The 60,542-nt window shown below is 45.5% G+C and overlaps 1 protein-coding gene and 1 non-coding gene across 2 annotated transcripts; one reads left to right on the top strand and one right to left on the bottom strand.

Annotated features, from left to right (window-relative positions):
• Positions 1 to 22,026: 22,026 nt before the first annotated feature.
• Positions 22,027 to 31,584, bottom strand: CKAP4 (cytoskeleton associated protein 4). The gene is made up of 2 exons (XM_033118465.1): positions 30,909 to 31,584; positions 22,027 to 24,505 (listed from the first exon to the last, which is right to left on the bottom strand). Exons 1-2 carry the CDS (start codon positions 31,344 to 31,346, stop codon positions 23,183 to 23,185), a joined length of 1,761 nt encoding a protein of 586 aa, XP_032974356.1. The 5' UTR covers positions 31,347 to 31,584; the 3' UTR covers positions 22,027 to 23,182.
• Positions 31,585 to 34,608: 3,024 nt separating this feature from the next.
• Positions 34,609 to 34,682, top strand: TRNAV-AAC (transfer RNA valine (anticodon AAC)). The gene has a single exon. It is a non-coding gene; the product is annotated as a tRNA-Val (tRNA).
• Positions 34,683 to 60,542: the final 25,860 nt, after the last annotated feature.

The following is a 60,542-nucleotide window of genomic DNA, read 5'->3' as shown; positions in this document are numbered from 1 at the left end:
CCCCCTGACAGCAAGGCCCAAGAGGCAGCGAAATACCACAGAACCCCCATCCTCTGTGGCCTGGAGGACACGGCATCTAAAAATAGACACACAATAACACTGGATCTGCTGTGGATTTCACAACTGCTGGCTGAGCACAAAATGTTTGGCTTTGGCCAAGTCAGGATGCAATGAAAACCAGCCGGGAAGCTGAGCTCGACCAAGATCAACATTCACCAGGACAATAGCAACCGCTCTGTCCGTAAGGCCTTGACCATGAAGCTAAATTACTCACAGCCCTAAAGCAACTTGCTCGGCAGCTTACAGAAAACTTGCCTTGCGCACCAGTGACTTTCTAAGACATTTCATTTCAGGGACACTGAGGCAGAGGAACTTGTGGAAGTTTGCCCTGAGAACTAGAAAATGAGCGAAAAATGTCCATGATTTCAGTGTAAGGGGAAACACAACTGCAAGCGTGGGATGTGGGTGGACTGGGATAAGAAAACATTCTAAAGAGAAAATAATTACAAACACATGAGAGGGAGAAAGGGCATGGTCCAGGCTAGAAATGTGTAAGAAAATAAAATGAACGCAAGAAAAGATTTGGCATTACATTTGTGGGTTTAAAACCAATTTTAAAGTTGACAATTCTACTCGACCGGCAACTATCTATTTTTATAATTTATGAGATACTGTTCACCGAGTAGGTAGCATGTGCCAGAAGCTGCTCTCAACCTTTCTCATGTATTGTTCCATCTAACCCTCACACCAACCTCCAGGGAAGATTATTCCCATTTTTCAGATACAGAATGTAATTTTAAAGCTTGAACAAACCTTAACAATTATCTTAACCAGTGGTTCCTAAGCTCACTTATACATCAGAATTATCTAGGAAACCCTATAGAATCTGGGACACTATTCTAGACACCACCATCCCTAATCAGAATGGAGATAGGAGAGGATCCAAGGAGCTGTGTTTACAGAGCACCCACTGGTTCTTATATACAGCCTTGTTTGGAATCCATTTGCCAATCCAATTGACCTCTTTGTTTTCCAGACCTGAGAACGGAAGCCCAGAGCGTTCCAGCGTTGTGCCCAACGTAACCAGCCTGCTGGCAACAGAGCCAAAACTAAAAACCATCGCTGGTCATATGGGGCTCCTGCCATCATATCATTCATTCCTCCCTGGAATCCTACCATGTTTCCCTGAAAATAAGACCTAGCCGGACAATCAGCTCTCATGCATCTTTTGGAGCAAAAATTAATATAAGACCCTGTCTTATTTTACTATAAGACTGGGTCTATATAATATAACATAATATAATACCAGGTTTTATGGTAATTTTTGCTCCAAAAGACGCATGAGAGTTGATTGTCCGGCTAGGTCTTATTTTCAGGGAAACACGGCAAATGGGGGAAAAGTGGTTTCTCTCTCTTCCACAAAATCACTAGACTTGTCATTGCATTGACCCAAGTGTTGCCAAACCCTTCAACTGAACTCAGTGCAATTAAACGAAGTTTGGCTGAGCACCTCCTATGAGCTACGTAGTCCTTGGTGTTAGGAACCGTGGTGAACAAGACAATCGTGGGACTTTGCCCTCAGAGAGCTTACAGTGCACCATTTTTAAAGAACACCTTTAAAATTGTACCAGTTTACGGAATGAGCTGGAATCAGCAAAAAGCAATTTTAGTTTCTCATCACTGCCCCTTCACACCTGTTCCATGTCCCGACTCCCCGGAAATCTTAGGTATCTCAGATGGATCCTACAGCTATTCTGGCCACTCTTAGGTATTAAAGAGCAGCTTCATGTTTGGGGTCATTTGTAAAGTCCCATTTGGTTCAGTGGCGAAGCTGTAATCCCTCATCCAGTTAAAGTTTTTCCCCACCCTCAGCTTGGGACTGGCTCAGGCTCAGGAGCGGCAGTGGAGAAGGGGATTGTGCGGGCTCCTTTGCTAATTCTTGCCCTTCTCTCCACTCACTGTGCTTCTTTACGCTCCTCTGGGTCCAGGGGCGGGGGAGCAAAGAGCAGGAAGGAGAGACAGGAGAGGTAAAGAAAGTGAGGAGGTCTTATGGCGCTTGGGTCGTCTACACTACTGAAACATCCTCAGTCAGGGCAGATGTCCAAACGCTGGTTCTCTCCCAGGAGGGCCTCCTCTCAGCTCCTGTCTGCCAGCAATAGAACTGGCCTCTGGCAATTTCCTGACGTGGGCCATGCCTCCCCAGCTGACTTCTCAACCCCTCAGTTCCGGCCATCTATTCTATTCAGACACTCTCTACAGGGGTCACCTTGTGTCTCATAAGGGATCTTTTGGATAGGCACCCTTCTCAAAATGACTCAAGTCTGGCTCCCCCTTCCTGAGACCACATCCAGGCCCCCTTGCCATCGGGAGGACAGTTCATATCAGCATACGAGATCTGACAATCAAGGTCACGAACTTGTTGCACCAATGTTGCTAAACGTTTTTGATATCAGAGGGATCGTTCATTATGAATTTGTACCAACTGGACAAACAGGTTAACCAAGTTTACTATTTGGAAGTGCTGAAAAGATGATCTGAACTTTTCGCCAACAATTCATGGCTCTTGCATCGTGACAATGCACCAGCTCACGCGGCACTGTCCTTGAGGGAGTTTTTAGCCAGTAAACAAACAACTGTATTAGAACACTCCCTATTCACCTGACCTGGCCCCCAGTGACTTCTCTCTTTACCCAAAAATAAAGGAAATATTGAAAGGAAGACATTTTGATGACATTCAGGACATCAAGGGTAATACAACGACAGCTCTGATGGCCATTCCAGAAAAAGAGTTCCAAAATTGCTTTGAAGGGTGAGCTAGGTGCTGGCATCAGTGCATAGCTTCCCAAGGGGAGTACTTCAAAGCTGACCATAGTGATATTCAGCAATGAGGTATGTAACACTCTTTCTAGGTCGTGTTCGTGAACTTAATTGTCAAACCTTCGTCGTCCTTCTTCCTCTCTTTTTCATCAAGACAGCGCCAGGTGCCCTCTCTCTTTAGATTCTCCATGAGTCGTGCACCAGTCACAAAGGCCCTTCAATGCCAGGGATTTTTCTAGGTGATTCTCAGAAGTCCTCTTCATTTTGCTTGGAGGAAGGGGAGAGAAGCACGCCCCTCCGTCCCCTCATGCTACTTACTCTCCAATCTCTCACGATTGAGTCCACCCACACCTCATTGAATGTCCTCCCTGTGGGTGATGAGCTAAGAATTTTTTTAAATAAAAACCGATTTCACAATCTCTTAGCATGTACTGTACAGATGGTCTCAACCCTTGGGTACTTTGCCAAAACAGCAAAAGTCAACTATAACATCCTGTTACACCAGATATTACAAACTCAGAGTGCCAAGGGAACATATAACACTGGCATTTGGAACCAGGCCACTTCAGTTGACTGAGATCTTTCCCTCACAGCCCTCAGGTAAAGTACCAAGTCCTCCCTCTCTGGGCCTCAGTAGGGACTGGCTTTCCAGAAGGCAAATGAGTAGCATTTTGCTGTAGCTCACAATTGACCCGTCCCACTCTTCCCAAACAGCCCTGCTGTGCGTTGTACAGTATATACTGAACTTTATACATGTGTGGCCTCTATATACTTCTGTTCCTGTCTTTAAAATCATAGATCGGAAGCTCCTGTGAAGGTAGTCTAGGACATCTCTAGAATGATGACGACGGTGATGTCAGTTAGCACTAAGGACAGTGATTTGGGGTAAATGCGCAAAGAGAAATGATCGGCCCCTGCCTCCCTATCTTTTCTAATTATTAATATACTGTCCAGCATTTTAGATGCAACTCAAAGGTCTAACATTTCCATCAACACCATTCCCAAGATAGGAAATATTTTACTGAGTACCTTCTATGTCTAAAGAGTCCATGGCAGTAGCCTGTCTCCAAGATAGGGTCCCAAAATACAAGGGGAAAAGAGTAGAGAGAGTATCGTTTGGGACAATTTGGTGATACCATTTTCCTCCTGTGTTGGAATGGATTAGAAAACATGGGTAGTATGACATAGGCAAAATACTTACCCCTTTGCAGGGACCCAAAGAAATTCAATAACTTAACAGAAGATATTGAGGTGATAAGTGGCAGACCAGGATTTAAAATCAGTCAGCCCAGCTCAAAGTCCACGTTATTTTCACAACATTGGTCCAATCTCACCTCCTGTCACTCCTTCTCAAGGTGTCTTGGTCTTCTGGACACATCTTGAATTCCCAAACACCTGTGTCTTTGCTCATGTTGTTCCCTTTGCTGATTTTCCTCCCCCAGCTCTTCCGACCCCCAATGCACACTCCCAAAAATCCCTTTCATATGAAGTTTTTTCTTGTTCCATCAAAAGAATTCATTGTTCTCTTCTCTTTCTTCCAGCAAAGGTTGGAGAATATGAAGGAGCCACTTTTCCTAGCATCCCTTTCGTACCATAAATAACATTTGACATATAACACTTCATTCGTTACAGATTTTATCAATATTGTGAGATTTGGCCTGTTTATCTCCTTGAGAAGATAAATAATAGAATTATTATTAATGATGATAATAATATTAATAATAGCTAACATTCACTGAACACTTACTAGATACTCTTCCAAAGACCTACTATTTAGGTCGTTTAATAACCACAGCCCTATAAGATCGGCACCGCTATTATCCCTATTTTATAGACATGGAAACTAAAACACAGAGAGTTGAATCCGCTTGCTCAAGGATACCCACTTATTGGAGGGCAGATCTGGGATTTGAATCTACATCTGTCTGACTCTGTTACAAGGCTGAGATCATGCCTTGTCATTCTCTGCACTCAACACAGGTTCTGGTCCTCAGTGCATACTCAGTAAATAATCATTCAGTGAATGATGGGACAAACGCATCATCTCTGTGCATTGCTGCACCCCCAGCTCCGGGTCCTGTGTCCACTAATATCTGTGGATTGATTGACTGACTGAATAAGTTTATTTTCAGCTCTGATATCCAGTGATGGTGGGGCACAAATACAGAAATGAAATCATTCTCCTAGGTAAGAGTGGTCACAGCTCGATTATGAATTCTTACTCTGTTCTGAGGCCATCACCAACAGTCACTTTTCAAAGCCTAACAGAACCCAAGCACTGCCAAGTTCTTGGACTAACTCCCTAATATACCGGAGAGTCCAGTAAGCGAATCAAGGAGGAATTGAGTGCGTAGCCTGTGAAATTTCAGCCTAGAGTTATTTTCCAAGCCAGACCCAGAAGGGCCTGGTTTTGAAGCAAGCCAAAATTCATAAAAAGCAGACTTTGTATTCTTAAGCCACTACTTCAATAAAACAATAATAATAATGAGTTGAAAGACTAACTACTGCTCTGCCTTTATTTATGAATCCCTGGGCCAGCCAGGAAGCCTCCATGTAAAATCTTCTAGGTGTCACACGTGACAGGGAAAGATGAGGTGTGAATACAGAGAGAAAAGGAGGCCCGTTTAGCTCTCTGGGTGTTGACGATTTCTGGTTTTGCTGGAGGTGTTGGTCCCAGCCAGACCAACATGGCAGCCCACTTTTCCTTACCTGGTTTTAATCACCCATCGAGGTCCCAGGAGCACCTTTTTACCTGCCAGGTGCACTGCTAAAGTGGGCACAGGGAGAGGAAAGGAGAGGCCCAGAGGGGGGAAAAAAATGTTAGGGCATGCAATTTGGGGTTATTTTGAAATAAAACAACATAGGCCCTGAAGTTAAATTAAATAATAACTATAAAAGGCCCAACCCAGCACCTGGCACAAGATGAAATGCTAAGTAGGTGTGAGTTCCCCTTCCTTCTGCTAATGACAGACATTAGCCCTGTCGATGCGTTTTCAGCATGTGCCTTATACACTGCTAACAGGAGAGTATAGAATTTTTAAGTGCTGCATTTAATGTCCCAGTCAGGGCTAATCTTCCGCCAGTATGCCCAGTAAGACTGTACTGGTTGTTTAGGGTAAGAACCCACCCTAATGGGACCATGCCTCTGCCTTCTAGTTACAACATATTTTGAATATTACATCTGGTTCCAAATATTCATCTATTTAATACCTATATATTGAGTGCCTACTATATGCCAGAACCTGGTCAAACAGCAATGAAAGTTTGGATGAAAAAAAAATGGAAAATGCCCTCTCTCTTTATCTAGCCTAATTCCAATAGGAGAGGCAAATAAAATCAAGTAGCATACGAGATAGTTGGTTCGATGGGGATCAATGCCCCGGAGAAAAGTAGGAAAGGCATAGCCAACACAGGAGGGCAATTTTTGAACTTTTTGTTGAAGTGTCATGCATGTAAGGAAAAGTGAGCAAATCCTAAGTGTTCAGTCCAACAAATTTTCTCAAAGGAAACACACCCATGTAACCAGCACCCAGCTCAAGTCACAGAGCATGACCAGCACCTATGGGTCACAGCCAGCTTCCCTAAGATACGGGAGTCTCTGGGGCTGTTGACCAAATATTTCCAGCTCTCTGCCTCCTGGACAAGGGGTACGATTGCACCCCTCTGTTCCCTGGTAGGTACAGCTGTTCATTTGCCCTGGCCTATGATATGTGAGCAGATGTGACAAGTATTGCTTCTCCATGGCCCCCATCATACTGTGCTGATTGTGGAATCCATGTTACCATGGAGACTCCATCTGCCTGGGTCCCAAGGGACTCTGATGAGCGGAGCACCCCTGCTAAGCCCCAGTGGGCACATGGCATGAAGGCAAATAAATCTTTGTTGGTTAAGCCACGGAGAGTACAGTCTTGTTTGTTACCTCAGCATAACTAACCCACCCTGACAAATAATGAAGGTGATATCTCGGGACAGATCTGAGGAGATAAAGGAGTGCACCTTCTGGAAATCTGGGAGAAGAGTAAGCCAGGGACAGCAAATTCCAAGACCCTAAAACAGGAGTGTGTCTGAGGTATGAGGAACAGTGTCTTGGGATAGAATCCCCCAGAAGTAGACTCTGAGACACGGATTTGAATGTAAGGGATTTAATTAGCAGTCGATCCCAGAAACACCTAGAAAGGACGGGGAAGTACAGCCCCAGTGACTCCCGTTATAAGGGAGGGTTCTTTCAAGAGCTGTTAACCCTGGGGCTCGATGCCACTGGGGACATCTGGAAGATGGTGTAGAATACGCTGCAGAGCTGTTCCCCTGGGGGTGTGAAGAGGCTGAGGTGTTTATCCGCCAACATTGGCTATGGGTGGAGGGCCCCCCAGGTGTTAACACCCAGGCGAGCCAGCAGGCAGAGCTGTAGGTGCCTGTCCCTGCCAGCGTACCTCGGCATGAAGTGGGACGGGGCGGGACGGAGGTTATGGGCAGGGCACTAACAGCACGCGCTATAAACAGCAAGGAGGCTCGGGTGGCTGAAGACCCAACATACACATGTGTGAAAGTATAAATTACAGGAACCACCCAAAAACCATTGGCAACATCTCCAGACTAAACAAAGTATCCAGGCTTACTCCTTCATCAGAACTGGGCACCCCCCTCCTACCTGTATCCTGCCTCTAGCCTCCCCCTAATCTAATCCATTCTTCGTCCTCAACCAAAGTGGTCTATAAAACATGAGAATCTGAAAATGATCCCTCCCTGCCCAGAATCCTTCAGTGGTTTTCCATCCCTGTCAAGATAAACTACAAGCTCTTCAGGTTGGCAGACAAGCCCCCGCGGGAGCGGGCCCCGCCCATCTCAACAATTTCTCTCTTCCAATCTCCATCTCAGCACTGATACTCCAGCCACAGCAGATGGTTGACTACCCTGCACTGCCTTTGTTCTCAAAGCCCTGTGCCTCTGAGAATGTTATTTCCTTCACCTGGAGTTCTTCTCTCTTCCCTCCAACCTTCTTCACCTAGTCAACTGTTTTTCCTTCATTCAACAAATATTTATCCAGAGCATACCATGCTCCAAGCACCAGGGAACACAGCTGTAAATAATCAGACCAGGTTCCCTTGCACTCAGTTAGGGAGAGAGCGCTAGAGACTAATAATATAAAAGTAAATGAAACGGGGAAGCCGGTTAGCTCAGAGCGCGATGCTCTTAACAGCAAGGTTGAAGGTTCGATCCCCGCATGGGCCACTGTGAGCTGCACCCTCCACAACTAACTTGAAACAACTACTTGACTTGGAGCTAATGGGTCCTGGAACACCACACTTAAAAAAAAAAAAAAAAGTGAATGAATAAGAAAAATCAAACAGTAGTAAATGCAGTACAGCAAAAAATAAGTGTTAGGTGACAGAGAGTGATGATGACAGGTGGGAAGTGTTGTGACAATTTTGGTCCGGTAGTCAGGGAGGGCTTCCTGAGGAGGTGACTGCTCTGAATGATAAGACGTTGTCAGACATGTAAGAGCTGAACCAATGTGTTCTAGAAAGAAGGATAACAAATGCAAAGGCCCTGAGGTATAAAGGAAGTTGGAGCTTTGGCATCATGGAAAGAAGGTCAGTGTAGGGGGGCATAGCAAGCCAGGGGAAAGAGGTAGGAGACATCTTGGAAGGCAGGGGCCAGGTCATCAGAGAGGGCTTTGCTGGTCATGGAGATGGTGCTGGACTTTAGCCTACCATCTTCAATTGAGGCGACATCTCTCTGTGTTTTTCTCTATTCTCTGGAGAAGCTTGAGGGATGAAGGAGCCAATTCTACCGGCATCCATCTCCTACAATCAATAACCCTTGACACTGAGGTCCCAGCAATTGAATTTCTTCAGGCATCTATTCTTGGCCTTGCCTCTGCCTGGCTGTGTGACATTAGGCAAGTTATTCAGTAAGTCTGTTCCTAGAATTTCTCCATAAATTTGTGTTCTGTCCTCTGCGTATTATTGAATTAGTCAGCCTTGCAGGTAAAATAGGAGGACTAGCAAAGCGTCCTCCCACCAGCAGTGTTATAGGAGTCCTCCTTTGGACCACAGTCATTTCGAGCACAGGTGGTCGAAGTCAGACAGACCTGATGGCACCCCATGTCTTCATGGCTCTCTTGAGCAAATTACTTAATGTCTCTTAGCCTTGATCATCTTAGTTGTAAAATGAGGCGAATCATTGTCCCTACTGCATAGTGTTTTCGGAATGATTTTGTAAAGTAAGGCCTTTCCTCACTTACCATAGTCTTTCCACAAACTGAAGCTGAATATATTGTTCTATAATTTTTTTAGCAATCCTTCCAACACCATCTGGGCTTGGCCAACTCATTGCTTCCTCGCTAAGAAGACTAAGATTTGCACTGCAAGGATCCCTGGCCACCCTCAAAAGTTCACCCTCTAATCCCAATGCTATGAAAAGACAGAGGGTCCTAACCTAGAATTCAAATCCCATCTCAGTCAATGACTGGCTTTCCAACTTCAAGCAAGTTCCCTCTGTCCTCTGAGTCTCACCACATGACTCAAGGCAACTGCTTTCCAAAGAGGCCTGGTAGACAGAATAATGGTCCCCCAAAGATGTCCACATCCTAATCCCTGAAGCCTTTGGCTGTGTTACCTTACCTGGTCAAAGGGACTTTGCCACTGTGATAGAGTTAGAGACTTTGAGATGGGGAGATTATTCTGGATTCTCTAGGCGAGTCCAATGTAATCACAGGAGTCCTTCAAAGAGTCAGAGAAGCAATGCAATGATTAAAACGAAGTGCCAGAGTCATGCTATGTATATTTGAGGATGCTACACTTTGCTGGCTTGGAAGCTAGAGGAAGGGAGATGAGCCACGAGCCAAGGAATGTGGGCAGCCTCTAGGAGCTGGGAAGGCAAAGAAAAAGATTCTCCTCCAGAAGGAACACAGCTCTGCCGAAACCTTGATTTCATCCCAGTGAAACCAAATTTAGGACTGACTTCCGAACGGTATGAGAATACATTTGCACTGTTTGAAGGCAGTACGTTTGTGGTCATTTGTCAGAGCAGCAATAGGAAACGGATACAAGCTCCCTCAGTGCACGTTCTTTAAGCAGCTCTCTCTGCCTGCTTTCTTTCACATCCCTACCTCACCGCTGCTGCTGACATTTAAGGTGCATGACTAGGCAGGTCAGCGAGCAGTTCAAGCTCTGGCAGAGGAGAGAGGTACAAACACAGTGCTCTATTACCCAGAGGCCAAGGGTCTCTGCACCTTCATTAGCCCAGAGCCAGATGTCACAGAAACTGAACTGGGAGCTCCAGAATCATAGCCCCCCAGGGCACCCAGAGCCTGGAGAAGGTCAAGGAATTATGAGCTTTCCAACAAACATGTATGCTTTCCGCCCTTACTCAGAACCAACCAGATGCACCCTAGCAACAATGTGACCATCCACAAGAATTCAGCACAGCCATGGCTATTTTGCAGCCCACATGAAAAGTGCTAAGGAACAAAACAACAGTGATCCGACAGCGTTTCACTCGCCCTCTGTAATTTCCCTGTGTTGTTGTTGGGTTCATGTGTTTTTCTTTTTTTTTTTCCCCTCCATAAGCAATGTCATTTGCCATTGCTTTTGAGAAAGTTCCTTGGAGAAAGTGCAAAAAAAAAAAAAAAAAAAAATAGTGATTTTTTTTTTTGGGATCCCTCCCATGGTTAAAACTGCTAGGCTCCAGATTTTTCTGAGGAAAAGTTCCATAAACATTCTGCCATGCGACAGCACTCGCCTGGCACCAGGAACGTTTTTGTTGGCAGCCAGACGGGTCGCCAGGGGCACACCTGCTAAAGGCAGCCCTGTCTTGTACTCAGCAAAGGCTGAGGGTCGGTGGAGAGAGAAAAGGAGTGGGTCATGGCAGGTGGGCAGGGAGCAAATGAGAGCCAGGGCTGGGGCTGGGGGGGAGGGGGGAGGTGCCCTGGGCTTAATGGGACACACCTGTTGGAAACTGCCCTTGAGTCAGCCGGGTACTTTCTTTAAGACTATGTACTTTGAAAACACAGACCAAGAAATAGTGAGAATAAAGGAAAGGAGAATCTTGTGTAAGGAGAAGAGAGGGTGCATCGATGAAAGTAGGTGACGAAGGAGAAAGAAGAACGGGAAAGAGAGGCAGCGGAAGGAAAGTAGGAAGGAGAGAGGGAGGGAGGATGGGATAGAGAGAAGGAGGAATTGAACGGAGGGAAGAAGGGAGTAATGAGCTCATTTAGGGCAGAATTAATTTAATAAGCTTGTACCTTTCATGGGTCTTGGCTTCAGTCAACACAAAACACCCCTGGCTTGGAAAAATACCTTGTGGCTCACTGGTTCATCAGAAAGCCGGAGATCCAGTCACTGAAAATATTCAGACAAGAGGGAAGAAAAGTTCACATGAAATCAGTGTGTTGCTGGTGCTGCCAGGGGCACCACCACCCTGGACGCTCAATTTCTTCAAGCATTACTGTAAATAACCTCCAATTATCTCTGCACCGCAAAGACTCAGAGCTCTCAGCGGAGAGTTTGTGACTGGCTGAGAACTAGAAGAGAGGACATTTGTGCCTCTTCCCCAAAAATAGAAAGGGTGTTCCAATGACAGACAGTCTGCTCTGAGGTCTTTAGACATCCAGAGAGAAATATCAAGTATGCAATTAAACAGAGCTGGTCTAGAACTCAGGAAAGAGGTCTGGGCTGGAGGGTCCTTAGCCTAGGGAGGTGGCATGCTGAGCCCAGGAACAGCTGGCACCACCCTGGAAGAGAGGAAAGAGCAAGGAGAGAGGATGGCCCAGGACCAAGACCTGAGGTCTGATGGAGGAAGAGAAGCCCACACTCCCAAGATGGAGTGGCCAAGGAAGTGAGAAGAAAACCAGAAGCATGAAGTGACATGGATGCCAACAGAGGGAATGGACACCCGTAGTGAACACAGGTGTGAGATTGAGAGAGATGGGGACAGAAAGATCTTGGATCATGGAAACCACTGGTGATGTGAGCAGGTACCATTCTGACAGCACAGAGTGGAATTCAGATGGAGGGGACTAAAGAGGGAAATAAAGGAGACAAGCGTCTGTGACTCCAAGAGGTTTGCTCGTGGGGTGGAGGCATGAGGTGGGATGGGCACTGGAGCTTTTCTTTCTTGTTTTCCCCTTGTTTTTTCCTGAATAGGCGAGAGATGAACACATTCAAGACTTGCCAGGATAAAGCCAGGAGAGAAGAGCCTGAAGATACAGGAGAAGAGGGGGAGGGTGGGGAATGTCTCATTCTGGGTGCTTGGGTCATTCATTCAACAAACACTACTGGACACTTAGCTACATGCTCAGGCATGATAGCACAACGGTCCAGAACACAGCCTCTCGAGTTTTTGGATCTTCATTCTGCCCCCAACTAGCTAAGTGACCTTGGTCAAGTCACATAAACTCTCTGAGCCTCAATTTCCTCTGCTGTAAAATGAGACTAATAATATAACACACTTCACACACTTGTTGTGAGGAACAAATAAGTTAGAGCATGAAAACTATAATACCAGCCAACATTGAATAAGCAGTTGCTATGTGTTTAGTATTTAGTTGTTTCAGACAGGTGGGTAAATCCGTTGCCTGTCCTCCACCTTAGCCAGACACAGAAGTCAAGATAATGATTTTTTTTTAATGTATTTTCTTCTGGGATTATTTTTTTCCTCTGCATACATTAGTCTCATTATGTAGACATGAATACATATTTTCAAGAAATCTTTATCAGGTGCCTACTTATAATGCACTAAGCACTTTAATCCACGTGTGCACGTGCACACATACACACACACACACACACTTTGTGAAGTACTATTATAATCACGTCCATTTATAGGTGAGGAACTGAGGTAATAAGAAGTAACTTGTTCTGAGTCACACACCCAGGCAATATGGCTCCAGAGCCTGTGTTTCAAGCCACGAGTCTATCTTGCCTCCACTAGCTCCAAGAAATCCAAGGGTAATAACAGAAAGTGAGATAAGAGGTCTACAGGAACAGGCTGGAAAATGGGAAGCACCGTAAGAGGCTCCTAGACAAGGCTCCCCTGCCCAGAGTTTATACTTTTGCATCCGGCTTTCAGGTGAGTCTGGTAGAATTTGAGGCCAATGGAGATGCATATATGCTGAACCAACAAAATTACCCATTCATCTCTTAATGACAAGCTAGACCCTTAATTGTCTCTTCAGGCATAATCTCACTGCCCCTGACTTCCGGGACATGCACTCAAATGACTCCAATGGAAAAAGACTCTTCCCGAAGTGAGTGGGGGAACCCAGGACTCCGATGGGGTTTCTAAAGCATAACAAGGCATGTTCAGTGGAGTTGAGCTGAGCCAAAAATGGTTTTGCCTGCTGACTTCACTTTTCATCTCTGCCAAGGGGCACCCTGAGGCCACCACACATTCTGCGTCAAGCCATTTCTGGAAGGAATTTCCACCAAGAGAAAAATAGGCTCTGCTATTACAAAATGCAGAGATGGGTAAACCAACCGTGTGTGGTGTTTGTAACTTTAATTGTTTCTTTGGGATGAAGCCTTTGTCCCAACAAGGGCAGCCTATAAGGGTGGATTCCAAAGTATTCGAGGTCTTTTGACACACTGCCCATCCACAGCACGTGACCCTAAGAGGTGTATGAAAGCGGTTTCCCCATGCTGGATTCACTTAGAGGGATTTGAGTCCTCACAAAAGAAACTTCCCAGCTGCGCACAGCCCCTATCTCTAATTCCCCTCCCCCCCCAACCCCCACGCTTTCTCCCCTCCTCCTGGTTTCTTCCTTACATAAGCCTATTTGAAGTTATTGGCTAATTCATTCCAATTCTCTCCTGACAGGATCACAGAACCTTAGAGCTAGAAGGGGCCATCCGGAAAAACTGGGCCAAGCTTATTTTGCAGATCACAGCTACTTCCTTCACCTCCCGGGGCTAGTCCCATCTCTGTCCTCTGCACTCCACTGCCCTCTGCTGGCAGTGGAGGAAAATTGCCTTTTTGGTCTGCATCTGGGCCATTAGACTGTGTTGAAGCTCTGACACCTCCTAGGAGCTCTGGCTTTCTCTGGGGCGGGGCTCCAGGGGTTGAGGCTCTAGACAGTGTCTATCTCTCTCTCTCTCTCTCTCTCTGCAAATCTCACTCATTCTCTCTTGCATCTCTCCATATGGTGCTCGCCAACTATAGGCAGCCTCATTTCACAAGGCTCCGATTTTCAACTCCCTGCCTTACAGTAAATTTTTAATACATACCGAACACCTGACTACGTATGTGATGGGCACTGTTCTAAGCACCTTAGATGTAGTAACTCTTTTAAGCCTCACACAATCCTCTGAAGTAGGCGTTGTCAGTTATTCAGTGGCATTCTCTACCTCAGACAGGTGGAAAGTGGTAAGGCTGGGATTTGAACGCAGATAGTCTGGCTCCAGAACCCAGTTTCTCCGTATTACAGGCACAGTACAAGTATATAGAGTGAGTTGTAGCCTTCTATATTATGGGATGTTGATTCTATCGTGAAGGAAAAGGGAGTGTGCTTTTTTTTCCAGTGGACAGAGAACAGTCGTTAGAGACAGACACACGTGACTCTGAACCGTGGTCCTACCACTTACGATGTGATCCCAAGGCAAATCAATACAACTTTCTTAGCTGCAGTGACTGATCAGCAAGTCAGAGACAGCTGTTCTTACTCCCTAGGCTAATCACCAGGATTAAGTGAGATAATAAATGTGTTCAACCTGATGTATGACATAAAACACAGATACACAATTATGGGTGGCTGCTACTATTTATGTTAATGACTAAGCATAAAACATTGGACTGAGCTGCTCTCAAGGTCAATGCCTGCTTTTGGACTAGCTGGTCATGGGAAGGATAAAGACCCTTAGGACACTAAGCTTCTACTAAGAAAAGATTCCTATTGACAAAACCCTTGATCGTTATGTTTTCAGGGGGAGTTAATTAGTGGGAGAGTACACAAATTACAAAGTGTTCGTTTCACATAAAAATACATTTGGTCTTTTGAGTAGTGATTTTCTCGGTATATTTTAATGGTGCAACTTGATTTCTCTCTCTCTTCTAAAACACAATAGCTAAAAAAAAAAAAAGCACACGAAGAATTCAGTCCTGTGATCCCCAATTCAGACACTAGATGGAGCTAAATTCTCGCTTCGTATCTCTGGTTACTACAGCTCCTGGCCCGACTGATTGGGGGTCACTCCCCAGCTGTAAGTTCAAAAGTTTCAGCTACTTTGGATTTGTTACTGGTGCATCCAGGCATCTTATGAAAGCTAAAAGACGTCAGATGAGGTTATACAAGATGTTGGCCCAGCCTGGCAACTGTCCCCAGTAACAAATCTAACAAATCACTGGCCCCACCCGCTGTAAGAAAGACAAGATTTGACTAGACATTGATGGGAGCTAGAATCCAGCCTTGATTAAGACAAAAGTCATCCCTGCCCCCCAGAGATTTGCCCACCCTCGCATCCTTTTCCTCTCAGTCTTGTTGCCCACAGGAAGCTCTCAAAGAATCATATGTAATGATAAAGTCAATGAAAGTTGAAGCTGGAAGAGAACGTCGAGATCATTTTATCACCCAGCTCACTGTACAGAGGGATAAGATGAATTATCCAAGGTAACAAAGACAGGCAGATCAGAACCAGGACCAGCTTCATGGACCCACGTGCTTTTTCGCCCTGCTTGCGGTCCTTACAACTCCAGCTGGGGATTCGGCCAGGAGAGCAAACCAGGACCATACCAGCGAATGAGAAAGACCTATGTTCCTGCGTTTCTAAAAGTGACTCCATGGGACAGTAAGCATCTTAACACCGGGCAGCCATACCTGATTGGTAACAGGCATTTCAACAGAACATTACCAGGTATTTAAACACAGATAGGCTGTGGTTTCCCCACAGCCCACATTGCCCAACAGGTATTGCTGGTGGGTGTTCCTGACCAACGTGCTCAGTTTGGCCAAGCTGCCACTCCCTTCTCACCCAGAATGCAGTTCGCTGCCTGCAGGAACTCAGCTGCCCTGCCTGATCCTTTGCTCCCACCTCAGCATTTCATCTCTTTGCTTAGGCCCGGGGTGGAGCCAAGACATATAGTAGGGAAGGGGAGAAGAAACAAGACCCTGTGTCCGTGACAGTTGGTTTGTGAGCTTGAGGGAGCAATTTCCTCTTTCTGAGACTCAGTGTCCCCATCTCTGAAATAAGGGAGTTAAATTGGAACCCCTTTCAGCCTCAGCTCTCTACTGCCCACCCCATGACTACTTAGCTATTGTTATTATGAAAATGAATTAGTCATGTTGAAATATAGTACTTCATGAAGCATACGGAGGGCATCATTTGTTTTCTGATCTATGCCATTTTAAACAAAAGTGTGAGTTTTTTCCCTATGTGTTTGTAACGCAGGGACTCAGTTCCTGCTCCCCACACCAGAACGCAGGATATGGTGAGGCAAAAAGGGAACAACAACGAAGCCATAGATAGGGGAATCATACCACTATATTCTCGATAGCAGCTGGTCTAGACACAAAAGCAAATCCGCCAGTACCCCAACAACGGGTCTTGCCTGCACCCCAGTCTCACCGGCGAGACACAGGAAGTGGGATCAACACAACCCGCAATCCACAATCTGCGCTTGCTAGTATAGCCACGGCAGTTATATTAGTGGCTAATGGCTAACTGATTACAGCTGATGGCCAACTAGCTACAGTTGATGGTCGTCTACTACCCAAGCCAGCACTTTTCCACATGAGGTCGAGAGCCTGGAAACTGCTCTTGGGACTCTGTCCCTACAGTGTTTATTCTCCCTGTTTAAAAGTTTTTAATTGCAAAACCTTTTTGACACACAAAAAGATATCAAGAATGGAGAGAAATGGATATATACATGATAAATATAGCAAAATGTTCATTGTACTATCTGAGTTGTAGAGATATGAGTGCTCACTGAACAAATCTTCCAATTTTTCTCTTTGAATTTTCGTAATGAAATGTTGAGAGAAGAAAAGAGTATTAAGAATAAATAATATCATGACTGCCCAGGTAGCCCCCATTTAGCCTAAGAAATCAAACAACCTGAATTTGGATACTCTGTCTCCTAGTCATTTCTTGATACTTTTACTACAATATATAATGCTATTTTCCATGGCTCCTTAATTTTACATGCAAGTTTTCATACTATTTTCTTCAGCAGCTTGTTTCTTTTCACTCCACATTTCAGTTGAGAGATTTATCTGCACTGCTGCATAGGATTTTGATTTATTCATTTTTATTGTTGTTTCGAGGTCCATTGTATGAGCAAGTGACAATATAGTTATTGATCAGGTTGCCAGACTTTTTAGGTGTTTAAACCTTTTTTAGTCATAAGCAGCACTGCTATGCCCGTTCTTTACATGGCTTAGTGTCACCTTTTATACACATAAAAGGTGTAAGTGGTGTAAGATTCTGTGTGGTAAAGAACATGGCCTCTTAAGCTTCAAGCACAGGTGAATCCTGGTGCTCAGACGATATCATCAGGTGTCCGTCTCATGCCATCTCTTGACTCCACTTTCTTCTGTGCTGGCTTCGTTCTCAGTGGTCTCTCCACATGAGGTGGCCCCTAATGGCTCTGGGTGTATATCCTACCAGCTTGGCCGCCCCAGTGGACTGAGAGCACCCCTTTCTGGAAAGTTCCAGCAGGAATCAATGGACCAGATTGGGACACGTGTCCATCTTGAACAAGGCAAACCAGGAGCATGGGATTTCTCATTGGCCAAACCTAGGTCATATGCTCGTCCTACTCAATCTCATCAGAGCCAGATTGTGAGTGGGTAAGGGGTGATTCTCTAACGACAAAACTGTTACCACACAAAGGAGAACAGGATGCTGAGAGACAACAGCAACAAAGGTGCAGGACTTTGTCAGTCCCTCCTCTATGCACCCCTTAACCACTACACGTCACACTGCACGTGATTACGGTGCCACTTACATACCTGTGTCCCTGTTTCCCCTGAGGAAAGAAGACCTCATCTTTCACGTCATCTCCCAGAACAGACACAGCTCAGTGCCAAGTTCACAAACAGCCGCTGTGGTATCAACCCCTTGACCAAACACAGCCTGAGGAGGGGGAAGGGCAGCCAACCCCCCACCTCTGTGGTTTTCGCCTCTGCACACTGTGTACCAGCCGGACAGGCAAAAGCAAGAGCATGTCCACCACACTTCACCCTTCTTTCTCTCAGCACAATGGAGACCCAAAATGCTTGGGCCGATCCCAAAGTCCCTATGTACTCCAACAGCTGCTATTGGTTGAACAGTTGCCACATCTTTTTTATATGTGACAGGGCAAGATTTATCAAGAGAGAAATGTGTCCGGCCTCCTGTGAATATACTAAGAACAGTTGTACATTTTAATAGGGTGGATTTTATGGTGCATGAATTTTATCTAAATAAAGCTGTTGTTTTTCTGAAAGGACTACCAGGTCTCATATCATACGATTCCATTTATTTGAAATTCAAAAATGGGCAAAAGTGGTTCTCTGGTGATAGTATTCAGAACAGTGGGTGACCTTGGGTGGGGGGTACTGACTACGGGATGTAGGAAGCCTCTGGAGGGCTGGAAATATTGCATATCTTGATCTGGTGGTTAGTACGTGGTATATCATGTGTAAAATTTATTCAGCTGTGTCCTTCAGACATGTATGCCTTAAAGCAGACAAGTTATACTTCAATAAAAATTAAACCCCAAAAGTGCTAGGTGTTTTTTAAGTGAGGATAAGAAACCAGTTCTAGAGTACGTCAGAGCACAGGTTTTTAACTTAGATAATTGGGTTCTAAATCTTGCTCTACCACTTCCTATCTGTGACTAGTAAGTACTTGGAACAAGTTATTTAACTTCTCTGTGCCTCAGTTTCTCCATCTATAAAATGGGGATGATAATAGTACCTTCACTGTTGTAACAATCCTTGCAAAACTCTTGGAACAGTGGTTGGCACATAGTAATTGCTCAATAAATGTTAGTTATTTCGATTGTTCCTAAAGTGGGCCAAGCACAGTGAGATCTCTGTGGATACAGAGATAAAAGACACAGCCCTGTCACCATGGAGGGCACTTTCCAGTGGGAAGACAAACAAGCCAGCAATCATAAGAGAGGACGGAGCACTGTCATAGTGAGAAGCCTGGAGTGTGGGAGCTCAGAGGAAGAGCTCCCAAATGCAGCTGATGGTTCACATCTGGGAAGGCAGGGAACTCTGAGTAGTAGGAAGAAGAATGTGCAAAGGCACTGCAGTGACTGAGCAAGTGATGCACGAGAAATGGTTCAGTCGGTCAGTGTAGCTACAAGCAGAGTCCACAGAAGATGAGGCTGGATGACAGGGAGAGAGAACAGTCAGAAAGTTCCTCCTCAACTACGCCATGGAGCTGCGGTTTCCTTCTGAAACCGAAGGGGAAGCACTGAAGGTTTTAGTGGGGAAGTGACACAGGCAGAGCTCTTTTGAGAAAGACCACACCGGTCACCTGTGGGGAATTCCCTGAATGGGAGCCAGGCTAGAGACAGGGAGGCCAGTTAGGGTCTGTTCCCGTCCCTCAAGATACATACTGCAATTTGTACATTTAGATCTGTTTCTTTCTACGTTTAATGCTCATCTCCTCCCAGCTGAACCACGAGCATCACAGAGGCAGGAACCATGCCTGTCTAGTTCTTAGTCACCTCTTAGATGTCGGGCAAAAAGAGTTGCCGTCTGAATATTATTGGGTGACTATGAGTGCACGAGCCACGTTTCTGTTCTCAGTTAACAGGCAGGGGGGCTGCTGCTGGAAGTCAGGCCTCATCTGGTGATGGAGCAAAGGCTGGGAGAAGTGGGGTGAAGTAACTGTGTCAGGGCTTCAACCCACGTGGATGTGCAGAAGCAGGAAAAGGAAAACAGAGAGCGACTATTGAGTTTCTGGCTCAAGCAATGAGGGGAGCAGTGGTTCCACCCACTCTGGAGGGAAATGATGACTTCCGTTTGAAACTGTATAATGTCTGGTGGTGGTGGTGTGTGTGTCTAGATGTTGCTGGAAAAAACAGATCGGTAGCTCAGAGGCATGGTTTAAGGAAGACATACCATAGGATGATTTCAAAATATTTAACCACTGGTACAGCATGGCTGCCCACCCTTTAGAACTAATGCTGGCCATGAGTGGGCACCCATTAGAACTTATGCAGCAAGATGCTGGAGGTCCCTGCTGTGCCAGGGTATTAACCTATTCATTGCTGGACTGTGAGGAGGTCTAGACGTCCCAAAGAAGGCTGGGGCTGATTTACAGCTCCTTACCAAGCAGCATGTAAGTATTTCAATCTTTTAACCTCTGGTATGGCAGCACATGAGTGAGCCCTGAAGCTCTTCCTATGTGCCAGATGCTGTGCTAAGCTAAACCCTCTCCACCCACGGCCTCCTTCAACCCTAACCACCACCCTGTGAGTATCATCACCACCCTCGCTGGCCTCTCCATGCTAAGTAACATGGGAAGTGGTACAGCCGTCTTCTCACCAGTGTGCTGACAGTCTCGCATGGGAAATTTCACTGCAGCCTCTGATCGTGGTGCTGGGTCATCTGCAATTCAACCAACACCTTCAGTAACGTGTGCATATTCCCCGTTCAAAGGGCAGGCAACCTTGTTTCCTGAAGGTTCCCATCACTTGTGGAAGCATTCCAAGGGACTTCCCGCAAGCCTTTGCAAACCTGTTCTAATAACCATCCCTCGCCCAACGCTGGCAGAAGTGGCCACGCCCTCCTCTGTGCCCCACTACACCTAGCTATAGGACAAGGATCCTGTCACGTACACCTTGAATTCAGGGACGCCTAGCAAAACCTCTGGCTATGCTTAGCAAAATGTCTGGCTATGGGATCCATAAATGTTCACTGCATGAGTGAGCAGACACATGAACAAGACTGAATTCTGTCATTTGGAGTAAGACCTAGCTCCAACTCCCGCTCCACCAGCAACGAGTTCCTAATACACTCCTTTTATTTTCACTTTTGAATTAATATTTGATTTCTTTTCTGATCCTTGTACGTTTTCCACTATGATATTAAATGAGAATCTGTTAAACTAGTCCACAGTCTCAGATTATAGACAGCAGAAATTATGGCAAGAGGAAAAGCCAAGAATATGCCTGATGCAACCAATCAACCTGAGGAGGAACCAAGAGAATTTAACTTTCTCCATGCATGGGAGTGTATGCTGCTCAGCTCCCTCCCTAAATGGGGGCAAAACTAGTTATTAAAGCATATATATCAGCCCTTAGACATTAAAATAAAAACACAAATGATTTCTAACATCTATTAAAGGGCTCACCCTGATTTGGGAAAAACACCACGTTCAGAGTTGTGAAGCCTTAGAGATGATGCCTCAGGGACCCAGAATGATCGACCAAGGAAGTGCAGAGCTGAGGGGCCCTCGGGCCAGAACGGAGGGCATGAAGCTACACATGCACTCATGTCCTGGCCCCTTTCTGATTCCTGGGTGGGAGAGAAAAGATCTCCTGCAGACTCAGGCTCTCACACGAGACAGCTGGTACTGCACAGGGCAGTGGGGCCCAGCATGGGTGCTGGTCACAGTTAAGAGAGGGACTGGGTTCAAATCTCAGCCCTGCCACTTCCTAGCTAATGATCTTGCAGGATGCTTCTCAGCCCACTGCCCCTCTGCAAAATGGGAAACGATGCTGCCTACCTCCCAGGAATGTTAAGAGGAATAAACGGAGGCTATGAAATGCTTGGCACGATGCTGGCACACAGGTACTCAATAAACATCCATTTATTAGCTGGTCGGTGGAGGGCAACCTGGGCAGTAAAGGAAACATACCCAGGTTTGCACTGGGGCCGAAGGTCACTAAGATGGTCTGAGACAGTGGTTCTCAAACCTGGCTGCACGTTAGAATCAGCTAGGGGGCCTTTAAAATTCTCGAGCCAGCCCTCTTTACACTCACTGAATTTGAATCCATGGGGGTAGGGGGGCAGGTATTTTTTAAAGCTCCCCAGAAGATTCTAAAACGTAGTAACTAACAAGAGTCGTAGTCAAGCAATGATCTATACACAAACCTGCTAATAGTCAATCAAAAGTATGTCCCCAGGCCTGAGAATAAGGCCATCTTGGTTTTAGAATTAAAAAATGTAACCTGAAAATTGAAAAGTTACCTACCTTTCTAATCCTGAACACTACACGTTAACAAAATACATCATAATTACTGAATTCTCAGGAAGCAACCACTCTGGAAAAGTCATAACAAAGCTCAAGTGTTTATTAAGAATTAAAAATACTGTAAATAAGCCATACAGTTCATTTCACAGTAAACTAAACAAACCTTTTTTTATCTTTTTCTTTTTCCTTTTTTTCCTTTTTTTCTTTTTCCTTTTTTGAAGGGCAAGACAGCCATTAAAGAACAGTACAGCTCATAGGGAAAGGGAAACAGCAATCAGCTAACTACAGAAAATGCACACGTTCCTCACAGATGGGCGTCCGCTCTGACAGCAGACTTTTTCATGGACATCGTGGTAAAATAAAAAGACGTGGCCTCTGTTCCCCAGGGAGATGGCCCATGCCTTTGTGGACAGCCCCCATAATACATTGCCCTTTCAGGGACTCCCCTTTCAGGGATTCAAAACCTATGCATTATTTAGGGACCCTACCAAGAGGTGACACAGGTTGGCCACAGGGGACTCTGTGGGGGGTTGTGCCTTCACATTCAGAACCCTCTGGATTCTTTGCATAGTTATCTTTGAATCACTGGGATGACTCAGGAAAGGAAAAGACACCCACACCACGGGAGGCGACCATCAAGCAGCTGCTTCTTGTCAACTGAAAAATAAGGGGCTTGTCCCCTTCCCTATTCAGAGCTGATATTTATGAGTTTTAACCAGTTTAAAGTGGAAGACAAGGAGTGAGTGACGTCTCACGAAAACTTCGGCCAGAAGTATAAAAAAGAATAAAATTAATTTTCCTTGAAGACAATTAAAAAGAAAAAAAATGCCTCCTCCCCCGTTTTTTTCCTTGAAATCGGCCAGCCAGCCAGGCTTTTTGAGGTTAGTTAATCTGCTTCTGTTAATCCTCCATTGAAGCCATTACTGTTCTCTGACACTAAACGCTTCCCTGCTAACAGGCACCTCTGATTCACAGGGGCTGGGCCTTCAAGAAACCAAGCAAAAGCAGAAGCAGACAACTTGAGAAACCAGTGGTGTGTGGTAATCATTGTCAATAAATTAACCCGGCACAAAAATACAAAATGCCTTGGTATTCCAAGTGGTGTCCACTGCTCTCTAAAAGGGACAAGAACGGAGGGAGGAAGTGGGGGAAGAGGGCCCAAGGGGGGAAAGCAACACATTTTTTTGGTCATGAGAAACTGAACTTTCAATTCGTGCCCTGCACACACGACTTGTTTAGACTTTTTCATGAATTTTTTCGACTTTCACAAACAACCTATCCAGGTCATTTCTCAAGTCATCGAGCAAACCCTTGGCTGATTCCAGGTTGTTTTCGTTGGTTTCTATTTTCACTGAGTATGCCACCAAACTGTCCACGGCAGTTCTGAGCATTTTCAAGTCCGATTCCACTTGGCTGACTGAGGATTTGAGGTGGTCTAGAGAAGAAAGTCTATCCAGGAAGTCCTGAGGAGGCGAGCGGGCCGCCTGGGCTTGGTCCTGACCCAGCAGCGAGTGGACTTGCTCTTGAACCTTCTGCAGCATGTCCACGGTGCTGGGGAGCTCGCCCACGCTTCTCTTCAGCTCCTCCACGTCGCTGTAGAGCGAGAGCTGGGCCTCCCCGAGGTTCCGCACGGTGCTGGCCAGGCTGCCCTGATCCTCCGCGGCGGAGCCCAGGCTCTGCAGGCGCTCCTGCAGGGCGGCCAGGCGCTGCTCGTACTCCTCGCTCTTTGCCAGCAGGGACTCCAGGCTCTCACGCTGCCGCGCGGAGGCCATCTGCACGGCCTGGACGCCGTCTTCCACCGTTTGCAGGCGGGAGTCCAAGCCCTGACTCTTACTCTGGAGCACTTCTAAGGCGTCGGAATTGAAAACCCCGTCTTCTTCCGGCCTGGGGGCCTGGGCCTTCAGCTGGCGCAGCTCCTCCTCCAGTCTCCTGATCTCCTCGGGGAGGCGGGCAGTGGACTCCTCCGACTGGAAGACCTTCTCCGTGAGGGCCTGCAAAGTGAGGTGCTCCGAATCGGCAGCCTCCTTGAACCTCTGCTGCTCCTGTTTGAGGCTCACCAGCTCTTTGACCTCAGTGTAGACATCCGACTCCATGGTCTGCAGGGTGCTTCTCAGCGCCTCCATGTCCTTCTCTTTGGCCTTCACAGAGGTTTGTATTTCCTTCACGACTTCCTTCAAGGCTTTCAAATCCTGTTTGTACCCCTCGGAGTTTTCCAGAGAGGCAACCTTCGCTTTCACGTCGTTTATCTCCTTCTGGCTCCTCTTCTGGACCTCGGTGAAGATGGCAATGTTGTCGTTGATGGACTTGGTCAGCTCAGTCAGCCTCTCCTCCACCGTGTTCTCAAGCGATGTGAAGTCACGCTCCCGGGCGTCCTTCACCACATGGATCCCATCCGAGAGGTCTTTGAGAATCTCATTCTGGAGTTTTTGCAGAACTTCACTGATCCGGTTCATCTCAGTCTCCCCTTGCTTCACAACTTTCTCTGTGAGATCTTGTTTATGCTGGAAGCTTCTCAGGATGGACTCAAAAGTCCCACATGTGGCTTGCAGAGATTGCACCTGTAACCACAATCCAGATGTTAATTGCTGAGAAGAGCTGATGAATTTTATATACATACACACACACACACACACACACACACACACACAAACTATATTTCTTTTTCTCTGTCCAGCTTCTAGATCCCTCCTCTTCTAGAATGGACCACAATTTTCCTTTGGGGAACCTTCCACACACAATCCATGTGGTTTGGAAGACTAACCCGAGGACCCCTCCAAGTGCTCCAGGGATGGTTTGTAACCCAAGCCTGACCAGCGCCCCAACCTGGAGCCACAGTGGACAGGCGTGTGACCTAAGGCAGGCCAACAAGTCAATTCCAGAGCTTCTGTTAAATCTACTGGGAAGGAAAACCCCCCTTTCTTCCGGGATCGCTAGCTACCGGACGAGGGAAGCCTGGACCTGCTCGGAGCAGCACATGAACAACATCAGTCTAAGAATCAAGCCAGCACAGAGGGAAGCAGCACGGAGAGACGGCAAGATTAAGCTCTGAAGACACAATGTGAATCCCTGGATACAGCTATACCTGAAGAAATCTACTCTTCAACTTTCTAGTTTGAGCCAGTAAGTTCTCTCTCTCCCTCCCTTCCTCTCTCTTTAAACCACTTTAAGCTGAGTTTCTAGCTTTTGCAATTGAAAGAGTCTCACAGGTTTTCAGAGGAAAAAGACTGAGGCACGTGGGAGACCCTGGGCTGGAAGGCAAGAGACAAGGATTCGGATCTCTGCTCATCACGTTAGCTGTGTGGCCCTGAACAAGTCATTGTCTTCCTGCAAAACGGAATCAGTGGACCAGATGATCCCTTAGCATCCTCTGGCTTTGCGAATACATTATGATCCTGTTGGCTCTTACACATTCATTCTAAATAAATTCTGCCCCAGGGAGCTGGTTTAATGTACTGAGAGGCTGACAGTATGACGATTAATGGCCTGGCCTGTAGCCCAGTGTGGCCCACAGTGCTACCTAGAATGCTTTCTTACAACAAAAAAGCAAAAACCACACTTGAACCTATCAAGTGTGGCTCTAATCACCAATTCACAGAAAACATACAAGAGACAAACGTGCCACGAGGATGCAATCAGTCAAATCCACAACGTGGAAAATTCTATAGCACAAATAACCAGGATCAACAATTAAATGGCGTTTTAAAGGAGGGAAAAGACAGGAGACCATTACAGACTAAAAGAAATTTGAGATTTATCAATCGAATGAAATGTGTGGACTTACGTGGGTCCTGATTCAAATAAACCAAACCAACTATAAAAGGGACATACTTTTGAGAGACATGGGAAAATCTGATGATGGACTGGGTATTAGAAGATAATCAAGAATTATTGTTAACTTTGTTGATATACTATGTTTTGTCAAAAGAAACAAGGAAAGGAAAGGAACTCTTTTCTATCAGAAATTAATCCTAATATACTTTGGGTGAACTAATGTGTCAGTCAGGGATGAATTTTAAAATTAGTTCCTAGTTCACTATCCACTGGGTCTGCCAAGGCAACACGCGCCCTTCAGAGAGCCTAGAACTGAACTACCAACATTTTCTGAAGCCCTGCACCCACTTGTGTCCGCTGAATCTTCCGGGTAAAGACAAGCCAGACTCTCTGCCCATGCTATGGCCATTCAGAAGACCTGGGCCATTTTCCAAAACTGAGAGCATATGGAGAACAAGAGAAACCAAGTGGGCACCCAACAGGATAGTGGGAGAGTGCTTCCCCGTCAAACTGTTCTGACTCCAGACCAAAAAAAAGGGGGAAGGACTGGTGATAGAAGGAAACAAGAATGGAAAAAATTGACAAATGAAATTGGGATTCATTCTATTGATCTCCTGTTTATGCTTCAACATTTCCATGATAAAAGTTAAAAAATAAAACAGTGCGGGCTCTAGAACTAGACTGCTTATGTTCATTTCCTAGCTGTGCGATTGTGGGCAAGTTATTTCACCTATCTGTGCTTTGGTTTCCTTAGGTGCGGGATGGAAACAAAAACAGTACCTGAGTCACAGGATTGTCTTGTGAAAATTAAGTGAGTTAATAAATGTAAAGTGTCTAAACAGTGCCTAACACATAATGAATGATCAAAACATGGTAATTATCGTTTGTTTAATCTTTCTTCTGAAGGAGCTCAGAAGTCTGGAGATTCCTAGACTGTCCTCAGCCCAGTGCCAAAGGGAAAACACTAGAGGAATGTGAACAGGACACCTGGGCTCTAGTTCCAGCCCCACCAATAACCAGCTCTGTGCGCACAAATCAAATAAGTCACACTCGCTTTCCAAGTCCCAAGCTTCTTGTCTGTTAACAAACAGATTTCTAATGTCCCTTCTGGCTTCCACCAGTCTGTGATTTTTAAGACAGATTAGACTAGGTTCTTAGGGACTTCAGAATATTAGATAATTTCCCTGCCCAACTAAATATAACCTGAGTCATAAAGGACTCTGCAGAGGGCTCACCTCTGAAACTAGGTTCTGTAATCACACTACTTGCCTGTTCTAAGCATAGCACTCAGAATAGAAGTGTGGGCAGGTGAGGGCAGTACCTCACCATGGCAGGCATTCATCAGTGTTTTCTGAATGAATCAAAGAATAACTGAATTAACAGAGCAAAGCCGGATACAAACCAAGCTGGTGCATTTCCCCTCTGATCCCTGACTGTCGCTCTTAACCTAGGCTAGGTCTTTACAAATGGCTAGGAAGGAGACTGGATCAGAAATTACGGATGAAGCCGAACCATCCAACCCTCAAAAGTATGGAAAGAACACAGAAAGTGTCTCCCTTCTGATGCTGCTGTAGTATTTCATCTTTACATGCAAAGATCTTACTATAATTAATCAGCAATGGATGCATCTGTTCCCCCAATATATGTGGTTGGCGCACTAAGATGCCAGAGATAAAAATAACAGCTCGCATAGGATACCTGCCCCCAGGGAGCTCACAGCTGAGGGAGGCGGGCAGCAGTGACTGACATTCAACTGGGCACTTACTGTATACCAACAAGTATGCAAAGCACTTCAGAGACATCATCTCCTCACGTCATTGTAGTCACCTCATGAGCTGGTGGCTCCCACTGATCTCCATTCTACAAATGAGGAGACTGAGAAGTGGTAGAACGGAGCATCCAAATCCCAGACTGTGAGACTTCAGAAGCTGAGCTCTTAAGCTCTACATGAAATGCCTGGGCAGAGGAGTGTTCAAAGTGCACTGAGCACCTGGAGGAGATGCTGCCTAAACCTGAAGCCCTGACTACTGTGTCCAGAGTGAAAATGAAAACCAAGAAATACGACCAGAGAACTCACTCTTCTACAAATAGCCACTAGTCTCATTAAACTGTCCCCACTAGGCCTACTCCTACAATCACGTGAGGCAACCAGGCCCTTCAGCTCTACCACTTAGGGTCCGTGTATGACCCCGAATGAGTTAACACAACCGCGCCAAGGCTCAGCTGGCCCATCTGTGAAATGGTGCTAATAAATGGTGCCTGCCTCAGCGGGTGGCTGGGAAGCACTGAGAATGCCTGGCGTTAACATGTGAATACGAATTATGAATAACACTAAGTAGGATACTAATTATGAATAATAACAGTGAATACTAACTATGAATAACACAGTAAGTATATGTCCCTGCTAAGAACAAAACCCATCCCCGACCAAGGCTCACATCGAGTTATAAGGGGTTCAAAGTTAGGTTTCCAGAGGACCATCAATCACCACTCACTCCTCAATGCGAAATAACTTATTTACTGTCTACTCAGAAGTGCACACAGAATTTGCACACTTTGAGTTATTTCCTCAATGCGAAATAACTTATTTACTGTCTACTCAGAAGTGCACTCAGAATTTGCACACACTGTTGCAAATCCTAACACTGTTCTGGGCATGTTCTAAGTTCCAGGCCAACGGAATAAGCATTAATTGAACACCTACTACCAAGGCTTGGAGAAGATAACAAAATGAACAGATGAGTGGTGAAGAGTGTTCTAGCAGTCAACTGCAATTTGAATCCTGGCCCTGCCACTTACTAGTTGTGTAACCATGCGGTTCCTTAGCCTCTTTGTATCTCACGTTCCTCATCTCCAGAAGGGGGATAATAGTACAACTGACCCTTAAACAATACAAGAGTTAGGGGAGATCCCCGTGCAGTCAAAAATCCACATGTAACTTTGACTCCCCCAAAACTTAACTATTTAGCAATAGCCTACTGTTGACTGGAAGCCGTACCAATAGCACAGTCAATTAACACACACTTGGTATATGTGTTATGTACTGTATTCTGACAACAAAGTAAGCCAGAGAAAATAAAATGTTAAGAAAATCAGAAGGAAAATACATTAACAGTACTGTGTGCATTTATTGGGGGGAAAAACTACGTATATGTAGACCCACACACTTCAACCCTGTGTTGTTCGAGGGTCGACTGTACTTCTTGGGGTTGTTGTGAGAAATGAGCACACAATAAAAACGAGGCGTTAAATAATAGCTTGGTTACACTACTACATGAACAGAAAGGTTATTATAGAAAAAGTTTATAGCCACGTGGATTCTTAAAACTCTGAATAGGGCCCTCCCCTGTGTAGAGTGAAAACTTTTGGTCCCCAAAGAGAGTAATCAGTACATCGGTGTGATGGAGAGGGAGTGGGGACCAGAAAGGAGGGAATAAGACCAGTCAGAGAGGAAGTGGAGAGAATAAAGCCCAATTTCTTCAACCTGGATTCACGACCGCCCCCATTTGGGCCTCAATTTCAATCGCCCCTCTCACAACTTCCTAAATGTTACTCTATTATAGGCAGGATAGCCACCTGCTGTCCCTCAAACATGCTCGAGGTAGTCCTGACCCGTCTGTCTGTTCTTTAATCCTTCTCTCAACAGTTACCTATGACCAACTAGATCTCAACTGGCACTACCCCAGCCACCGGGACACGGGCCTAGGCAAAACCTACACCCTCTTTCTTCTGGACAGTGTCTCATGATGGAAACTTATGTGCAGCTTCGCAAATATGAAATTCATGTCTTTTCCACATTTGTACCCTCCACAGGGCCTACGCAGAACCATGTGACTATCAGACTTCAATAAATATTATGATTGATTCGCAGGTGGGTAGATGATGGGGAGGAAAACAGGAGCCTGGTGATTATACACCCGCAGTATATCTATTTCTTAAGAAGGATTTAACATTCAGGATAGGCAGAGCCACACTGCCTCCTTAACTCCCTTCAAAAAGTCACCTCCCATGGCCTGCAGCACTTAGCAGGCTGACTCATTCCAGTTGCTCTGCCAGTCTTAAGAGGAAATTCCTAGTCCTACATACTCAAGAAAAACTTGGCAGGACAGGCAGCATGCTGGGAAAGGAGGCAGCAGTTCCGGGCTCATAAGCGGTGGCGGGATTTTTTGTTTCAATCAGGCAACCAACTTTCATTGAGCAATGCTATTAGTGGAGGATGGAGAGGAGGAATGCGATTTGAGGGAGTTGCATTTGGTGTGGAAAAAACACATAAGGGTGGAAGCGAAACAACTCTGTATTGAAAGTTGGGTCCATCCACACCTGAAATAGGCCCCTGTGATCCCTGAACTGGGCAGTGGCCTAGACATGCTCATGCAGTCTGCCACTCACAAGCTAGGATCCTTATCTATTTGCTTCTCTCTCTAAACCTCAATTTTCTGGTCTAGAAAATGGAGTCCAAACTGCCAGTTCCACCTCCTTCCCAGGGTTGCTATGAGGATTGGATAATAAGTGAGTTAAGCCCTCCAAACACCACATAAATGTGCCTAGTGGTATTATTCACCAAAATGACCTACTATTTTTGGCCTTTCCTTTCTTCTAAAGCTTAAATATGCAGCTTCAAAGACCCAAGTGGGTACAGTGGTCCAATAAAAGACAAGGGGTCCCAGAGATATGTAATATTTCATTTAAACTTCGCAAATGAATGACTGCTCGCTTTCCCAGGCTCCGGGTCTATTAAAAACTGGCTCAGATGTCTCCCACTGGGAGAGCTGAGGTGCCTGAGGCCTTGCCAGAGGCTTCCAGGGATGCGCTGGCTTCCCTTCCAACCTCCTTTTCAGACAACTCTGCCCATTCAGCGGTTCCTAGCCCAAGAAGAATGGGCTCCTCAGAGCCTGCCGGCTTCCTTACAGGTCACCGCTAATGTCCTGTGACAGGTCCTTGGCCCACCCTCACGGCTGTCCATCCCTCGGGCCCATTTCTCCGCGGCCCTTAACAAAGACGGTCTGGGGACCGCCTGGGAACTAGGGGGCCGGGTGGGAGCATCCCAGGCCACTGGCCGAAGAGGGGGTGCGGCTCCGGCCACGGGCCTGGGCAGGGCGAGGGGCCCGGCCGGGAGGGCACGAGGGGTCCGGCTGTGGGTGCCGGGGTGGCAGCCGGGAGGACAGGGGTTAGGGGGCTTGGGGTACCCACCTTCTGCTCCACGCCCTGCAAACCCTGGCCCAGCTCCTCCCGCTGCCGGGAGAAGTCCTGGTGGCTGCGCCGGACCTGCTGGACCTCCTCCAGGACGTGGTGGACACACCAGCCCGAGAAGGCGGCCGCCGCCACCAGGGCGAGGTAGAAGAGAAAGTTGAGCGCCCGGCCGAGCCTGCGCGAGCAGGACGCCGAGGACGAGGCGGCGGCGGCAGCGGAGGACTTGCCGCCGCGGTGGCCGCCCTTGCCGTGCGCCTGGTTCTGCGGATGCTGCGGCGGGTGCTGCTGTGGATGCGGCGCGGGCGGCGGCGGCTGCTGCGGCGCCGGCGGCGGCTTCTTCGCCACGTCATCCGCGCCGCCCGACGGGTGGGCGCCCTTCTCCGAGGGGCTCGCGGCGCCGTGGCCGCCCTTGGAGCCCCTTTGTTTGGCCGAGGGCATGGCGGGCGCGGCGGCGGGTGAGGCCGCGGGCTGCGAGGCGAGCGAGTAGGGCACGCGGCCGGGAAACTTCCTCGGGGTCCCCCGGGGATGGGCGAGCGGCGCGCGGGCGCTGTTGGCGTCGGAGCCGCCGAGAGAGAGCGGGCGGGCGGGCGGGCGGCGAAGAGGGAGGCCGGGCGAGGAAGGAAGGAGGAGGGGGCCTGCCTCCGCTGCCGCTGCCGCCGCTGCCGCCGCCGCCGCCGCCGCGGCGCCGACCCCGCCTCCCGGGAAGGGAGGCCGGGAGAGCCGAGCGGGGAGAGCCTGCCACGCACGCGGGGGCCAGCGGGCGGCCCCTCCCCCTGCCGCCACGACCCCAAAGAGGGAGGGCCGAAGAGAGGGGGTGGCCCAACGGGGTCTAGGCGGGGCGCGTGGGGGGGCAGGCGGGGCCTACGTAGGCCGGGGTGGGGGTGGTAACCGAGTGGGGTCTACGGGAGCCGGGCGGTGAGGGGTTGCCCAACCCGGACTAGGGAGGCGGGGGCCGGCAGCAGAGGTGACCAAAGGGATAGGGCGAAGGGCTGGGTCGACCCAGGCCGAGACTGGCGACTGAGCAGGGGCCACGGGGGCGACCGAGGTGGGTGTGGCTAGCACGATCGTGGGGAGGAGAGCCCGGGATGACCCGGTGCAGTGGGCCAAGTGTTGGCCCCCCTCCCTTCTTGACCTATGCTGAGAGGAAATGCAGCGGGGCGGCCCAGGAGCCCTGCCCCTGGGAGTGGGAGTAAAGGGGGCAGGAACAGACACCCCCCACCCGCGTTCCTTCCCGCCGGGAGCTGGGGAATCCCTGCCCCCCCAATCCACCCCTCAAGCCCGCCACGGAGCTGGGCCTTGTCTCCTTCCTTGGGTTTGAAGGCGGAAGCCCAAAGGGCTGTATAAAATACAGTCAACCCCGCAAGCATGTTTGGGACAGTTAGCAAAGATTCTTGGACTCTGTTAAGTCTGTTCGTGGAAACATATTTATTGACACTCAGTCCACTGTCGACGCTGTTTCTTTTTTTTCTGAAGCCCTTTTAACTCCGTTTTGTCTTTGGGGGTCCCACAGTCTATCCACATCCCCTACTAGGGGCAGTGCTGGGTAATCAGCAGCAGTTCACTGACAGGGAGGCGGATGAGGGGTCGCCCCTCCTTTGATAGAAAATGTAATAATGAAGGGACTGTGCTTAGCAACTTACATGTGTTCTTAAAACCACAAAAACTTTGTACGGTAGGAATTGTTTTACCCATTTTATAGGAAGGAAACTGAGGCTGAGCCTCCACCCCAAATGACTGGCCCAAGATCACATACAGCCATGATTTGAACCTCAATCTGCTTCCAGAGACTGTGTGGCTTAATCACTTCAGAGTGGAAGGGAAATGGGGCCCCAAGGAAATTAAGCAACTTGCCCATTCAGTAAGGCTAGTTGGTGCTGGGGAAGGGCCCGAACTCCCCTCCACTCCACTGCTTTCCCCCTGAACCTGGTATCTGGTGTGTGCCTGGCACTGTGTGTGCCTAGCAATGTGCTGTAGGAACCCTGTTTCTTCGGCCTGTTTTCCCAATTCGGTTTTTAAAAAAACATTCCCTGTCCTTAAGACCTAGCTCAAATGCCACCTCTTTCATGATGCCTTCCCTAGAACACCACCTGATACCACTCATGGGACTTACACCGCAAAGAATTGCAACTAGAGTCATATATATATCTATATATATAGGTATACCTATATATCTATATATAGATATAGATATATATGACCAAAAAAATGTATATACATTTTAAGAGAGGAAAAAACTGTATTAAAATTGTATAATATATACCAATAACAAAAGATGGATACAAGTCATGTGTATACATTTTTTTGGCACACCTGGTGTGTATATATATAGTAAACCTTTGTTTAGGGCCCAGTATGTGCCAGACAGATGTCTGCAAACTATTAGACTCTCCCCTCCTTGAGAACAAGAAGCAACCATTGCTTATATTTCTCTTTGTATCTCACCTTATAAGATGCTTTTTAAAAATCTCTAGGGAATGAATGAACACGTGTGTTCCTGCCCTCAAGGTGCCTGCATTACATTTAGAGAAATGTGCAGAAACATTTTGAAGGCGAAATTATGTGGTTGAGACTATAAATGTAAAGGGAACTTGGAAAGCAAACCCCTGGGCTGCACTTGGGGAAGTCTGAGGCAGCAAGTTCTTGAGCAAAACCTTGAGGAATGAATTTGCATAGGAGGAGAGCAGGGAAGATATTTCTGTGGCGGAAATGGGGTGCACCCAGGACACCTGTCTGACCTTGAAGGGTGTATATGCTTCGGTATAGGGAAGAAAGCATTGAGCTAAGTGGAATGGGTCCAGATGGCAGAGGTCTGTAGAAACCAGCCAGCAAGGCAGGAGAGTCACTATTAGTGTGGGCAGCTGGAGTCAATTATAGCAAGTTCTAGAAATATAATCATTTGCCCCAGACAGAGAGGAACGTCTCCACTCCAGCTAAATACCAGGAGCTGTAGTAGAAAAATCATAGTTCAACAGGGCACACAGCACTGACCTATGGTGAGGAGGGCAGGGGAAGGAGATGGCAGAGGAAAACAGAACACGAACTCATCAGAAGGTGGTAGAAAAATCTTGTTTAAAAACTTCAGCTAAGTTCAGGCTGTGTTTAAAATCTCTAGCACACAAAAAAGCTATCGTCCTCCACAAGCAAGCCATCCACATTAAGGCGGAGACAGTGATAACTTGCAAAGCAGCTTTGGGCTGCCCCAAGCTCTGGCCTGGTAGGCCCTGCTTTTTCAGCTTTTGTTCTGCCACCAAACTAACTGTGGCCTTGAGAAGTGTACTTAACCCCCTGTCTGGATTTCAAGGTCACCCCTTCTACATCTCTAAAGACCTTTTCTATTATTAGATTAATCTATTCCTTAGAGAAAACAGTCATCTGATTGTTGTTAGAAATACTTAAATATTTTAAAATTTTTAAGTTGATTTAGACTATAGGCCAGATATGAGAATAGAAGTTCCACAACTTTCTCCTCTACTGAGCGCTGGAAACAGAGGGGAGGGAGTGGGGACTGTTACTATTTTCAATGTATCCCCCTCCTCCTTTTCCTCTGGAAGGTAGTGACGTATAGTGGTTAAGACACACGGCCTGGGATAGACTGGCCTGGGTTCAGATGCAGCTCCATGACTGACTGGGGAGTGTGACCTCTCTGAACCTCTGTGTCTTCATCTGTGAGATGGTGGTAATAAGAACTACTTCAGGGGGTGGCTGGTTAGCTCAGTTGGTTAGAACATGGTGCTAACAACACCAAGGTTGCCCGTTCGATCCCTGCATGGGCCACTGTGAGCTGCACCTTCCTTAAAAAAAGAAGAAAAAAAGAAAAAGGAAAAACTACTTCACCAGATTGTTGCAAGGATTAAATGAGAGAGACACCACTTCACACTGGGCACGTAGCAGTGTTCAGTGAATAAAACGGTAGCTAACACAATTTGCAGAGTCACTGAGTGAAAGTATAGCTGCCTTCTATGTCCACATTTCAATGATTTTCTTTCATCTTTATTTCTTGGGGCTCCCAGCAACATAGGTGGCTTATAGACCACAGGCTCTGATGTGTTGAACTTGAAAAAGCAGGCAGTGTTTTCCAACGAAGGGTGGTTCCACTGCGGTGTTTGGCTGCACCCAGAGGAGGTTGGTAAGTAGTCTTGGAAGTGCATCTTCTGGGGCAGGAAGCCACCAACGGGTCTTCATGGAGGTTTCCCTTCTTCTACCCTATTTCTGAGTCAGCACAGCATGCATTTAGAGGAAGTTTCCCTTCTTTTCCTGCTGGTTTCTTCTCTAGCCCTTTTCCTCTTTATCCTCCGTAACGTGTGTTGGATGGTCAGGAATGTGTGGACAAGAGGAGCTGGAGACCTCTCTTCCTTCCTACAGCATGCGCACAGCCGCTTCTGAACACTGGTGGACTATATGGATCATAAATTACAAGGTAGAGCTTTGTAAGCCTGCAGCCCTCTGGGTTTTCTGCATTTCAGTTAGAATGCCTAAATAGAAAATCCCTATTATTGCTGATAGCCTTTTCTCCGTTCCAGGTTGCAAGACCCCCAGAGCCCAAGGCATGAGCCTGAAGCCCAGCAAACTGGGTGTGTGTAAACAGGGTACGTGCAAACAGAATATGTGTTAGAGGTGGGGGCCTCCTTTATAGTTTGGTTCTGGAGAGCCAGGTCCACCCTTCCCAGCCTCAGTGGTTCACACTCCCAGGAGTTGCCGAGCTCCAAATCCTTTAGCTCCATGAAGTAGAGGAATTATTTCTTGGAGCTCCTAGCACCGAATGGGGCTTCTAGATCACAGGCTTCACCTCACTGAGTCCCAGTTTTTATGGAAGATGACCATAGAACCTACATTGTTGAGGCAATGTGAAAGTTACGTTGACTTTCTCCTCCACATCTGCTCCACCCTTAGTCTTCCTCATCCCACCACATGCCAATAACACCTGTTAAGTGGCTCAGGAATCATCCTTGACTCCTCTCTTTTGCTCACCCATCCACACACACTCAAAGCAATATATTAGCAAATCTCACTGTCTTTACCTTCAGCATGTCTCCAACATCTCCCCCTTCCTGTGGCCTGCACCACTACCCACTGGTCTAAGTCACCACCAGATCACACTTGCGTTATTGAAATAACATTATCCTGGTCTCTCTGCCTAAGCACTTGCTGCCCTGTGGTCTGTTTTCAACACACTAGCCAGAGCAATCCCTAGAAATATGTCAGATGATGTCACATCTTTTTCTAAAACCCTCCAGGGACTTTCCAAGTCAGTGGGAGTAAAACGCAAAGTTTTTACAATGACCTCCACCACCCCCATGTTCTGACCCCCTGCTGTCCTCTCTGATCGCACCCCTTCTTACTCACCCCTTTGATCACTGCCATCCAGTCACAGAGGCCTCCTTATTGCTCCTCAGTATGCCAGGTATGTGCCTACCTTGGGCCCTTTGGAATTTTGTTCCCTGTGCCCTATGAACTTTACCCCCAGGTACCCCCATTGCAGTGACCTTCATCCTCAATTCAAAGGTCACCTCTAGGAGTGCTCTTCCTTGACCATCTTCTGTAAAATCACTGCCCAACCTGAGACCCTCTATCCTTCTTTCTCCTCTTTATTTTTCACTATAATAATCATTTTATTCTGACATACTACATAGCTGCTTATTTAATTATTATCACCTGCCTTTCCTCATTAGATTGCAAGTTGCATGACTGGGAACTTTATTTAGCTCACTCTTGTATCCCCGAGTACCCAGAACAATCTCTGGCACCAAGTGAGAAACTCAATAAATGTTATGAGTTTCACATTGTTAAAATCCCTCTATGGAGAGCCTTCTCTTTCGTAAGACAACCATGAAGAAGGAGTGGAGGAGCCTCGTGAGGAATGACCTCTTAGAACTTCAATATGATGATGATGACGATGACGACGAAGGATGATTGCTAACACTTAAGCTGCAGGGGAGTTGCAATCTCACAGTAAGTTGTCATTTACTGATCACTTACTGCGTGCCAGTCACTGCCAGGAGCTTAGCTTGTCTGACCTCCTACCATCTTCAGTGAGCCTTTGATGTAGGCACCACAGTAGTGCTGGTCCAGGTTACCGATGAGGGTGGACAACTGACGCAAGGTGACACAGCTTGAGAATGGTAGGAGTCAGGCTGGAAGCTAAGCAGTTGATCCTAGAGCTCACATTCTCCACTAGCACATGAATGTATAGACAAATAAGACAAAGCCTAGTGGGACGAAGTAGCTTCTGCAAGGCCAGTCAGCCTTCCGATAAAAATCCAGACTTTTGGTAAGTAAGCATCGTGAATCTCAACCTGGGAAGGGTTGGGCAGGGCTGTATCTCAACCTGACACTAGCAATTCATCTCTACACCTGCTCCTTCTCACTATGCTGCTGATGGACATATGTTTCACCCCTTAGGTGTGTTGTAGGCAGATAGATAGATAGATAGATAGATAGATAGATAGATAGATAGATAGATAGACAGATAGATAGATAGATGATAGATAGAATGAGAACCATTGCCTTAGCATAAAATTTAAAAACCTTTCATAACCTGGTCTCTGCTTCTCTCTCTGGTCTCATACCTCCCTCAAATCCTTTCTTACTCTATGTAGCCAGATGAGCTTTCCTACAGGTGCCCTAATTTGCCATCCTCTCTAAGGAACTCAGCTTCCTTGACCCTTTTCCTGCGCCCACCCCCAACCTGTATAAGTGTCCCTCCTGGGTGCTCCCCCAGCTCCCAGATGGGTCAGAGCACTTACTGTGATGTATTGTAATTGCCTACTTACTTAACCATCATCCAAACTAGAGCTTTCAGGACAGAGACTGTGATTTGTCCCTTTTCTTATCCCTGAGTGCCAGGCAGTCTGCCCAGACTGTGGGGGTTACATACTGCCTGATCCATCCGATTATCCGTCAGTACATGGTGGATGGATAATTGGATGGCTATGGCGTATGTAACTTACAATGCTAGGCTTCTCATTCTCAGCATCTCCCACTGTTAGGGTACCCACGCTTTAGGGGGTGAGGGTGTTGGGAAAGTGTCAACGTTTTGAAAGTTTAGAAGGAGGTATTGTGTGGAAATGTAATGTGTTATGATAGGTTCAGATAGCATGTTATAAATGTGTGTTGCTAATTTAACCAAAACGTAGAAGAGGTGTGTGGATATGATGGATTCCTAAGTAAATGGGATGGAAGAGTTGCTGTAAAAACCCTACTCCCCAGAGACCATCTTCATCCTGCCCCAGCCTTGCTCAAGAATCTCCCATATCTCCTTACAAGCATCTAACCACAAAGACAGGAGTGTGTGTGGGAAGAGGGTGTGGGAACTCTGCCTCCCCTCCCACCTAGAATTCTATTCAACCTGTGTCTCCCTGCAATTACGGCCACCTACAAGCCTTTGTTCTTTATTCAAGCTCTTTTCCTGGGCCCTCCAACCTGAAAGTCCTAACCTCCTCCTTCTCTAGGAAAATCTAGACCCGGACCACCTCTCTCCCCCACCCATTGGTCCTTCCCTCACTTTTTGAAAGTAGAGGAATTCAACCAAAGTGATGTAATACTGCATTTACATACAACTCTGGTATCACTTTCAGACCTAAGGATTTTCAGAGCAAAGGCCAATGTAAGGAAACAATAAGTCTCCGATGCAGCTAAACGTTAAGGGATAACCAGGTGTTAACGGTTAGGGACACCAGTTCACCACGCAGTTACCGAGCTCTGACCAGGTGCCCGGTCCCTCCATCACTTCCTCCTTCTGAGGAACAGGACTAAAGATTGGGTGTGACCCTATCTGGAAAACTAACTAGGTTGTGTGGTTCTGGAAAGTTATCTAACTTTTCTAGTCCTCAGTTTCCACATTTGTAGAGTAGGATGAATACTTTGCAGGGTTCGTAGAAAGTAATGAATATGAAAAAGACCATGAAAACTGAAAGCTACGGATACATAATTATCATTAATATGTTTCAACTAAATAAAGCCAGCCCCTCTATAATTCAGAGCTTATCTGGATATTTTCAGCTACAGAACAAAGTAAAACAGTGTCTATAAACTGTGGCTTATAGTCCCAATGGCCTAGGGTTGTTATGAGGATTCTGTGAAATAGTATCAGTAAAGCACCCAGCGTGCTCTGTTTCGGCTGAATGGAGATTATTATGTAATTAGTGTAATTTCTTATCCCTACCAGGCTACGGACCTCTAGAGGGCAAAAACCTGCCTGCCTTGTTCACTGCACTGCCTTAGTGCTTATTGTTGGGTGCATAATGGACACTGAGAAAATACCTCATTCGATTCATGCATTGAACAAATTTGATCATCTGACCTAGGCAAGGGGACTCGAGCAGTGAACAGAGTCCAAAATCCCTACCCTCACGGAGCTCTAATGCCAGCGAAGGAGACCAGGCAATAGCACATTAGTAACTGTAGTATGTGTGGGGACAGATCCCAGAGAGCAGTTTCCAGGCTCTCGGCCTCACGTGGACGGGGGCTGGCTCAGGTAGTAGATGGCCGTCAGCTGTAACCAGTGAGCCATTGGCCACTAATATAACTGCCATGGCTTTGCTAGCAGAAAATGGGGGCTAGCAAGGAGATGGTGGCTGGCAAGGGCGGACTGCAGTCAGCACGGCATTGTGCTTTGCAGATTGCCCGCAACCCGCTTTGCAGGGCGGGTTGCAGATTGCAGAGAAGTGGACAGCAGGTTGCAGATAGTGTGGCTCCTGCTTCCCATGTCTCCAACCCAGCTGGCAGCGAGACTACAGTGGTATGACTCCCCTATCTATGGCTCCGTGGGTGTTCCTTTTTGGCCTCACCATATCCTGTGTTCTTGTGTGGGGAGCGGGAGCTGAGACCCCACAGGCCGCCCCACATGACACATGGCGCAGCGAACAGGGTATGGTGCCGGCCAAAGCTCTCCAAAGGGCGGTGGAGCAGTTTGTGCATATGAACACTGTCTCAGGAAGACCAGGAGGAGCAGCTGCCGGAGAGCTGGACCCCATGGAGGGTTGGTAAGATGTAGACAGTTCCCCAACCAGCAAAGGCCGGAGAAAGCAAAGGACATTGCGGCCCTGTGGGCTGGGAAGTGCTTGCTGAGGCCCTCACCCCCAGGTTGGGGAGGACTTGGAGCCCTTGCCCTGCAGAGAGGGCACACATTGTGAGGCTAATGCACAGCCCTGGCGAATGACTATGGACTGTGGGGAAATGCCTTCCATCCCTAATTTAATGGACCACTTGACTGTTTCCTTGGGAACACACCACCATGTAGTGGAACTGGCGGATGTTAGCTTTTGTGTCTCGACCAGCCGCCGTGGAAAATAGAAAGACTGGCTATGCGCAGGAAGACTGGTTGTGCCCAGAAAGACTGGTGGTACCCTGAGAGCCCTGGCTGAGCCCAAGAAGTCGGGCCTTGCCCAGAGAGAGTGGCGGTGCCCTGAGTGGCCCTGGCTGAGCCCAGGAAGTCTGGCTGTGTCCAGAGAGAGTGGCAGTGCCCTGAGTGGCCCTGGCTGAGCCCAGGAAGTCTGGCTGTGCCCAGAGAGAGTGGCAGTGCCCTGAGAGCCCTGGCTGTGTCCAGGAAGTCTGGCTGTGCCCAGAGAGAGTGGCGGTGCCCTGAGAGCCCTGGTTGAGTCCAGGATACTGCATCCACCTCCAGGCTCCTTGCACAGGGACCCTCGCAGAAGACGCTTGTCGCGTAGATTGTGAGGCGAGACCCTGTAGGGGTGGAGTGTGGGGACAGAGCCCCAGAGAGCAGTTTCCAGGCTCTCGGCCTCAACGTGGACGGGTGCTGGCTCAGGTAGTAGATGGCTGTCAGCTGTGGCTAGTTGGCCATCAGCTGTAACCAGTGAGCCATTGGCCACTAATATAATTGCCATGGCTTTGCTAGCAGAAAATGGGGGCTAGCAAGAAGGTGGTGGCTGGCAAGGACGGACTGCAGTCAGCACGGTGGAGTGCGGGTTGCAGATTGCAGAGAAGTGGACAGCAGGTTGCAGATAGTGTGGCTCCTGCTTCCTGTGTCTCCAACCCAGCTGCCAACGAGACTACAGTGGTGTGACTATGACTTCTATGGCTCCGTGGGTGTTCCTTTCTGGCCTCACCATGTCATGTGTTCTTGTGTGGGGAGCGGGAGCTGAGACCCCGCAGGCCGCCCCGCATGACACATGGCGCTGTGAGCAGGCTCTCCCGCGCGACAGTATGCTAGAGAATGCTAAGGGCGGGGGAAATAAAATGGGAAAGGGAAGCAGGAAGGCTGTGGAATTGAAAGGAGGTTGCAATTTTAGATTAAGTGGCCAAGGAGACCTCACCAAGAAAGTGATATTTGCATAAAGTCCTGAAGGAAGTAAAGGAGCCATCCATGCAAAAATCTGGAAGAAGAGCCTGCCAGATAGAGAAGGAGTGAATGCAGGCCCTGAGGTGCATCCGAGAAGTAGAGAGGAGGCAAGTGTAGCTGGGTTGAGTAAGCAATTCACCCAACAAGTACTTATGAAGCCCCCACTATTTATTGAATAAATGAATAAATGAGCAAAATGCCTGGCACGTTGTCAGTTTCCAGCACATGCTGCCGTTTTTTATTATCATTGTTATTATCACTATTATCTCTGGATCTTTCCCACCACCACCACCCAGTACCCAAACCAAGACCTGGCAGCTGGTCAGAGCTCGGTAACTGCTTGATGAACTGAATCTCACTGTCCTGTGCAGACTGGTGTCCCTAACCATTATCCCTTGGTTATCCCTTGAGGTTTAGCTGCTTTGGAGACTTACCATGTTTCCCCGAAAATAAGACCTAGCCAGACCATCAGCTCTAATGCATCTTTTGGAGCAAAAGTTAATATAAGACCTGGTCTTATGATATGATATGATATGATATGATATGATATGATATGATATGATATGATATGACATAACATAATATAATCAGGGTCTTATATTAATTTTTGCTCCAAAAGACGCATTAGACCTGATAGTCCGGCTACGTCTTATTTTCGGGGAAGCACGATATTGTTTCCTTACATTGGCCTTTGCTCTGAAAATCCTTAGGTCTTAAAGTGATACCAGAATCGGATGTAAACGCAGTATTACAAAGCTTTGGTTGAATTCCTCAACTTTCAAAAAGATAGCGAGGGGAATCCAGCAGTTCTGATTCTGTGACTTCTGATCAGTTCTGGGCCCCTCAGTTTTATAGGGACCCCCTTAGAGGAATGGTGAGTTCCTGGGCTCTGGGCCCAGCATCCTCATTGACTTTAAGGGGATGTCACCTGAGACCCAGCATCTGTGGAACTAAGAGCCTGAGATTTGCCTCTGAAAAGTTTTATGCCTGGATGGGGGTGGATGAGAGTGAGGGAATGGGGAGCTCACCAGGAAACCTTCAAACACAATGACTGTCACAGTAATTCAGGAAACTTACCCAGTATGTTGAAGAGATTGAGAGTCACTAATGAACTAATGAACTCGCATTTGAGCCTCTGCCAGCCAGGAGATTTCAAGTCTCTTAGAAAGGAGACTCTTTAATGACATAGGATACTCTTGTAGTTTTCTCAGAGTGAGCAACTCAGCGTTACTATCTAATTTAAGTCCCTCTTGTTTCAATAACCTAGGTTCCTTTGTTCTTTCTTCAGTTGAAAAAAATCCCATCCCTCTCTTGATCTATTCCTCTGATGTCTAATGAAGGCAAAGCTGACAAGAACTACTCGTAGGAAGCTTTCAGTTCAGTTGCCACATGACTCTAAATTCATTCATCCCCCTGCAGCTTAAGCCTCTCTGTTCCTGCTTCCAGGGGCTTCCAAGACACCTGTCCTAAAGCCCGGCTTTTGGGGTGTGAACAGTGTACAAAGCAGCAGGTCACTTCTTTGACTGTCCTAATGTTATCTCTTATTATTCCCAAACATACCCTCCCCAATGGGCAGGTTGGCCTCTCGCTCCTCTCTAGTTCCACACAAGTCCTGTCTTCCAGAATGAATGAGCTGTTTCCTCCTCTTCATCCAATCAAATGCTGCTCTTTCAGGAAGAGAACACTGACTTAAGAGTAAAAAGACATTCTCATTTTAGAGAAAAAGATGGCTAGGACCCAGAGTGTTTTAGCAATTGGCCCAAAGTCACACAGCTCACCCCTATCATGACTCAGGGTTTCAGACCACGTGTATCTGATTCCAAACCATCCTAAAATATTTGCTGTCAACTTGTAATACAGGTTGGAAAACCAGTTTTAAATGAGTACTATGTAGAGGCCAGCTCCAAAGTAGTTAACAAACAGAACTGGTATCAATAAATATTTGTCAAATCACTGAACGAATATCAACGATATGAAATTAAGGCAGATGGATCTTCTGAGAATTAATGGCATTTTTCCATCTGTCATGCGGGGTCTCTGCTCCTGCTCCCTGCATAAGAACGCAGGATATGGTGAGGCCAAAAAGGAACACCCACAGAGCCATTGATAGGGGGTTCATACCACTATAGGCTCGCTGGCTGCTGGGTTGGAGATACAGGAAGCAGGCTCCACACGATGAGCAATCCGCCCTCTGCTTCTCTGCCAACCAACCAATTCCCTAGCGTAGCCATGGCAGTTACGGTAGGGGCTAATGGCTAACCGGTAACAGCTGATGGCCACCCAGCCACAGCGGATGGCCATCTGATTACACCTGATGGCCATCTAATAACCGAGCCAGCACCTTTCCATGTGAGGCCAAGAGCCTGGAAACTGCGCTCTGGACTCTGTCTCCACACCATCCTCAAGGAAGGAGATTCTTTGCTCTGTAAACAGATTTGCATGAGAATTTTTATTAAAATGACTGTGCCTGTGTTATTTTCACACAACAGCTGTCTTTGGTTTATAGGGTAAGCTGCCCAGGGGCTGGGATTATCTTTGCTACTGAGCCGAGGTGGCCTGCAGTGAAGCCAGGTTTTGCCTTTGCCAAGTTTATGAAGTCAGGAGCTTTGTGAGGTTCAAAGCTTCTCTCCATTTCTCTCAGGAAGAAGGGTTCCTTTCCAAAAAGGTGCAGTCTGTCTGAAGGTTTCTGAAACCTCTGGGATTGAAGGAAAACGTGGACCTCTTTCCATTTCTCATCCTGACACATACTTGCATGTTTCCTCTAGAAATGTCTTGAGTCATTTCATCCCAAAGGCAGCTATGAAGCAGATCTGGCGTGAGCGCAAGGCTCACTCAAGAGGAAGAAAAGAGAATGAATTAAGGAGTCAGGTGCTGAGCCAGCCATTTTATACTTGATTTGCCACTGAAGCATCACAACCCTACCAGACAAATAGTATTAAGTCTGTTTACGACAGAAAAATGAGACTGAGAGAGGACCAGTGATCTGCCCCAATAACACAGTCTGTGAATGTCAAAAATGGGATTGAAACCTATGTCTGCCTGAGTCAAAGTCCATGCTAGTTCTGCTGTCCCCTCAGAGGCTTCCTGGACCTACAAGTGAATTCAGCTTGGCATTGACATCCCTCTTGATCTGCTTCCTACTTGTCTGATGAGCTTTATGCCCCACAATTTCCTACATCAGCAGTTCCCAGGGAGCTTTGAAAAAACAGATGAACCCGGGCAGCGTATCAGACCTACTCATGGCAGGGCCCAGCCGTGGGTACTTCATCCTCCCATCAACAGGTGTGTCCATCTCTGGTTAAGAGTCACTACACTGTGTGGACCCTTTATTCCAGACAAACTCCGCCCCCCATTAATGTCCTGTATTCCCCCTTCCTCATCGTGCCCCAGACCAATTCCCTAAACTGAGCAATTCCAATTGCCCTTCAGCAGCCCTCTACCTCACCTCTCCATCAGTTAAAATTCTCTCTGTCATCGTCACAAATCAGTGGAGAAGGGGAGTCTTCATTAAGTGTTAAATGTTTGAAAAAAAATGACCAATTTAGATGCTCAGCTCACCCACACACTGTGACAAATTACAGATGAGTTAAATCGTTGAATACAAAAGTTTCAAGCCTAGGCAAATAGGAAATACATTTTTTAAAGGAAAGGAAAAAAGCATAGAAGAAAAGGGTTTTATTAAAAAGGGAAAGTATATCAGATTTAACTGCATGAAAATGTAAGACTATTTTGAAGAATAAGGAAAGAATATAGGAAAAATAAGTGTTGTAAATAGGAAAAGCAAATGTTAGCATATTATTACCTAAAAAGGCCATACAAATAGAGTTACGTGCTCTGAAGACTGGAACCCTGTCTGGTTTGCTATTATAATTTCTGTGTCTATAGATACTTGGGCCTATAATAGCAGATCAGTAAGTATTTGTTGAATGAAGAGATTGTTTAAAGAAAACTTAAAACTCCAGGATATGAAGGAACAAAAGACATGACAATGATTCACAAAAGAGGAAATATGGTTATTTAACCCATAGAAGCATATTGCTAACCTCATTTGTGATATAAAAAAACAGAAATATTTAAAATACCAATGGCTTATTATTTTGTCTATGAAATGAGTTGAGATTTTAAAAAAAGAACTATAAATATAATGCCAAGTGGGTAGGGTAAAACAGCTCCTTCGTGCTGTCATAGATTCAGCCAGTTTGGAGACTAGTAGAGATGGGAACCAGGCTCTGAGAGTATTGAAATGGTAATTGTAGTGGGAATCAAGGCCGTTCACACAGCTGTTGTGTAAACCTGCACTCTGATCCAAGGGGAAAGTACACAGTCAGCCGTTCACTGGGATTTTCCAAACCAGTGCTAGATGGAAGAAAAGCCCTCCCTTTTCTTTGGTATGAATCTGCAAGGATGTGACTCTGGAAACTGCCATCAGTCATATCTCTTGAAATACAGAGAGACTATTATCTGCAGTAGAAAAAACAATAGGTTTGTTTGCAGAGAGAATCCTGTGGGGAATAGATTCCCTGCTTCCCGTCATTCCTGAGGTCATTTTCTATGTCCCTGCTCTTCTCCCATGTTGATGACATGAGTCACTCATCCCCTCCCCGAGTGTACACCAGAGTGGGCTCCTTTGGGCTCACAAGAGCCTAATGTTAAATTTTCAGGAATTTTAGGAACTGGTTGTTAAACAGTTGGAGCTTGAAATCAGCCCCAGTAGAAATATTGACTCTAGGGCCATGGGGGAGTTTCTAGCCCAGGGAAATACCCAAACACTGCAAATCAGGGCTTTTATTTTTGTGGAACATTCACCAACACACCACTTTCCTTAAGGTACCTGGGCTGGATTTCTATCAGTAGCAATCTGAAGAATGTTGGGCAATGCAGCCTGATGCTGAGAGCACCTAAATCCCACCTGAGACTTTTATTATCCCCAGTTTATAGATGAAACCTCTCCAGGCAGTTCCCCCAGGGAGGTAAATCCCAAGGGGGAGCTTTATTTCTAGCTGGGCTTTAGGCTGCACCTCAAAACAGGACTCTGATGCATGAAACTGTTCTACAGAGTCACAGCTAGACACTGAAGGGGGCTGCCTTCTCACCAGCCTGCAATGTTGGGTCGACCAGTTTGCAAGGAAAAGTGGAAGTGCATATCCATCAGTGCTCGATGAGATGGAGCCACAGAAAGGTGTCAAGAGAAAATGCATTTACCTTCGAACCTAGAAATGAGCCCTGGCAGGGGCGACCGAGGGTCCCAGGCCTATTGGCCACATGGGAGAAAAGAAAGCAAAGGTAATGTCCACGCGTCCTCCAGAAGTTCATGCTCTGGGTCAGCTTTAGCTTTTCTCTCACATTGTATTCAACAGATTGACAGAGGAAAAGAGAAATTATACCTGTCTCCAGACCTTTCTCCCCAGTGACCGCCACACTGAGTACCTGGGCCTCTGGTTAATCACATTCCTCCCCTTCAAAAAGAGGCCAAAAAGAAGGGCATAAGGGAAGCGTGTGGAGACAGAAGCCCCTCCTCCAGGTGCCCTCAGAATTCTTTTGACAATAAGTAGGAACATTAAAACTATTGATACTTTCTACATCAGTGATTTCATTTCTGTGAATAGTATCTAAAGAAATAATACAAAATAAAAGAAGAGGTTTATGCACAGACTTGTTTAGTACTGAGTTATTTAGAATAGGGAAAAAAACACCTGGAATCCACACAAATGTCTAACAATAAGAGCATGATTAAGTAAATTACAATACATGAATTTGATTTAATGTGTCCCAGTCATTAAAAATGTTTTGAAGAGATTATACTAAGATGGGGAAATCCTATGTTAACTAGATAAAAATTAGGATTTAAGTTTTATATTCAGAAGGGCTGGCAATACAAAAAGATAAAAAGGCAAACTAAGCTATGCATTGACTAGAAAACTAGCAAGGTGTTCTCCAAAATGTTAACTGTGGTTTTCTTCTTTGGGTGGTGAAACTGTTGATGGTTTTTAGTTCTGCTTTTCTTCATATTTTCCAAAGTGTGTTCCATAAACTGACATAAAAACGGATACCATTTATGGAATGATTACTCAGTATTTATCTTGTGCCAGGCCCCATGCTAAACATTTTTCATAGATTATTTTATTTAAATCTCCCAGCAACCCTATGAGGTGAGTCCTTTTATTAGCTCCAATTTACAAATGAAGGAACTGAGGCTCAGAGAACTTAAGTAACTTGCCCAAAGTCACAGGCTGACAGCCAGGATTTAGAGCCTGGTCTGTTTGATTTCAGAGCCAAAGCACTTATTCAATCCCCCTCCTAAATAAGAGAAGAAACATAACTATATGTTTAATTAACATATAATTATATATATTTCTGTGTGTATATATTTTTAAACTTCTTTTAAGCAGCAGATCCATCCTTCAAGTCTAGTTCCAGGCTTACCTCTTTATGAGAACTTCTGCTTTTTGTCCCCAAATACTGACACTGATGTTTGCTCCCTTCATGGACTTTTACACTGTCCTACATTAATGAAAATCTTTTCATATATACAGGATTTATACTCAAATAGACCAGAAAGCCTGAGGGTAGGAAGGGCATCTTCTCCTCACTCTGGTTCTTTCCTCCTTTTCTTCCTCTCCTTCCTTTTGCATCCCAGATGTCAGCTGCAACCTCTCTGCATCATAAGATAAATGAGCTAGAAACTCCCAAATTCATGTCCTAAGGGAAGTTTAAAAACCTTACCCATGATTCCCGCTTACTTTCTTCAGTTTACTTTCTTAGGGCTGCTTCTGCCTCCAACTCCGACTCCACTGACTAGTTTGTTCAGGAAATGGTCTCGCCTTTCTGTCTTTGACCCAGATGGAAATTCAGCCCCTTCCTTGGTTTCTGCAGAAAACCCACACTACAAGGCAATCTGAATATGTAGACTTTATCAAAGATATTGGCGGGTGAGGAGAGGTTTACACTGTTGAAATTCAAACAACTTCAGCGTGAATGTTAAACAACCCTGGGAAAACAAAACAAAACACTTTGGCTACCAGGGCCCAAAGATGTATTGTTTATTGGCTGCTTTTCCCTATGAGTATCTTCCTAGGTCCTCTCCCTCTCACCCTCCCTCCCCTTTGCCTTCCTACCCCACCCTCACGCCACACCCAGCTCCAAGTTCTTCTCTCTGTTACACAGAGCTATTCAGCTCACTCAAGGCCCAAACTCCAGGCTCAGCTCTTGACCCTTGCAGGTACCCAGCTGAACAAAAGGATCTTTCACTGAAACCAAATCCATTCTTCTTACAAGGCAGTTGTGCTGGTGGATAGCAAACATTTTATCCTCCTCTGTTACACTTCAATCTATGAATTTAATTGAGAACCTGCTTTGTGCCTGATGCTGACGGTATACAAAATTGGAAAAACACACAAGCAACAATCCTTAAGAACTTAATCATTAATTTCTTTAAGAACTCACAGCTTATGGAACAAGTAACCCCCATACCAGGTCATTGGTGCTATAGTAGAGATGGGGGCAAAGGGCCATAGGGCTGGAAGGGATGAAGCCTGTAGATTTGGGCCCCTTTGAGAGTCCAGAGCCAGACAAGTAGGAGTCTTGAGTTCTGGGTTCCTTTCTCTAGCCATGGGTTCAGCTGGTGGTCCCCACATTTCCCTTCCACAAGCTTCTCTTTGGCTGTGGCTGCCAAGGTTTTCCATTGCATTACACAGTACATAGCACTTAGGACAGACACTAACCCCAGTGAACCTAACTTGATAATAACCCCGCTTTGAAACATGCAGATTAGCTCTGCACCACCCTGCAGGGTACCACGAGCATCTGCAAGACCACGGGGTGCATTGAGCAACAGAGGATATTGAGGGTTCTCCGAAAAAAAAGTCAACATGTGCTAAGATGCTCACTAAAGTCCATTTTCAACCTAAGTTTCCGTTTTTGTTTTTGTTTTTTTTCCTCTGTCAAAACCAAATGCAAACCAGAGCTCTTCTTTTAGATTCTTTAAAAATAAATGGGGGCAGGGGAAGTCTGGTGATCTCTGTTATTACAAAGGATATTGCCTATCTTGACACTGATTTCAACAGTTCCTTTACAAAACGCTGTGACTGTGCTTTATTTAGCCATAGTGTGAAATTTGAACAATCAGTTGTCAAGACACACACACTGCTTGTCATAGAAATTTTAATATTTGTGGAACACATATTACATGCTAGTTATTGTGCTAAATACAATGTAACATCAAATTTTATCCTCAAAATGAACCTATGAGGTAAATGACATGTCAGATTTTTTTAAAAAGAAAATTAAAGCCCTGAGAATTTGCCCCAGATCCCACAGCCGATAGTAGAAGAGCGGGATGGAGTTTGCATCAGGTTCATTTGAGTCTAAACTTGTGGTACCTCGCAAAAGCAATGATCTCTGGAAATAAAAATCATAATGGTTTTAAGGCCTTTTCCTTGTAATTTGAGACTGGAAACCAAATATTTTATCTTTTAAGGATATAATTGGAATTTTCCTTCACTCTAGCATAATATACTAATAATAAGTTTAAAGTTCAAATTGTAATTATTGTTGTATTCTGGGTTGAGATATTTTCAATTAGTCTTTTTTATTATAAAAGAGATATATGGTCATCATGACATTTAAAACTTTATGAAGTATAAAGTGAAATATAAATGTCAACGGCCTACAAAAATTTGAATAGACTCTTCACCTACGGAGATCTACAGATGGCAAATTAGTATATGAAAAATGTACATCATTAATCATTAAAGAAGTGAAAGTTTGAACTACCCATTAGAAGAGCTAAAATTGAAAAATCTGATCATGCCAGAGAAACTGGAATGCCAGAGAAACAATGCTGGTGGGACGTGGAATTGTACAATCACGTCAGAAACCAATTTTGCGGGTTTTTAAAAAAAGTTAAACACACACCCACTGTATGATCCAGCCACTTCACTCGTAGGTATTTACGAAAGAGAAATAAAAGCATATGCAAATAAAAGACTGCTGCATGAATGTGAACCTAGCAGCTTTATTTGTCCTAGCCCAAAACTAGTAACAATCCAGCAGATGAATGAAAAGCAAATTGTGATACATCCATAGGATGGAATGCTATTCAGCAATTAAAAGGAATAAATCATTTTTCACTTAACAGCAGGGATGAATCTTAAATGAATTTTGCTAAATGAAAAAACGAAGACCAAAAATACGACGTATTGTATTTATGTCAATAAATTTATGTAAAATTCTGGAAAATGCAAACTTTCCGCGATAGAAAGCAAATCAGTGCTTGCCTGGGCAATGCGGGACCGAGGAGGAAGGTAGAGCAGGATTACAAAGAAATATGAAGAAACTTGTGAGGGTGATGGATATATATTCACTATTGTGATTGTAGTGATGGTTTCAGAGGTATATACGAATGTCAAAACTTGTTAACTTACACACTTTTAATATGTGCAGCTTATTGTATGCCAACTATACCTCAATAACACTCTTAGATGCACACTCACTCACAAAATCAATAGCCCAAAATCCTCTTGAAATGACCACTCATAGGAATTTTATGTTCATCTTTCTAGACATTTGTACAAATGTCTACATCATATTATACACTATTTTACAACTTGCTTTTTTTCACTAGGACTTTTTTTCACGGGTGTACGCAAATCTTCCTCATTCCTTTAAACGGCTTCCTGGTAATCCAGTATGTGAATGTTTTGTGATTTTGAATGTGTTCCCTATTTGTGGACGTTTTGGTGACTTCTAGTATTTTCTGGAGAATTTTTTTAAATCAATACAATTACTTCCAGAGTGAAGAGCACCTGACTTAGAAGCTTTCTGCTCATGAAAACAATTTCTCCTGGTGCTTTCTCTTGTTCTCTTCTTTCTCCATGCTCCACAGCCAGCAACCAAGCTGTTCTGGCCTACTTGCTCCACCTACTGGGAAGTGTGGGAAACTGCCAAGTTTTGTTATTTTGCCTATGTGAATGGCCCTCCTTGACTTCTGTTTGCCTTTCCCAATTCCATCTGGACCCTGGATGCCAGGGTGATCTTTTTAAATACAAATATGACCCTTTCACTCTCTTTATGAAAACTCATTCCCTAAAACAAACCCCAGTCCCTTATCAAAGCATAGAAAGTATTAATACTCTGGCCTTTGCCCAGCTCGCCAGCCCTAATTTTGGTAATTCCCCTACTGGTACTTTGTACTCCAGAAATACATAACCAGTTGTAGTTCTCTAAAGACACATTGCTGCTTCAAACATCCATGTCTTTGTACCTTCCATTTGCTCTTTCTGAAGTGTCACTCTGTCCTCTCCAGTTTGCCTGGTAAACTCCTATTCAGCCTTCAAAACTCTCCCTTTGCCCCTCTCCTCTGCAGTCTTATCTGTTCCCCCCACATGGAGCTAATCACTCCTTCCACCATTACCTGGCAACAACGCCCAATACCACACTTATAACATTTGATTACAACCACTGTTTATATGTTTGTGTCTTGCAGGACACTGGCTGCCTCACTAAATCCCTTCACTAATCTTGAGAGCCTATCAAGACTCTTGGTCATTGTTGTACCCCTGGCATCTTCCATAGTCCCCAGAACATAGGGAAGTAAGGCTTAATACGCAGGCCTCAAATAAAATGAATTGACCACATCTGCAGCCTCAAGGAAATGGTGCCCAGTGCTTCTTGTTTTCCTCATGTGGGCAGGGTCTGCCAAAGTTAGGGTGCTACTGGTCAAGACACAGAGTCCAGAGGCAGAGATCAGTCTGGAGGAACCACACACATTTTAATCTTTACCAAGTGCATTGTCAAGTGATACCCACCACTTGGTCAGGCCTGAAGAGCATTTGATCTTGAACGTGGCATTCCTCATTCAACGGTTGAGAAACAAACAATTTGTTTGCTGAATGAATTTTTAGGTTTGGTTTGTACTTTACAGCCTTGTCCCTTCAGGGGCCACAAGGAAACTATTCCAGCAAATGGAGAGTTTCCTGACTTTGTTCTTATTTCCCCAGGAGAGACATTGTGAGCCCATCATGACCTTCCTTTTGCTTCATTTGGGATCCAAAGGAAAATATTTCATCCTTTTACTCATTCATTCAAAAAATATTTATGAAGTGCCTACACTCTTTCAGGCACCATTGTAGACTCTTAGGATACGTAAGTTAAATAACACAGTGATCCCTGCCTTCAGAGAGCTTAATTTTAATGGAGGAAGAAAGACAATATTAATCAACATGATAAATAAGTACATTTCACAGTACAGTAGAAGAGAAAAAAGAGAGAGTGAAGCAGGTCAGGGGGTTCTGTCTCTGAAGACATGCATATGAAAACGTGGAAGCACACAGAATACTGCTGGACTTCCTGTTACGAGATGATTTCCTCACCGTTTAAGCCAGTTAGAATTGGATTTTTCTTCCTCAAAGCTGGAAGCATGTAAACTAAACTGAGGCAGTCATCTTGGCATGCCTTCCTTAAGAGCAATGGTTGTCATCCACTAGTCCCATCTGTTCTCTTGGCAAAGGAAAATTAAGTACAGTGAGATAGCAGAGCCTCAAGTTCCATTTGGGGATTTTCCTGAGGGTCTTTATGACACTGTGTTCTTATTCATGTACATCTACCCCAGGTAATCTTCTTACGCCCAGACATGGCAATCAGAAAGCTGCACGTCACAGTGTATCCCCAAGACAGGATTCACGAGGAACACCCCCACTGCTCTGCACAGACGCGTTCTAGCCACCGGCACAGGCCACCAGCACAACCCCAGGACAAACAGCACCATCTACAGCCTGAATTCCCGCCTTGGCCTCCCAAGTGGTCTCCCTGCTTCCTTCCTGCCCTGCTATACTCTGTTATCCTCATAGCAGCCAGGGTGATTCTTTTCAAACATCTGTCACATCTCTCCAATCATGTCTCATCACTTACAAGTCCTGTGCAATGTGGCCAAGTTAGCTCCAACCTCACGCCCCACCCCCTTCCCTTTCCGCTTCCCCGCCACTCTGCGGTCACAGCTGCTCCCTGACTGTTCCCTAAGTATGCTAGTGTGCTTCCACCTCGTTCACACAAAGACACACATCCTTTTAAAGCCTGGTCTTCCTTGCCACTCCCCTTCTGATTCTCATCATATCTTTAGGAAAGCTTGGCTTCCATTTTCTCTTTTCAGTTCCTTGAAGAAAAAATAATACATAGGTGTCTTTTAAAGTCACGTCTGATTAGTAATCTGATTAGTGCCAAAGTTCTTGGGCCGTGCACTGACAGAATTGTCTCCAGGAGGCCACGCTGTATTGGAACTGATAAAAGACCTTGTGAGGCTCTAAGCATGAGCAACCAAGGGTGTGTACGGGGTCAGAGAGGGGGCTCAGCTCCTGCCTCTACACTGAGCCCAGCACAAGGTTCAGAAGCTTTGGAAGCATCCAGAGGTTGTCTGTTTGGCATGGACCTTGGCTGTCCCATGGCTTACAGTGGCAGTGGTGTCCACGCGTCTCTGTGAGCAGTGAACCTGGACACGTGGGAATCTGAGTAGGAGTGGTCAAGCAGAGCTAATGCCATGCAGTGTTTGTAAGCACCCACATGTGACTGCTCAGGAATAAGGGGGGGATATTTTAAAGGCGACTCATTTCCAGCAACACAGCCGATTGGCATCCATGCTGTCATGATTTGAGTGCAAAAAGGAAATGTGACCTCATTTTCTACTCATAAGCCTGTGAGGTCTGGGACTTGGGATTATACCTGGTGGGGCGGGTGGGGGGGGAGCATGAGTTGGGAATCAGAGTTAGATATAAAATGAACCAGGTAATCTTCAATCTTCAAAGTCACGGAGAGGGTCAAGAAGTCTTTAGTAAATGTACGGTACCTCAACATTTTGCAACTACTTTCTCATTTTCCTTTTTTGAAATTAGCTTTTCCCTCAAACATCAGCATGTTGGAGTTGTTTCAAAAACTACATTCACTTTTTTCCAGTTTTGTTTAATTACTAGGATTGTATCATTTTTTTTTCATTATAACTGATTGGCATTTCGAAGATATTATTGCTTGAATAGGGTTGTGTGAGTCACTTAAGGAACTTTTAGCTCCTTGTATGCAACGAGGTATTCTTGCAAATTATCCCCTGAAAATTTTTGGAACATGTTGATACATCAGAAACTGGTCAACAGTGAGTTGCTTTATTTATTTATTTATTTATTTGCTTGTTTGCTTTGGCACTGATATTTACTATGAGGAGAATGATCTTGGTTAATTTGCTTGCTGTGGCCCAGAAATTTTGGAAAAGAGAAAGTCAGGGAAGGGAGGGGCTCAAAAGGACAGGCTGAAGGGTGACCCTTGTCTGTTTGGGACAACAGCATCAGTCTTCTGCAGGAAAGTGATTGTTGGAGGGTAGTCAGGATAAAGACCATGAATTCTGACCTGTCGTGTCTGGTGGTTTAAGACCATTTCATGCTCTTTCAGCAATTGGAGAATATCTCTTCCAATTGCTTCAGCCTACCTCAAACCAAATTGTACCCACTTAATAGAAGAATAGCAAAGTAGCAAAATATGCCTGAGTTTGTTTTTTTTTGGGTGTGTGTGTGTGTGTGTGTGTGTGTGTGTGTGTGTTGGGGTGTGTGTTGGGGTGGAGGCAGCCTTGTTCATCTAACTTTGTTTGAAAGTCTACAATGGCCAAAGCACTGCCGGAAGAACTACAAATTCAAAAAGGACGTTCTAATTAACAGTTGAGGTCACTTTCACACCTAAGATTTTATTATTCTATTTATCCATTCAACAAATATGTATTCAGGTCACTTAAGGGAAATTGCAAGAGGACGATGGGCAAAACAGAGGTGGTTAATTACTTCCAAATGTGGGGCTATAGGAGATTATAATGTAGATGGCATCTAAGATGAATCTTAAATAGTGAATAGAAATGTGAGAAGTAAATTTGTGGGAACAACGGCAATGCAAGCAAAGGGTAGGGTGTAAGTAAAAGCATGCCCACAAATTCAGAGACCATCAGGGGATTGAGTGTCCCTAAGGAGTAAGTGGGGTTTGTGGTGGTTTGAAAACATGTCTACAAATTCTCTGAGGCCCTTGCCACAAGGGGTAGGGTCGAATTCCCCTTCCTTTGAATATGACAAGCTTCTAACTAATGGAATGTGTTGGAAGTGACACTGTGACTTCCAAAGCCAGGTTAGAAAAGGTGGTACACCTGGCTTTTTCAGGGTCTGTGCTTTGGAGACCCACGTGTAAGAATCACAGCTACTCCAAAGCCACCAGTCTGGAGAGACCACATGGAGAGGGCACAGAGAGAGAGGCCCCAGGAGCCTCAGCAGCGACCTGTGCCAACCTGCCAGTCATGCTTACCCTCTGCCTTGAAGTCTTCTAGCTGAGGTCCCAATTATTATGGAGAGAGATAAGCCTTCCCTAGTGAGTCCTGTTCAAATTCCTGACGCCCTAGAATCAGCGAGCATAATGAAAGGTGGTTTTATACCACTCTGAGACTGGCTGTGGAGCTGCCAAGGGAAAAAGGCTGGATCCTGCCAAGGCGATGGGCCATTGTTGAGGAATATTCCCTCTTTCCCCTTCGGCCTCATACTCTCCCTCTCGTGTATACCTGCCACCCCCAATCAGCAGAGCCTTCATGGAGAGACCCCAGGAAGGGAGAATATAGAGTCTCAGCCTCCTCCTTCTTATGCATTATGAAGCAGAGCATAGAAGGGTGGGTTCGGGGTGAGAGTTGATCCTTTAATATCGGGCTGACCCCTTGAGAAGCCTTCCCTGACCCATTCTCCCATCCACCTCGTGTCGTCATGTTCAGTCTCCTTCCTGGGCATTATTTTTTCCATAGCACTTAATGCTACCTAAAATCATGGTATGTATTTGTGAATCATATACCTATGTCTTCCCTCCTAAATCGTAGGTTTCCAGAGGCCTGGAAACCCTTGACCACCTTGTATTTCTCGTGCCTAGGACAGGGCTTGACACATGGTAGTTGCTTAAAATGAATGTTATATGTTTATTACATATTATTCATGCAATATGTCATATATGTTATTGCTTCTTGAGAAAACCTCTCCAGTAGTGGCTTATCACCTCTATAGTTCTACCTCCTACTCATCAGCCCCTCCTTCTGTGGTCTCAGAGCCCACTGGGCAGTCCTGACACCCAGGCTCTGCTTTTGTCCTTTTGTTCCTTTATCTCTAGGGATGGGAATAGCTTCCCACTGATTCTACTATCTGCGTTGTAATAGGACTTTTAGCTCTTCCTAACTGTGTATAATTTCTTCTCCCTATTGAATTCTCTCTATTGAACTATGTGGAACAGGCTATTGATTTTCTGAATGGATCCTGACTTATTGGTCTAATAGGCAGAGAATGGCAGTGTTCACACTGCAGTGTCAATACTAAGTGGTCTGTTAGGCTCACTCGTTAGCTAAGTACAGTAAATGGCTCCTGCACCACCAACTCGTTGGATTAAAATTTGCTCCTTGGCAGAATTTTAAACTGTCACATGTCACAGACCTTTAAGTTGTTCAGGACCAGTTGAAACTGTGAATATTAAATCAGTACATTAAAAAGAGTATAATAGTAGCCATAGTTCATTAATCCATACAATGTACTCGGCACTCTCCTCATCTCTCTCTTTCTCTCTCCCCCCTAGATACATAGATAGATAGATAGATAGATAGATAGATAGATAGATAGATAGATAGATAGATAGATATTCTCTTTTACTTCTCCAACAAACTGTGGGGTATTTGTTCTAGTCAAGGTTCTTAGTGGCAAATGATAGACACCTATTTTGAACAGACATACCAGAATAGTCTTGGGTGTAGCTCATGGAATTGAGAAGAAGGCTAAAGACCAGGAAAGAACTAGAGGAAGCCAGGCATAGCTGAGACCATGCCACAGGGTCGATCCAGTAAGGACACCATGTACTGGACACCACCATCACTGCAGGCTCTCTGATTCATCCCTACCTGCAGGTAGTGGGCAGCATCTAATAGGACATGTGTGGGTCCCATGTCCATGACCCAGCTGTCGGGGTCTGGGAAGAGAAAATGTCTTCCCCCCTTTCAGCTTCAATAGTAAAGTATTAACGGGAACATCATATCATCCCCCACTTTGGCTTGTATATTAAATGGTAAGAATGGGATTACCATTTGGGAAACTGGGCCACTGAAATGACAAATGGTCCCCACAAGATCATTATCCCCATTTTACATCTGTCAAGATAAGGACACATGGGTAATGAGTGGTAGGACTTGGCTATGAGCTCCCTGGTCTGTCTGAATCCAAGGAACACCCTCTTTCCACCATATTACTTTTGCTCTTTATAAATACAGTTAGTTTGTATCTTAATTGATTTGCTCTTTGAAAATTTTGATCTACATAAACTCACAAATTAAAAAAAAAACTTTTTAAAATTACAAGTATAATCAAGGTAGCCTTCCTTTAAATAAAGAATTCACCTTAAGCATTAAAATTCACTTGTATACGATTATATTGTACCCAGCTTTTCAGGATTTGCAGATTGTGCACATGTAGGTGTACTTGTAACACGAACAATGTCATGGCCAGGAATCCCTCTCAGGGAATTGGCTACAAGTGCTTATTGTTGCTCCTTACTCCAGATTCTCTTGTAGCAGAATTTACTTCTTTTTTTTCTCTCTCTCTCTCTCTGACTGCTTCTTACATGAGAGAAGCATAAACAGCTCCATATTTTAGGAGAGTTGGCAGCATTTCATTCTCCTGGCTTTCTGGAAGGCACAGCCACCCCAGTATCTGGTGTAAACACCCTTTCAGAATAATGGAATGTGATTATAAATACTTTGGGCACTTAGTTGATAATAGTGTTGTAAGCTTGTTGACATGTTGTTGTGGATATTAGATAATTATGCCAATAGGTAATACTGTGCATGTGACAGGGTGTGTGTGTGTGCGCACGTGTGTGTGTGTGTAGAAGCCGTGAAGTAAGCTCTGGTTTCTATTCTTGTCCTGCCAATTCACCGAGTCACTGAATATCCCTTTGGTCACTCATAAACCCTCAGTGCCCTAATGAACTGTGTGTGGGGGGAAAATGATGCTTTCCTCCCACCTTCTCAATTCTTCTAGCTGGGCTAATAATCAAATTCACAGAGACAGATTAAAAGGAGAAAATAAAACTTTTAATACATGCACGTGGAAAATTCACATAAGCATGAAAATTCCAAAGACAGTGAGGTAACACTGGGTGTATATGACACTTTGGATAAAGAAGAAAAGGGGGGATGGAGTATTAGATTTCAGAAGTGAGAGTGGGCTATTGGCAGATAGTTGAGGAGGAGTGGAATACACTGTGTCTACAGGCAAATTCTTGCCTGGAAACTAGGAGGAAACAGTGGGACACATGGGACATCTAATTAACAGGCTCCTGCCGGAAGCCCTCTTATTTACCATACGTAATTCATGTTACACTAAGGCAGCATGATAAGATTCCCTTCCTGAAGCAGGTTTTTGTCTTGGATAGGAAAGGGGGAGTGTCAAAGGTTCTTTCTGAGTCTTTCATTTCTTAGTAAACAGCTTAAAATCAATATCCCAAAAAGGCAGCTTCAGGGTGGCAAAACTTTGGTTCCTTCAGTGCCTTCCACTAGAACCCTCAGGAATTCAGCTAAAAACTACTGTGCAGGCATCTGAATGTTTGGGGTTCTCAATTCCTCATCCTCAAAAGGTATTATAATTATTTAAGTCTCTGGGAAACAATGTCTGTCTGGTTTATCATCAAGGAAACCCTTAGAAGTCACAGGTTGGGGCAAAACATGTTTTCAAAATGAAAGTAAACACCATGCACTTTGACTATCCAAGAATTGGGCTTGAAGGGAATTACTTAAAAAGTAAAGATTGGTATTCCCCCTCCAGCATAAGTAATTTTGACATACCATAAAATTTTTAATTATCTTTTTAAAATAGTAAGGGCCTTTTGCAAATCTCTCCCTTTTTATAATTTATATGAAAAGCTCCATTTGTTATCATGACTTTTAAAAATATGAATAAGAGAAGGGAAAGTTATTTATTGTGCAGTGTTAGTAGCCCACCACCACTAGTTATAGTTAGGAGGACATACAATGAATGATAAGAGTGGTATCACTATATCACAGTGTGAAATTACATTAGTGAGATTCTCACTGTAAAAGAAATAAACCACTTGTATGTGTATAGAATAAATCAGAAACCTCTCCCAACTTGCCTCCTAAACAGTTTGGAGGGTAAATTTTTAGTCTGTTTTTATGCATTCCATATATACGCATATACGTACTCTCAAGTGCAAATTCTCTCTCACATATATATGGTATCACCACATAATTGCTGTTCTATAACTCATGTTTTTATATTGAACACGCTATCTGAAGATTCACGTTACTTAATCTTTTGTTTTTTCTTTATGTCTTCTAAGTTTTGCCTCTTATCTTAGAAGCTCTACCCCCCAACACTGATTATTCCAATTAATTTAAAAAGTGAAGGTCTAAACATACAACCATGGTTGAACCGACTATGGAGGCATTTAGAAAAGGATTGGCCCAGAGGTGGGGAAAACAGCATGACTTGTCTTGGTCAGGCTCTGAGCCATCACCCCTTTGGCTTCTCCTTGATGCTCCTTTGAGCGTCACCTTTCCTTGGCCCCTCCCACTTCCTGCCCAGAGTTGTCTTCGCTGCTGATCCTCACTCTTTTATTTGCGTTCCAGGGGACAACAGTGGTTTCCAAGTAAGTGTGTGTGTGTGTGTGTGTGTGTGTGTGTGTGTGTGTGTGTGTGTTGGGGACCTGGAGGATGAAGGGAGGGCACTAAGAATGCTTTTCCTTTTAGTGTGTGAGGGGTCAGGGTCTGGGGCTGTGTCCTGGGTATGAGGGCACATGCAATTGGAGTGACAAATAACTCCCAATTTTATACTAATTCAGTTCAATGAAGTCAGGGGGAAAACTGGTGTTTTGGTGCTTTGGAAACTTGATCAAGCATCAACATTTTCATTAACTGTCAAAACTGGTCAGTGATCTAAATCTGCCTTATACTCAAGACCAAAAGAAAAAAAAATGACAAAATCTGCCAAGAAAGTGTGGTTAAATCTGGAACATTCAGTGACCAATTATGTAGTTTGTGTATGAGCCATATAATTTTTTTCACTTCTACTCTCTATTGCCTTTTCCCCCCTTACGGAAATTTAATGCTTCCTAGCACCTTAAGGTGGTCAGGAGACAGCGAAAGAGATGGGATTCCAGTTAATCAATTTTTTTACTTACGGGGTAACCTTATCTTACATGAGGGGGTAGGTTCTAATGGGAGACCATAAGGTCAAAAGCATGTGCAATCAAAATTATCCTTGAAAGTTCCTTCCGTGGGACACAAGACC

Source organism: Rhinolophus ferrumequinum, chromosome 10 (genome assembly GCF_004115265.2).
Source record: "Rhinolophus ferrumequinum isolate MPI-CBG mRhiFer1 chromosome 10, mRhiFer1_v1.p, whole genome shotgun sequence".
In the NCBI taxonomy this organism is placed as follows: Eukaryota; Metazoa; Chordata; class Mammalia; order Chiroptera; family Rhinolophidae; genus Rhinolophus; species Rhinolophus ferrumequinum.
Note: the sequence above shows the minus strand (reverse complement) of the source record. Positions and strands in the feature narration are given on the sequence as shown.

Coding starts and splice junctions, on each gene's coding strand:
- CKAP4 (XM_033118465.1), bottom strand. CDS start 31,346: ATGCCCTCGGCCAAACAAAGGGGCTCCAAGGGCGGCCACGGCGCCGCG. Junction 24,506..30,908: donor TGCAGGGCGTGGAGCAGAAG/GTGGGTACCCCA, acceptor TTGTGGTTACAG/GTGCAATCTCTGCAAGCCAC.